The sequence below is a fragment of the Mixophyes fleayi genome, chromosome 4 (assembly GCF_038048845.1).
Source record: "Mixophyes fleayi isolate aMixFle1 chromosome 4, aMixFle1.hap1, whole genome shotgun sequence".
Classification (NCBI taxonomy): Eukaryota; Metazoa; Chordata; class Amphibia; order Anura; family Limnodynastidae; genus Mixophyes; species Mixophyes fleayi.
Window position 1 is genome coordinate 80,679,182 of NC_134405.1, and position 72,089 is coordinate 80,751,270.

The 72,089-nt window shown below is 42.6% G+C and overlaps 2 protein-coding genes and 2 non-coding genes across 6 annotated transcripts; 3 read left to right on the top strand and 1 right to left on the bottom strand.

Moving 5' to 3' along the window:
• Positions 1-595: 595 nt before the first annotated feature.
• On the top strand, positions 596-22,135 carry TIPIN (TIMELESS interacting protein). 2 transcript variants are annotated; one of them, XM_075207589.1, is made up of 10 exons: positions 596-690; positions 2,190-2,264; positions 4,992-5,136; positions 6,268-6,367; positions 9,028-9,103; positions 14,954-15,076; positions 17,678-17,741; positions 20,414-20,611; positions 21,665-21,950; positions 22,022-22,135. In XM_075207589.1, the coding sequence occupies exons 3-9, from the start codon at positions 5,007-5,009 to the stop codon at positions 21,856-21,858; spliced, it is 885 nt and encodes a 294-aa protein (XP_075063690.1). In that variant the 5' UTR covers positions 596-690; positions 2,190-2,264; positions 4,992-5,006; the 3' UTR covers positions 21,859-21,950; positions 22,022-22,135. The 2 variants fall into 2 exon arrangements, with proteins under 2 accessions (XP_075063690.1, XP_075063691.1); XM_075207590.1 differs by having other exon boundaries at positions 609-702.
• Positions 12,463-12,581, top strand: LOC142156351 (5S ribosomal RNA). Its single transcript, XR_012692418.1, has one exon. It is a non-coding gene; the product is annotated as a 5S ribosomal RNA (ribosomal RNA).
• LOC142156280 (small Cajal body-specific RNA 14) lies at positions 19,075-19,203 on the top strand. The gene has a single exon (XR_012692345.1).
• A 1,700-nt stretch (positions 22,136-23,835) lies between the features above and the next one.
• Positions 23,836-54,891, bottom strand: DIS3L (DIS3 like exosome 3'-5' exoribonuclease). 2 transcript variants are annotated; one of them, XM_075207593.1, is made up of 17 exons: positions 54,769-54,891; positions 49,217-49,370; positions 44,727-44,855; positions 44,459-44,594; positions 43,388-43,564; positions 43,227-43,305; positions 42,439-42,615; positions 42,174-42,343; positions 41,868-42,029; positions 41,315-41,559; positions 40,438-40,530; positions 39,422-39,949; positions 37,324-37,478; positions 35,334-35,500; positions 34,919-35,064; positions 34,222-34,393; positions 23,836-24,526 (listed from the first exon to the last, which is right to left on the bottom strand). In XM_075207593.1, the coding sequence occupies exons 2-17, from the start codon at positions 49,258-49,260 to the stop codon at positions 24,227-24,229; spliced, it is 2,880 nt and encodes a 959-aa protein (XP_075063694.1). In that variant the 5' UTR covers positions 49,261-49,370; positions 54,769-54,891; the 3' UTR covers positions 23,836-24,226. The 2 variants fall into 2 exon arrangements, with proteins under 2 accessions (XP_075063694.1, XP_075063693.1); XM_075207592.1 differs by lacking the exon at positions 54,769-54,891 and adding an exon at positions 52,077-52,297.
• Positions 54,892-72,089: the final 17,198 nt, after the last annotated feature.

Below are 72,089 nucleotides of genomic sequence, written 5' to 3' on the forward strand. Positions count from 1 at the left end.
ATGTAAGTAGGCTCTTCTTTTTATTGTTAACATCTTATATGCCATCTGAAACTATTTTATTAGTTTTGTGTGGAGTTATACTTTAAATTCCCAAATTACTATAAAATTTCAAAGTTAATTTGGTTGTTTCTATGACAATCCTTTTGTAAGAGGCTGTGAATTACAGCAATCTGGTTTTACACAAAGAGAGTAGAGAAATCCTTTATCTTTATTTTTGTGGGAGGTTAAATTAAAAGTTTACAGTTTTAGATTTACTTGGCATGTTTATCAAGTACTGTGATAATTAACTTTAACTTGGAGGAGGGATTTACATAGAAAAGATTAATATTAAAATGGACTTTATTATTCCTTCAGTGGTGGTTTGTATTTGTTATTTTGCAATGCTTTACAGTAATCTTGACTGATGAATATCAGTGTAGAGGGGTAATTACTATCACGGTGGTGTGCGTCTGCTGCTTGGTATGTGATTTATGTATTGTTGGTAGTGTTCTGAAGGAGAATGTAATAAGTGGTTGGTGAACAACGAAGCTTATATGGTGATACACTTTAGGTAAGAGGTTCTTGCAGCCTAGCGAGGACCAGAGCAGTCAGACATGGCCACTCCCCGAGCCGCGCGTCACCGATCCGGAAGGCGCGTTTTATATACAGACCGGGCAGGAGAGAGTGCGGCTAGAAGCACGTGTAGGACAGGTATATAAACATGTATGTACATATGCGGTGTGTGGGCGAGGGCTTGTTTCAGGCTGTGATAGTGGAGTGCTCTACTCTACTCCTAGCGGCGGCTGTTGTGGAGTTGCAGGTTATGCTGGGACTTACAGTTCCACAAAAACTAGACAGCCACAAGTTGCTTAATTCTGGACTGCAGAGGAATTTTACATGTAGTTGTAGTTATATTACAGTTTTAAACTTTGCACACTCAGTAAGTGTAAATAACATCCTATGTGGGCATATATCTTATCTAGCGATATGTTTGTGGAGTATCACTGCATCTCCCCCCGATATGTTTTACATTTTCCTGTATAAAGTGTGTGGTGCATATCCCTCTTGTATTGCACCAATATCTGAAATGTCTTAATAGTGCATACTGAAGTGTCATGTATTGACCCAGACTTGTAATGGCATCTTATATTGAAACATACACACAGGCACAATTGTATGTGTCACAAACCACAATATGAATCCATTGAAATTAACATATTGCCTTTGACCAACTAAACATTCTCTCTCTCTCCCCCTCTCCCCCTTATACATTGTGACATGACATACTTGTGAATTTGCCCGATGGTGATCATGTCTGTACAATTAAATGTCATGTTACATTTAGAAGACATTTTTTTTTTTTAAACTTTGAGATCCCTTGTGTCATATTTTGTATTGTTTCTAACAGGCTTCTAGCACTCTAAGGGGCATATTCAATTGGCCGCGTTACTGGCAAAAGTAATGCGGCTTGTGCACTATTACTGTTATTATGGTAATAGTGCGCGTAATTACCGTTATTACGGTACCATTAACGCCGGCTTTCTGCTCGCAGCTCAGGGAGCTGTGAGCTGAAATCCGGGTTAGAATTACTGTAATAGCGGTAATACTTTTAACGCCATGTTACTTTTGCGAGTAACGTGGTTAATTGAATATGCCCGTAAGCACTTATATTGTTGTAGAGGGTGAAGCAGCTGTCTTTGGAACACTCAACTGCTGTCCTATGGAGTATTTCACATCAGACCCTGCCTATTGGAGCTTAGTCTAAATTCCCTACCCCACACATACACACACACAGTCCATTTTTTGTCAGAAGCTAATTAACTTATCGGTATGTTTTTACACTGTGTTTGAGGAAACCCACACCGATAGGGCTATGAGTAGGAATTTAACCTATAACCCCATGCTAACCACTGCCTGTACTAAATTTGATGTGAGCATTTCACAACTAGTGACATTTGCTGTTTATTTAGTAAATGCCTTTCCTGAATGAAGTCTGTGAATTAAAGCACAATTCCACCTTAAAAACTATTTTGTGCATAGCATTCACTCCCCTATCTAGCCAAACCATGGTTGTCCCATATTAGACAGTGTTATCCCACACACGCATGTCTGAACAAACACAACCACAAATGCCAGAAAAGCATGTTAGAAATTGTATACATTGTTTATCTGCGGCAGAGCTTACACCTGTATATTGTGACCTTTTACAGATGCTGCTGTTCCCAACTGTTTACACGTTGGTTTTATACAACTAGAGTGGACTCCTTTTCTCTGGGTGATTTTTGGTAAGTGCAACTGAAAACCCAAAATACGTTGGTGTGAGCGAGCCCTGAGTTAGACTAAGAAACGATAAATTCACTGGAAATTAGTGAAGTCTCTTAAACTTATTACTGCATGCTCTCTAGGTTTCAGATGCCTTCTTATGTACAACACAGAACAATTTATACCATAGAAGATTGCTGTACACTTTCATGGATGGCAACTGTACATTAATATCAATTGTTGTAGCCAGTGGGCCGCTTGTTTTTCACTCGCACCCCTTTAAACTAAAAATTTGGTTTTGGATGGATTATCAGAAATTATATTCTAATTAAAATTTACTTACCTAAAGTTCAGGAGAATTGGCAAGTCCCCTAACATCTTGTACAACCCTGGCACATCACTGCTGCTTCATGTGGGTGTATTTTGATATATGTAGTCTAATGGATCAATTATAATTAAGTAGTCTTGTATGGAGTCCTAGATTTAGCGGTGACAAGTCAAAACATTTTTCCATGGATTTGGCCAGATCTGTGATCAACACTGAGATCAATACAAGCCTTATTCAGGAGTGCAGACGAGTATGTAGGTAGTGTGTATACCTGGAGCGGGGGTATAAGTCACCAAATCTGACGTTAATTGGGACTTACAGCAACAGGAGGATGTCAAACGGTTGTTAGTAGAAGTTCGGCGTCTTATAGACTCGTCCAGAGAGACAGGTTTAAGTTTAAATTGTGCATCATTGTGGTCAGTCCCATTGGTCATGGTTTTGACATATCCACAACATTCTTTAAAAAAAATATTTAATGATATTTTATTGTTTAGAACAATTAAAATAATTGGGCATTAATGGAAGTAAGAAGGCCCCATAATAAAAGATCTATATGTGCTTGCTGTGATAGTTTCCAAAAATATTGCAATCACTTCCATAAACCGGAAGCTGCCTTACCAGCACTAGTAATGTCCGTTTACAGAAATCAGAGTTATTATAACTTGCAATATGTGTGGGCTTTTTAGATAATTGTGCAAAATGTATATTTATTTTGCAGCATAACTCGAGGATTTTTACTGTATGTATCAGACAATAATAAAGACAGTCCTTGAAGGAATGATAATTGTGTGCCATAAAGAGGAGATGTTCTCCAGCTTGGGGCAAATGGTAATGCCGTGTGACATAAGAGGCTCTTCAATAGCCGTTCCTGTCATGGTCATCTTAGCCAGGCTGGTACTCTGAGACATCTTAGCAAACATCAGAGAAGTTTATTCTTCCATTGAGGGAGAGTTGTCCAGAAGTTGTCGTTTCCCTTCTTACAGAATTGATTTTGTAGGTTTTAGACCTGCATGACGCTCTTTGTTTTGTATATCCAGCATGAATTGCCCACACACACAATTCGTTGTGTCCGAGGATTAACACACAGGCTGGATGTATTGATTATACATTCGGTAAAAGAACAGTCTCATTGATAGACACTTGTATATATTTATCTATTTATTAGTGACTGTCAAAACACGTTACTGAAAATGAAAATGACTTTACTGCAGCTGGCGATACATTCCTAGTAGGAAATAGCTTTACACCCAGTTCATTTTCTCTTCCACGTGAATCTTCCTGCTGTGTCCACAATCTTTCCTAAGTATATACTGGAAGGTCACATGGTCTGGGTCCATGTAAAGTCTTTGTTCAGACAGAACCGTCCGTTTGACTGCGCAGTGTTACAGTACTGTACTTTGAACAAGTGAAAGTATACTTTAGCCTAACGTGTTACATTTACGCTATACAAAGCAAGGGAAATGCCCCACTCTTGTCATGACTTCCACTGTATGTTTGTTCACAGGTGAAGTGTAATGGGATATACTCCCACCAAGACACCTCCTTTTCCCTCATGCCACTGCTTGAAATCAAAGACTAAAGTGCTTGCTGACATGGGTCAAAAAGCTCAAGCAGCAAAGCTTAACATCCTCCTTTAAACTTCTTTTGCTGTCAGCAGTCATGGTCTTGTGCAGACAGTAGCCAAATTAAGGTGGTCAACTCTTCTGTATAGCAGCACCCACTGGGGCCAACAGAAAAATTGATGCTAAAGTAGTATGCGGAAATCTGCTGAGGCACACTTTTTCGGATTGTTTATTTAAATTCGTTATTGTGCCTTAATTAGTGAGTGCATTGCATATTCTATTACCAGCACTGTGTCCTATCTAATCCGCTGCTATCCTCTGACATACTGAATGTTTCCCCCCATGATGCATGGAATACACTAACCAAAGTTTCCCAAACCCAGTCCTCAGGGCTCCCCAATAGTGCAGGTTTTCTGGATCACATGTGACATAATTAGGACCACCTGTGGATCTGTTACAATGTGTCAGTCACTAATGAATACACCTGTGCTCCAGCAAGGAGATATGGAAAACCTGCACTGTTAGGGAGCCCTGAGGGCTGGGTTTGGGAAACCCTGCCCTAACTCCTGGCTCAGTAGACCAGATGGAATGATCTGAGCCATGCTGTAATTCACACATCACATGACAAGGTGTCATTTCTACTGGGCCAGGAGTGAGGGAAATTTAAATTAAAACCCAAAAATACATTGTGGAGCTGGATATCCATTATGTAAAGCATGACCTAAATGTCTGAATATTTTTGTATTGTTAAACTAGAACAACTCCACATTATTAAGTAATAAGGAAGTAATGTTTTGGTATTATGTATAAATTGTTAATTCCTGTGAAATGTTATTTTATTTTTTGTTTCTTCACTTCAGTTAATATTGTAAAACATGACGGATCCTTTGGAAAACAGCCTTTTTGACCTCCCTGATTATGAAAACACAGAGGATGAAAATTTCCCACCTCTACCGGCACCACGTTCTCCTGGGGCATTGGACGATGATGCTGGGGATATGGAAGGTAGCCCGACAGATATTGTATCATTCTTTTCAGTATGTCAAAATAAAGAGGTATGGGATCTGGAATCCTTGGGACTAGGGAGTTTTTTTTTTTTCTGGAATTCAAGCCTAACATATTAAGTAAGTAAAAATGTCATCACACTGTCCCTGGTTTTCTGCTCCTCGTTAGGAAGAGCTCCTCACAGTAACTGTAGGAGAAAACAATTGGTGATCATGTCTGTGTGCAGAATATCAATGAATAGCAGCAATTTACTGTTTGTTTGTTTGTTTTTTCCCCCTTTTTGATATTCAGAACTTTCTGGATAATAAGTTTCTCAAGAATTCTGAGAATACTTGTGCCCATCCATAAGTGCCAACTTTTTTTAAATAATTGGGGGTGCACAGGTTACCCCTCCATCCCTATATGACTGGAATGCCATGCAATGACAAAATTAGACTCAGCACATGTAATGGGGCTGCCCCAGCCCCTACCTGGGCAGCACATTCTCACATACTGTGTGATGGAATGGGTCCTCTTACATGCAGGTCACTGTTCCACTCTAAGACGTGGAGTGGTATCATTCACCTATCACTATGACATCGGAGTACAAATAGGTACACATGGGAAGGGTGCATGGTCAAAGTCAAGTCATTATTATATAATAAAAAGCTGTGGTTCCCCGTAGCAATCCAGGTTATTAGGATATCCATGCTTGATCACAGGTAGTTGATACAAAATGATTGAGGCACTAATTTTGTCACCTGTACTGAAGCACAGATTTGTTTAAACCCTGAACTGTAAGGGGCTGGAGGACCAGAGTGGGGCCTTGTCCCGTGCACACAGTCGTTTTATTCCTCAGTTATGTTGCTAGCTTCTAGTGTATAGATGGGCTGCATTCTCATGAATATTGCTCCCACAGTGTATAGACGTTGGGTAGACTTGGAAGGTGTGAGTAAAATCAAAACTAGTCCTACAATACATTATGTAATGTGATGGTGTCTGACAAAAGAAACTATCACTCTTTGGGCACAATCTCCTAGTTAACGACCAGGAAACAGTTGGTCCCTTTTCTCAGTCTTTGATCTTCAGATTCTGATTTGATGTAGATATTATCCAGCAAATAATTATACCTTGTTTTCCTTTTCATCTAAGATGACTGGACCAAGAACATGGGGCGGACACAGACAGAAGAAGAGCCTATACCAGCTAGAAGGGCAGTAAAGAGGCCACAGCCTAAACTGGATGCTCAGCGGTATGTATCCTGTGCTCCCAACCCAGAGACAGCTCAGTCTCTCCTCTTAACTGCTGGAGATTACAGTGTAATATAGATATAGATTTATAAAATCTCCCACGAGAGCCAAGGCGGAACAGGAAAAGTAGAGGATGAGCCCAGCAAAGTAAGTCATGCTCTTACGTGCTATGCTGAGGTAGAAGTAGCCGTAGTTAGGCCTCTTGGAGACGTATCTGTTGCAGGTAATTCTCCCAGGTGCAGAATCCATGCTGATAATGATGACCATCACCACGGACGTAGCGGTAATAAAAAATACTAAAAAAACAAATCTGCGTAAAATGTGATATGTGAATAAAACACACACAAGTTTGAAAATAATTTTATTTGAAATAAAAACTCTCCAACACATCCCTCATTCACCCTAATGTTGCTCACCTAGAATGTATTATCTATCTATCACGGCTTGCGTTCAGGAGTTGAATCCAGCTTCGTGCTGACACTTCGTAGGGCTGGTTTGGCATTATGACGGGGACCCCTCTCGGTTTCCCTGCTATAATGCCATTAACCCAGGCCGGCAAAGCCTAGTACTGGTAATAGTATATTCGGGTGGACTCCATGCTTTTTGTTCTCTTGACTTTGCTAACACCAGCCTAGGCTGGCAGCACTAGGATTGGTTAAGCTGTCTGCAGAAAAGTGACCTTTCTGCAGACAGAGAGGTGTGTCTTATGAAGTGTGTGAAATTTGTATAGCATTTCAAGTCGCACATATCTAAAGATGCATGCGATTCTGAATCCTGTGGAACTACGGAATGCAATTTACACTTGCGCTGTAAGTTTAAATTGTCTCCAACTCTCTATCATCATCGTCACCATTTATTTATATAGCGCCACTTGATTCCGCAGCGCTGTACAGAGAAGTCACTCACATCAGTATCTGCCCCATTGGAGCTTAAATTCCCTAACACACACACACACACATACAGACAGACAGACAGAGAGAGAGAGAGACTAGGGTCAATTTTTGATAGCAGCCAATTAACCTACTAGTATGTCTTTGGAGTGTAGGAGGAAACCAGAGCACCCGGAGGAGACCCATGCAAACATGGGGAGACCATACAAACTCCACACAGATAAGGTCATGGTTGAGAATTGAACTCATTAACCCAGTGCTGTGAGGCAGAAGTGCTGACCACTAAGCCACCGTGCTGCCCTATATGTGCAACTAAAATCCATTTAAAGCTGCTGTACCAGTTAGTAATATATTTTACCAAAATGTTTTCCCCCCTAGAAAAAGCTCCGTAGTCAGATTGTGATTGGTTCCCCTTCTTGCAACCCTCTCCACCACACCATTTAAGGTTGGTTATCCAAATTGATTTCCTAATGTGGTAGTTCAGAATCGGCAGAACCCGGGGAAAAACTTCTACACGTATTAACCCTCCCGGTGCTGTGGGGGGGGGGGGGGTGTAATTGGGTACTTTAGTAAAATCTGTTACCTGGGGGGTCATGTAGCTTCAATGGTGGTAAGGTGCCAGAGGGTGGGGACAGGTTTACCCTGGTGTATTTAGACATGTCATTGAATGTGCAAAATCCATATGCTAGATATGTTGTAGTAGAATACAAAGCACTGACTTGCATATTAAAATTAGACGGCAAGTTATATTGATCTGATAACATGACTTTATATAGTTAGCTTTAAAAAGTGATAGCGCTGTGTCATGTGAGCTACAGTCACAGGAAAATCAGGACTTCTGATTTATTTACCAAATCTTGGTTTAACGCCCCCATCCCTCTAGCACCTAATACCTAACCTTGTGCATTAATGGGCTGATGTAGAAAAGGCTGCCATCACTGAGTGTAAGTATCAAGCCCAATCTGCACCAGGTAAGACCCTTTCCTTCATTATATGCTTGTCCCTAAAAGTGATTTGCCATGAAAGAAAACATTATCTTCAATTGGAAGTGTTTTGCATAGTGATGTGTACATGAATTGGAAGAAAGCCCTCCTGTTTGTAATGTTGTACTGTCCATCAATTATATGGTTATTGCAGGACCTCATGTGAAGATGCCTACATGTACTTTATATATGAATGTCTATAAGTTCTACTCCTCACAAAAAGGCCACTTATCGGAGAGCCTGTAGCTTGTTGTAGTTTCTTTCTGAAAGTTAAGGATGTGAAAGGAAGAGTCCGTGAATTTTCTGGGGTTTTGCAGGGTTGTCTTAATTCACTGCTAGTGCTGTCATTCATGTGTACACATGGTAACTGTACTGTGCCCTCTGTAGATATTATTTTAATCTTTTATCTATGAATAATGTGAAGGAACTAAAGGAACATTAGAGTAAGACAGTAACACTTTGAAAAAGGAATGCTTTGTAAATCTGTGTTCTGAATAAAACAAGAACACTCAAATCTAAAATATATTTTATTTGAAATGTATTTTATTTTATACAAAAATATTTAGGTTTATATAAAAATCTGTCCATGAGGGGACACTGCTTTACTGACCTGCAGTGCAGTCTAATTAGGTTGTCTGATCAGAATAAACCTTCAGTTCCCTGAATATTGTAAAATAAAGTTTGAAATAAAAGCTTTATAAGTAAAGTTGGACTTGATTACAAATGACATGATGTGTTATTCTTGATCTGAATCCAGTAATTTCAGTATCCTCCTCTTGTCCTGTGTAGACTCACTTCACAGCGTGGCCTACCTGCTTTACGGCATCTGTTTGATGACACAAAATTCAAAGGCAAAGGACATGAGGTGAGCTATGATTAATGTCACTTGGCTGCTCCCCATACATAACATTTTACTTTATGGCATCAATATATGCTTACATTTTTCTATGTATTTATTTAAAAAAAATAATAAAAAAAAATGCTTCTCTCAAGATGACTAAAGGTTAAAATTAACTATGTCCTGCTAGCAAAACCCCAGTTGCTTACTGCACAGTTCCTCAAAAGTAACAGACCCAGTGTTCAGAATTCACCTGTACCCTCTCTACAGTAAGCTGTCAACTGAACTACAATTTCTTTCATGCTCCTACGCTTGTTGCTCACTAAAGGGTATTTACAGTGAAACATGTTTACCTAATTATAATCACTACTGTGGGCAGTAAAACTCTCTAGAATGACTCCTTAAATCAGTTGTTGAAAACGGAGAAACACACTGTTGCTGTTATATAAAAGAAGAGTCAACCTTCCTTAGCAATATCTGTAATCATCCATGCAGTCCCCAGTTTGCTTCCATGTTTAGATATTGATAAAGAACATGAATTATTCACAACCTACCTGTAAAATGACAGCAAAAGTGTGTTTCTCTTACAGCCATCTGGGGGACACTCCTTAACCATGGGGTTGAGTCGGGGGGAGGAGTCTGGCACCCAAAGAGTTAACTTTTTTCAGCTGACAGCATATCACCCCCGCCAATTCCCCACATACCTCAGTTTGAATTGGGTGCCCTTGGAAGAAGGTCGCACCTGAAGAGCTCCAAGAGAGACAGTGAACAGGGTTCATTGGTAATAGGTTTTATCCTTTTCTTTTGCAGTTTTTTTCTTTTGATAGCAGCGAGAGGCTCCATGCACAACGGAGCTGACTCGTAGGAGAAGCGCCTAGCGGGGGGGCGGCCCTGCTGACAGAGAGGGTGAAACGCTTCTCACAGCGGGAAGCAGTCAGCAAGAGACTCTCCCCGCTGATGCAGGACGGGCGCTGCCATTAGGCAGAAAGCGCCTTTACTGCTGAGGTTCCCCGGAAGCCAGCTGGAGTATACCAAGTTCCTCCTCCCATGGGGATGGCAGTGAATTCTTGAGGATGGCGCGCTATTGATAGCGCTAGCGGGGAACACATTCTAACAGGTATTCCCCTAATATAAGAGAAAGGGCAAAAACGCTGTTAAAGTAAATAACACAGAAGGAGAGCCAGTGGAAGGGGAATGTGTTTGAGGAACACCGCTCCCCCCCCCCCCCCTTGCTGAGCGAGCACGTGGAAGATCCCTTTTTGGCGCTAAGCTTCAAAAGGAGGAAAGTTGCAGCAGTCATTTGAAGAGAAGTGCACTGTTGACACATATCATCCCTGCTGAGTATCACTTTTATTTCTTCTGTGTGTATGTGTGTGCATGTGTAGACATGTATATTATAAGACAGTGATGTGTTGAGAGAACTGTTGTTTATGAGAAAACTATAAAGTTCTCCAAGCCTGTCTTATTTAAATCAGAAATACTATGATATGTTAATATAACCTAATCTGTATTTTCTGATAATTTGGAGAAGTGTTTGTGAATTTTGAAACGTGATTCAGTTTTTCTTATCTTGTGATGGCAGATAAAAGCAAAACAACACGTACCAAACATATTGTCTGTTCAAAATGTAATGTTAAATTAACAAGTGAACGGCTGGATCGGGGGGGCTCTGTGCGGCCTGCACTGTGGCACCTGTGAAACAGCCTATAGACACCTCCACCATAACGGTAGATCCTCCTGAGTGGGCGGCTGCCTTAACACAGGGAGTTAATACCCTTGTAAATATGTTATCTAAACCAGTTGAGATCCCATCTACATCTGTGGCTTCTCAGGGTATAACAGTAAGAATAGACACCTCCACCATAACGGTAGATCCTCCTGAGTGGGCGGCTGCCTTAACACAGGGAGTTAATACCCTTGTAAATCTGTTATCTAAACCAGTTGAGATCCCATCTACATCTGTGGCTTCTCAGGGTATAACAGTAAGAATGACAGATGAGTCATTTTCCCCAGGGGTCGGTTTAAATCCCTTCCCAACCCTCCCAGGGGTTTCCCAGATAGGAGAGGTGGGTTGGTCAGCGGTGGCTAAAGGCCTGGACCGGCTTACCCATCTACTGGAGAACCCCGGACACAAGCGTAGTGTTAAAAGATGTAGACCACCCCAGACACAAGCGTAGTGTTAAAAGACGTAGACCAGCTAAAGCGCTGTGGTCAGTGTCAGACTCTGAGAGTTCCTCAGAGGAGGAGGGGGAGTTGTTGGACGATTCTGATGTGTCCATTATAGAGTCAGAAGGAAACTCTAGGCACCAGGGTATGGACGATCTGGTAAGAACAGTTCGTCAGACCCTGGGGTTTGCTGAAGTAGAGGAGACGAAGTCTTTGGACCGCTCCCTCTTTAAGAAAGCTTCTAAGCAGGTGGTCAGGTTCCCTCCCTCAGCTGAGTTGAGGGATATGGTAGAGGCCTCTTGGAAATATCCAGGTAAAAGGTTCTCTATGCCAAGGAAGTTTGGCGTATTGTATCCCCTTCAGGAGGAGGATATGACCCGTTGGGAACAGGTGGCAAAGGTGGATGCACCTGTGGCGAATTTGGTTCGTCAGACTACACTACCTGTACCCGGGTCAGCGACCTTACAGAACGCGACTGACAAGAAATTAGAATCCCTGCTGAAGTCGATCTTCTCGGCCGCCGGTATTAGCCTCAGGCCAGCATTGTCCTCTACCTGGGTAGCTAGGGCCATGGAAGTCTGGGCAGGGCAGTTAGAGTCTGCCTTGCAGGATTCAGATTTACTGCCTCTGGCCGTGCAGCTAAGGGAGGCAGCAGGCTATGTATATGAAGCGGCCCATAATTCGGCCTCCATAGCTTCGTCTATTTCAGTTACAGCTGTAGTAGCTAGAAGGGCGTTATGGTTGAGGGCTTGGAATGCAGATTCAGAGTCTAAAAGATCATTAGAATCCATCCCGTACACGGGTGGGATGCTATTTGGTCCAGAATTAGACTCTTGGATTTTACAGGCTTCAGGGGGCAAGAAGACGTCCTTGCCTGTAAATACTCCAAGACCTAGGGCTAGGCATAGGTTTAGTTCTTTCAGACAGCCTCCTTACAGGGGACGGGTCTGGCAGAGGCCAGACTACCAATCCAGGGGCAGTGGAATCCAGGAGACAGTCCCGTAGGGGAAGGTCATCCTTTGCCCCTGCGGCGCGGAGAGCTTCTTCCGCCAAGCTGCCGGATAGACCAGCAGCATGACTACCACCCACCTCTGGTTCCAGAGGGTGGGGTGGGAGGACGGCTGGTTGGGTTTGCCCAGCAGCAGACGGGGTCCTCGGTAGACGAGTAGGTCCAGAATATCGTGATAGAATTCATGGGACCAGCTCACCTCAGGTTTTGGACCTAGAGCCACACCACCCTGAACAAGCCCAATCTCGTCTGATCTTGGAAGCTAAGCAGGGCCGGGCCTGGTTAGTACATGGATGGGAGACCACCTGGGAATACCAGGTGCTGTAGGTTAAAAAGAAGATAAAAAAAAAAAATTACCTCGCTGGCTTCTGTCAAATCAGAAAGAGCTCAGAGCTGTCGATTTGCTTCATTCAAACGAAGCTATACAGGCTTAGAATTTCCAGTAAGGGAAAAGGTTTTAGTCACACCCATTCGGGGTGCTAAGGCTAGACGGGTTGTTCAGTCTATGACCGAACTTCTAGAGTCTGAAGGGGTCACAGAGAATCCCTTGTCTAAGAATGAGTTCTTGAGACTAGTGAGGGACTTAGTACGCAGCAGAAGGTTGTCTCCACAGAACAAGTTGAGGTCCTAGATAGAGTGGACAGGCAGGATCCTGTCAGACAAGAGGCTGTCAGTAGCCAGGTCTTTGAAGCTGCTGGGAAAGATGGTGACATCTTTCGCGACCTTACCCTGTGCAGGGTTCCACCCCAGAGGAGCATTCCCGTGTTCGAGGTACCAGTGGAGGAGGTAGGTCCTCAGCTGGTGGTTGCTGGACAAAAACCGAACAAAAGACAGGAAAGTCCCATAGTGCTGCGCAAGAACAAGGGATCCACTGGTAGGGGACGTCCTAGCAAGGCCTTGGGGCTGCAGGTAGTAAAACCTGCCCTACAGGGTCCCGTGGAGGGTCAGTCCGGAGGATCGTCCAGTCTTTCTGGTACTGCCAGTAAGGCTGTGAAGAGATCGGCTGACCCTGGGACAGTTCTTGCGTCAGAGGCTGAACCAGATGTATTTAATGGCAGGGCCTTAGAATCCAGTCTGTGGAGAGCGAGAGGGTTCTCGGGAGGGTGTGATAGGCACTCTCCTGAATGCCAGGAAGCCAGTTTCAGCCAGAATTTACCACCGTATTTGGCGTATATATATAAGGTGGTGTAAGAAGAAGTCTTACAATTCTAAAACCTTTAGTCTGGCTAGATTTCTCGCCTTCTTACAGTGTGGTTTAGAGGCGGGGCTTAAACGAGGAACCTTAAAAGTTCAGGTATCTGCTTTGTCAGTGTATTTCCACAGGCGGCTGGCGGAGCTTCCGGATGTTAAGACCTTTTTACAGGGAGTGCTTCACATCCAGCCGCCCTACGTGCATCCTGTGGAGCCTTGGGATCTTAATCTGGTCCTTAGCATGTTGCAGGAGCCTCCCTTTGAACCTCTACTCTCAGCAGAGTGGCGGTTCTTGACATGGAAGACAATCTTCCTGCTTGCTATCCCCTCGGCCAGAAGGGTCTCGGAGCTGGGAGCTTTATCCTGCAAGGAACCTTATCTGGTTTTTCATGAGGATAGAGCAGTTTTAAGGACTGTTCCGTCCTTTCTCCCTAAGGTGGTCTCAGGTTTTCATATTAATCAGGATATAGTTGTTCCAGTATTCAGAGAGGAGCCTCAGAACCCTGGAACAAAGACAAATAAATATTTGGACGTAGTGAGGGCATTACGTATATATGTTAAGAGATCTGCAAAGATACGTAAGACAGATTCTCTATTTGTGTTGTTTGACTTTTCCAAGCGGGGATGGCCAGCATCTAAGCAAACTATTGCCAGATGGCTTACCCTGACTATCAGGGAGGCTTATGTCCGTACTAATCTCCCTGTGCCGAAGCGTATTGTTGCCCATTCTACCCGGTCGGTTGGGGCATCTTGGGCGGCTCGTAATGGAGCCACGGCGGACCAGCTGTGCAGGGCAGCCGCCTGGTCCTCGGTCCATACCTTTACGAAATTCTACCAATTTAATATATTTGCGTCTGGGGACGCCTCCTTTGGCCGTAGTGTTCTGCGTGCAAGGAGATCAGAGCGGTCCCACCCTTCAGAGGGATTGCTTTTGTAAGTCCCCATGGTTAAGGAGTGTCCCCCAGATGGATGTAAGAGAAAACGGGATTTATACTTACGATAAATCTTTTTCTCTGAGTCCATCTGGGGGACACTCCGATCCCCCCCGTCTTTTCGTTGTTTTCTTTTATCTCCACTCCCCCCTCTGTTGAGTGGTGTGTCTTGGTTGATTGGCCTATCATCCTAAGGGCTTTGGTAATCAAACTGAGGTATGTGGGGAATTGGCGGGGGTGATATGCTGTCAGCTGAAAAAAGTTAACTCTTTGGGTGCCAGACTCCTCCCCCCGACTCAACCCCATGGTTAAGGAGTGTCCCCCAGATGGACTCGGAGAAAAAGATTTATCGTAAGTATAAATCCCGTTTTCTCAGTTTTCAACAGGCAGTTTCACGCAAAGGTCCTGTTACGAGGTATAGTGAAAATTCTAGTGATTTTGTAGTACCTAAAATAATATGAATTAAGCAAAACCAAATTTGTGTGAAAGCACCCTAGAAAGTATCACACTGTATTACATGCTCTTCATCACTGTTTAACTATCTATTTTTCCTACGCACATTTTACGCATGTTCGGTAGGCTGAGGACTTGAAGGTTCTCATCAGGAAAATGGAGAATTGGGGAAACAGGCTTTTTCCTAAGCTGCAGTTTGAGGACTTTCTCAGTCGACTAGAATTATTGGGGAATAAGAAGGAAGTGCAGGTAAGTGGTAACATATAAAGGAGTATCAGAATAGTGTGCTGAAAGTACTGTTATGTATGATTTTATAAGCTCAAACTTTATTCAGACTTCTTTCATACTATTAGGCAAACCAATTGTGTTTAGCTATACAGTGTAGAAATCACTTTAAGAACAGGAAATAGGAAAAGATAACCTCCAGCTTTAAAGCATTCCATCCAAAACTAAAAATGTACTTTACCATCTTTGCGGACTTTATTCTATAAAGGGCAGGTCCTGAAGTCTTTATTGGTTCAGTGATTCGAACAGACAGCTGTGTTGTCACCAAGTAGCACGACTCAAAAAAACAAAAACTGACTAAATAACATAAGTACTGTTAGAAACGAAAGATCATTTGTATATTTACAAATGAACATTTCTCGTTTTGTGAATAGAAGATCAGTAAGGCGATTTGTCATGCTGCATTGGGGTACACAGGAACAGCGGATTATAGGCCCTGCTTCCTCCAGAAGGTTGGACGATGACTCAAGCATGACATTGGCTAAGCAGGAGGTAGACCAAGGCCCAAGGCTTTGGGTCTGTAACACATTTTATCTTACTTTCAGACAACTAGTGTAGCCCTTTTTCCTTGGGGCACCTTTATGTAAGTGCAGTTTTCTCTAGGATTATTCAAGACAGCGCTGTAGCAGACAATGGTCCAAGTGACAATGTCTGCCAGGCCCCCTCAAGGAACACTTCAACTTTTAATGGAAAGGAGTTTTCCTGAATTTCTGTAACAGTGGGCACAAGAACAGGCAAGGTCACAACACTCCCTTTTCCCCTTGTTTTCATCCCCTTTTGGATCCCAATAAATATTGTTAGTCCTCCATTTCTAAATTCTTTGGGTCTGAAAGGAATAAATCGGTAGCCTCCTTCTGTAGCCACAACTGTAAGAAGTTTACATAGGAGTTTCCGGGGTACTTCTAGACCCACAATTCTGAGGGATCTGCTCAGTTCACCTATTTAAGACTGTGGGGAAGGTGTCTCTGTTTGCCTCTGTTAAATCAACAACCTCTGGTTGCTCAGCATTGTACTCGCTGCTACCAGACTCCATTTGTGTTCCTCCCTTTCCCCAGATAATTGTATTTTCCTCTTCCGTTTCCTCTGAAAGCTGCGTCTTTCTATTATTCTATCCAGGAGCTACTTATAAAGCAAACCATTGTTCAATTTCCTTAAGTTTAGCAGTTCATTAGAAATATCTCATATTTACTGTAAATCTTCAATGTTTCCAATGTCGAGCTCTCCAGTGAAAGATTTTGCAAAAGACTTATCCACAGTTGCAGCCTGCCTACAAGAGAATATCTGTCACTATATCTGGATAACATCCTACTCTGGTCACTAACTTATCAACAGTCTCTTTAGGACACAGATGTGCATCCATCTTCTCCAGAGATTAGGCTGGCTAGTGAACTTCAAGTAGAGCTCTTTTTTTAACCTTCCCAGAGGACTAAATTTATTGGGGTCACCTTTACTCCCCAGATAGAAAGAGCATCACTTCCATCAGCAAAAATATACTAACAAACATCATCTACTATTCAGCTCCTAGCACAGCACGGCGTGTCATCAAACAAGACTTGGCCCCTTTTCACATTTCCATACAAGACCTCCTTCAGTCACCGTTACTAAGGTACAGGAGCAAAGACCCTTCAACACTCTTGGAACATTCTTCTTCACATGACACTCCCTTTTTACACCTGCCATTTGGACCCTCCTGACTGACATCCGTGATAATGACAATCCAGGTATGTGGCAGTCCCCAATGCTGGGATGGAGTGATAAATCCTTAGACTTTCAGGACCCTCTTTTTCACATAAACATACCTGTGCTACGAGCAGTACTCCTGGTTGTCCCTCACTGTTCAGATCACCTTCAGGGCTGTCCCAGTCAAATTCAATCTGACAGTGCAACGGTAGGTCGCCTAAATAAACCACCAGGAATCACTCAGCACTGCAGTCTCAAAGATCACGAAGTGGGCAGACCTTCATGTACCCGAGATTTCTGCAGTCTTCATTCCAGACTTGGATCAGTCTCGCATTTAGAAAATACCAGTGCCATATGTCATATGCAGTCGCGTTTGAAATGTGGTGGTAACCAGCACTTGTGGTTCGCTTGCAACTCGAGTAAATAGAGCGTGCAGTGTCCGAAAGATGCTGCTGCAAGCATAGGTCAGTATGGGGGTCCATGGAGCCAAGAGGTCCTTCCCCATACCAGAGGTTAGAAAAAGCCTTTTGTTTTTTATTTTTTTAAAGCCAGTGGTTAAGGGGCCTAGTCCAGTAAACCATAAATTTAAAATCGGGGCACAGAAAAACATGCTTCCTAGTACTTTCCCCCTGAGGCAATATAGTGTGGACTCTTGGTGCAGGCAGGCTTAAAATGGCTAGTAAAATTAAACCAGTCCTGAATTCTTTTGTGTGCATTATATAAATTTATGTAAATTCAGATTTGATGTATTTTAGATCATGTGTGAACATTTAGATCAATATTACTGATTGGGTTGCTAACCTATGATTTGGTGTTGACAACCTAGATATGAGCCAGTAGTAAGCATTGTACCTCTGTATAACACCTGTGAATTTCTTTTCTCAGACTTGCTTAAAAAGAATACGCATGGATCTGCCCATAATACATGAAGATTTTAACAGTGAAGAAGGTAATTTCTGCAGTTAAGAGAATGGAACGCACTAGGCAGAGCTGAATCATAACTAAACTTGCACAACGACGGGAAAAAGAGAATAATGAATGACTTTTAAATGGGCAACACCATACAGCTCAGAGGAAAAAAAGAAATCTATATCACACGCCAGATTGAAACGCAAGTTATATTTATTGGATGTTGAAGTCAAACCGTGCATAAAACCCAACCCGTTAAAATCAATAGTGAAGGTCAAGCCCGCGGTAGCCAAATGGAAACAGTGGTGTACTATAAATCACAATGCAATATAAATAGATATAACAAGGCCTGAATTTATACACTTAAAAGTTAAAAAAAAGGGGGTTTATAATAACCCCTAAATCCTCAAGAGCTCGGGTTTCAAAGGTATCGCTCAATGTCTCTACAGCATGTCTCCAAACATACAGGTATATGTAATATATAATACATTCTGGAATGCAGACTATGACAATAGGAGAGAAATGCAGGTCATGAGAGGCTCAAAGACCAATGATTATTCAGACAAAGAAAGTATATTAAATGCCATATAGTATTTTGGGTAGGCTGGCCTTTGGTCTGACACATTGCGCTACATCTGGCAGACTCGTCAGAGGAATAATGTGTATATAAAGTCCTGTGATATGTAATACACTAAGTGATTAGTTTCTGGAAATGACTCATGCACACTGCTATCAGAAGTGAAGGAGTCCCGAGCCTCTTTAGACTCTGAGAAACAAGGGTGCGTGGTTTGCAGAAAATGCCCATTTTATCCATATAATAGAGCTAGGCATGCAGTTTCACTAAGGGTTAAATAACACTAAAACAATTTAAATGTAGAACGCATAATTAACGCAACGTATGCACTGGTGTTTTTAGCGCATCTTAAAAATGCAAGTATAAAAGAAGATTTTTACTCACCGTAAAATCGATTTCTCTTACTCCATTGGGGGACACTGCGAGACATTGTTTATAGTAGGTGGGACTAGGAGTTTAGGCACTTATTAACTTGTTTGTTCCTCACACTCCTCCCCTACTATGCTCATCCTCTCCAGCTCAGACCTCAGTTTTGTTTAACCAAGCCAGGAAGAAAGGAGAAGGAATACAGAAAATAGCACCAAAAGCTTAATTTTAATGGGTAGGGTTTTTATTTAGTGTGCAATATACAGTATGTGCATATGTATAGGGTATGCCTGTTTAAAAGTCCTTCATTCTGGCATGTTCAGCATGTAACTTTAAAACAATACTGTGATACTCACTATTGCTGTGGCTCAGTTGGTTTGTCCTATGATCAGCAATGCAGAAGGTTCTGAGTTCTATCCCCGTTGACACCACTGTGGCAGATATTTCTTAGTTGCATTGATAAGTAGTTTAATGTGACTTCAAACTGCCACACAAATAAAATGGTTCCTGCCGACAGGACCTGTAGAGAGATCAGGCTTCCTGTGCGATGGCTCCTTACATTGTATTTTGGCTGCATTTACTGTTTGATGGGACACGAACATCAAAAATGTTATGTGCTTAAATGTGCCTAGCACAGGGGAATGTATGTGCTAGACCTGGTTTTGTTATCCCTTTGTGCAGGCTATGTGCAAACTTGGACAACTGTTATATCTGCTTCATGCTCCACTCACTGTTGGGTATCCCTGTGTGAATAGACTATACCCCAAATTTGCTCTGGGGAGAGAGAATTCTGACACTTCCAGTAGATTGACAGGAGAGCTCTGAGAAGATATAACGGGATTATCGGGAAGAAAAAATAAATAATAATTAACTGTAGTAAACTGAGGGCTCTGTCATGATAGAAGCTAATTCCTATAACTGGAATATTTTTGTACAGCTATTCCTTAAATTGTATATTAGACCCACTTTTATCCTATAACTGCCTGGGGTCTGTGCTACACTTTAGTATATACTTCTATAAGAGACCCTGCCACTTTTTACCCCTACCATCAGAGTTGACTGAGAGGTAATAGGAATTCTAGACTGCATCTACAGCCAAGTAGTCTTTATTCAGTCTGTTGTTGTTTGACAACTGATCCTAGAGAGTTCCAAGACCTACTGATACCTCCGATGGATCGTTAGAACTCTTCCCTCATGTGTCTGCATCTTGTGGCAATCTCACCCTGACATGATGCGCTTTGATATTTGGTGGTGTTTTCTTATTTCCTTTGCCTATACTGGATGTGCAGCACTTTTCCACTATGAGGTTGTGTTTGGCCTTGCAGTATGTTCTTTTCATGAGTTTTACTTTAGCTGTATTGGAGGTAGGTGCAATGGGATTCCTTACCAGTGCTGATTAGCCACAGGTAGCTGCTATACTGAGCATAGGGGACAGATTCCATTAAGTATAAACCCTTTTTTTCCCCAGGTAAATGATTTACCTCAGTAATACAGACGTAGATGTATATTAATGGTGGCTTTTCTTGCTGTTTGACATGTAGAACCTTACACATGAATGTCAATACATCTAGCGATTATCTGGGTTTTGCTAACTTTCTTACCATCCTTTATGAAATGTGATTGAGCGCCCAGCAGGACTCCTGATGGTGATCCCCCGGTTAGCCACACAGCATTGGCTGCAGCTTAGAATGCTGTGGGTACAGGCGCCAAGCAACATAGATTCTACGTCTACAGGGTTTGTGAATGCATTCCTCACTTATGTTTTTCTTTAGTTGTAGTACAGATGGAGGATAACAATCTGGATTTGCCCTCTGAGGACTTTTCTGCACTCCCAGAATCCCCTCCTCCATCTCTCTCGCAACCCAGTACAGCTGAACTGAGCGAGGAGATGCTTCAGAGGATAGAAAGAAACAGACGACTGGCTTTGGAGAAGAGAATGCAGAAGATGCAGGCTCAAGTAGACAGTCAAGGTATAGATCAACCGTATATAGCAGTTATAGATTCTGTCCAAGTTTGTGTAATGCATCAAATGCCAGTCCTGGGAGAGGCCTGATCTGTGGACGAGGGGAATAGTAAGGGGCTACTTTAAACATACAGATTGTAAAACCTTTTCCAAGCCGTTTGACTGATATTTGTCCTATGGGGGAATATTTTTGATTGTCAAACTCTATTTTAAGGTTTCAGCCTTTCAGCGCTGCAAAAGTAAGATTAGACATGTTACAAGAGTCCTCCTTTGATGACTGAATAACTGTCAAAATCCAACAGCTGCTTTCTATTTTGCCTTGTGTAAAGTAGCAGGAAGCCCAGTTTTGTAGCAAGTTTTCTAATGTATGTAGATTTGTAAAACTGTATGATAGGAACACTTTAAGCTGTTTATGTAATGGTCTACTTTAGAAACAATACACATTTATTTATAAATTATCTACTATTGTATGGTGCTTGATTAGAGTTAGAAAGCTGTGTTCCAGCTGCATAAACTTATATTGGTTTATACAGATGTAAAAATAGGAGTAATCAACTTTAATGTTTTCCAGTACATAGGAGATATGAGAGGTAAATATATAATCCAAATGAGGTGGCACTTCATCGTAACGATTCTATTGGAATACACACTTAGTGTGGAGATTGTACAATTCCTTGAGTGCCACCTCATCTGGATTTTATATGCAACTCTCCTTTTTGCAAAACTGGGGTGCAGAGGGCAGCAACAGGGTAAAACTAACCATTGTAGTGCCTAGGTACAGGATATCTATCTATGAGAGGGGGGTAAAGCGGTCAGCCATAGACGTAGCTTGAATCACCTTGCAGGTTTCATGAGGGGTTTCCACCTCTTATTCTCCATGTAGAAAACAGGTTTGGCAAGAGATCATTAAACTGCAAGGTGGTAAAGTAAAATAACTAATTCCATGTAGATTCATTATAACCATGTAAAGGAATATACAGATTGTAAAATGATCTTGTTTTATGTGAATGTGAGATATGAAGTAAACATTTGATTTTTCCTGCCCTCCCTTGTATTTCAGCCCTGGCTCTGTCTCAGACCCCAGCTCCTGATGTGGATGAGATTCCTGAGGATTTTGATGTGGATTTGCTTGAGGAGGTAGATAAAGCAGAGGAAAGTAACACACAACCGCTGGAGCAGGCAGAGAGTCCTGCAGCTCCGGAACAGCCCCCCACTGACATGCAGCCTGAAACTTCACAGGACGCTGATGATTAATTGCTATACATGTGTAGATATTTAATAAACTATTTTATATTAAATAGTGGTATTTTCCTGTACCATTAAGTAGAACTATTTTCTGCACTGATGTTTATTTTATGACATTCTGCTACATCACACTAGTGGCCTGGCAAGTTTAAAATCTTTGCTTATGAAACAGCGTCATATATATATGTAAACATTGCTCAAAGCTGCAAATCAGCACTAAAATCATAACAACTAGACATGCGTTATGGTTTAACTTGTATCAAATCAATAAAAGCAAATAGCTGATCGATTGTGCAGAAATCACTTTTGTGCAATGTTGGTAAATCACTGACAACCAGTGCCGTAACTAGACATTTTGGTGCCCTGGGCGAGACAGGGCACCGGTGCCCCCCATCTAAGTGGGAATGGCATTTGACAAGTGGGTGTGGCCAACCTAATGTGGGTGTGTCCAGCACTTTACTGAAAGAATTTGTGTATATATATATACACAGTGGTGGGATTCCAATAAATTAACAACCGGTTCTCTGCCCTAATGACTATTTAAAGCATGCTAAAAATATATAGTGATAGGTATTATGCAGTGGTATTGTGTGTGTAAAATTTTTTACAAAATTGTCTTGTATATAAGAGCTTATGAATTTATATGTAAATTGTCACCATTTCTTCAAGTAATTTTGAAAACCTAATCAATTGGAATTGAACACCAAGAAAAGTATTTTACTGCAACAACATTATACATGGAAATAAATATTAAATACTAAGGCTAATAATTAACCAAGTACTATGGTAGCTAAAGAACATTTTAATGGTGTTATCACACACAATGGCAAGTCTGCAGAACAGAGGCAGCCCACTGTGGCTCTCATGCTATTATGGAACTACAAATCCCAGCATGTATTATTATTCTATATTTGCAAATCAGTTCAACAGCAAGAGAGACACTATGTCTACTTCTGTCATGAATAATTAGCATCACATTAAATCTTTTTTGAAAGCAGAGTACAGGTAAACCTCTTCCCCTTGGTGTGTGGTAGAGAAAGGCATTTTTACACCAGGGAAGCTGGATTCACACACTGTAAATACTCCTACATGTGAGGACCTGCAGACACGGGAGGGGACAAATGGCAGACCTGGAGGAGAGTGCAGACACGATGCAGCGGTGCATTTGCGTTCCAAATACCTAACTTCCTGTATGTGGAACGCACATGCGTTCCACTGCGGAAGTCAAAGGCACATCTTGAATGAAAGGCTCCGCTGCCGTGCACCGCTGCGTCGTGTCTGCACTCTCCTCCAGGTCTGCCGTTCTTATCACTGGCAACAGAGCTAGGTAGCGGGCGGCTGCTGCGCCCTCTTTGGGCTTGCGCCCTGGGCGACGGCACCGCCCGCACCACCCTAGTTACGGCTCTGCTGACAACACATGGGTTATACACGAATATATATCGGCCGTGCTGCTTTTTGTTTGGGGTGTTGTGGGAGGAGTGAAGTATCGCTTTGGCCACATACACAGGACTGGCTTCTACTATGGCCTGGTTAGTGTTGTTTGAAGGTGACCACACTCCCACTGTACTTATGATCACATTCACAATGACTCATCACTTGTTTGGGGGACAATATTCACAGCTATAGAAACCAGACTTTTGCTTTCATATGTCCAATATGTCTAACATACTGCATGAATTTAATAGCTGCAATTTACAAGCTGTACGGTGCTTTATCATTACTGTTCACTACTGACGGTGCGGTCATGGCAACAACGCAGAAGATTGATCTATTAACATAGACAACTCTATCACTCCATTCTGTTGTGCATCCTCTAACGCATACATACTTTCATAAAAGTGCATGTTGTGTCCAATTTATAACCAATCTTTTCTAGGGTTTAAGTTTGACACAAATGCTAGGTTAGAACTATTTGATAATATACATCTCCATATGTGATTTAAGTGTCAGTATAGTAATTTCATGACAAATTGACTGTACACACAATAGGAGAAAAATAAAAGCATTTATTCTATATTTTTATAGAAAAAATATTTAGCTTTAAGAGAATCTATAAAATCAGTGCGCAGTAAGTGTGAAATGGATTCTAGCACATTACTGTGTCAGAGCCGTGGGATGCTGGGCTATGACCTGTAGTAAAACTAGATAGTCCTGAGGATTGTGAATTGTTGTAAATGTTCAAATATATATACATTACTATTTAAAATAAAAAATGCAAGATGCCCGAGCAGTACTTATGCCTTGGTAAGAATAAGTAGATACCCACATTTCCATACTTCCTCCTGAGCACATTCTTCTCACCCACTTTACCATGAAAGGCTAGAGTTCCGTTGCAGTTGAGATTTTCCAGTGTATACATGGGGCGAGGACTGTTACGCTATTCTCCAGACACATCAAGAAGTGCCAGATCGTGCAGCTCCTCCAGTAGTGTGTACAGACTGCAGCCCTGTGTTTGTCTATACTCATGGTGTAGTTTCCTAGCCCTGTTCTCCGCAGCCTCCTCTTCCTTTGCTAGTTGAGCCTCTATTGCTGTACGAGTAACCTCCTTGACAAGTTCAGTCCTGGCCAGGTTAGATATGGAGGGTAGCTCTTCCTGGGAAATATGGGGCTTGTTGCTGATCACCTCCAAGCGGATACTGTCTGCATGAAAACGGGATGCTTGTATCCGAATTTGTACCTAGGACAAAAAAAAAAATAATTTTAAACTGAATATATACATGTACAATGCTACAGCATAAGTAACTATCAATTTGCATCTTCCGTTTCATTACATTAGCTGCCCTGACAATGTCTGTTATTTCCTTTGACATATAAAACATGAACTTCTACCAGCAAAAACAATATCTAGGTGGTGTCAGCATAAACACGGACAGCCAATTACACTGATGTACAACAAGTGCCATTCACAACTCAAGACTGTCAACACTTCAGTAGATAGAAAACAGCCTTCAAGTGCTTTTACAGTAAAGAAGTATAGTCATGGAATTAGAGTAAAGATAGCACATTAAAAGGAACAAAAAAGTTTTTTTTCTTTCTCCAAGTTCAAGCTTTCATAAATTCTAAGGGGAATTCAATTAGCCGTGATTTTACTCTATGGGGTGTGAGGAAAAATCAGTAGCGATTTCTGTAAAGGTCCCACAGCTAATAACATCACGGCTAATTAAATTCCCCCCCCCTAATTGTGTTGGTTCAGAGTAAGACTAAACAAACCCCAAGTGTGACAGCTGTCAATTCAGCCTCAAAATGCATTCCTGATGCAACAAATTTCAACCTGTTATTTTTTGGATCAATCACCTCCATAAGGTTCACTACTAATTATAGATACCATTTTTGGCAAGGAAGGCATTCAATCCACTTTTACTTTGTGCGTATATTTGCTATCACGACAATCGCCTTGTATTAAAGAATTCCACAGTTTAATCACCCCAACAGTAAAGAATCCTTACAGTCATGATATGTGTCTTCCATTTGCTGACCCCTTTTCCTCTATGGCCCTTGGTATGTAAAGTTAGACACATCCTTGTATTGAACTCATTTTAATTCACCGAGTACCTAATGCAGCTTTTCTTCTAATATAAACAAACCTAGTTTTTCTAAATTCTCTTTAAAACCTTCCTTTTTTTTAAAAACCTTCAACATCCACTGATGTGCTTAACTGCTCCCCATATTCTAGATGTGATCTAACTATTGACTTGTAATGCTATGTTTGCATCATATGCATTTAACACCAATTTTATGTGTCCCTGAATTTTATTTGCCTTCGCATCTGCTGCCTGGCACTGTGTGCTGCTACACTGCTTTCTGTCAACTATTATTCCAATGTCTTTCCAAAACTATTCTATTTCACGTGTAAGTAGCATAGTTACTGCTATGACCAAGATTCATAGATCTTATTCTACATTAAATATACCATGTTACAGTCCAGTTTGCCCTTTTCTCTAAATCTTTCTGTAGCAAAAAAAAACAATCCTGCTCTGCTAATTACCCTACATAGCTAAATGTCATCAGCAAATACACATTTGAAGCCATATGCAAACAATGAATTTGTTAATCTAGTGTAAGTGGCCTCAATTAACTCAGAAGCAGCAGAGGAACCTAAAGTGCGGTTCTCCATGGAGACTTGTGCCATGCTCTCCAGATCATGTGTCAGTGGGAGGACTAACCAGCATCGTCAGCTACAGTCGTCCTACTCAAAGGAGTCATTGTAACCTGTTACAGCCTCCTACCTGCAGTGCAGTATCTTCAGGGGACTTGTCTACTTCTCTTCAAGCAGCTGCCTTCTTGGATTAAAATATTACATTTTTTCCTGCTAGCAGTAATGTCTTTAATTTCCCCACTACTAGTGTCAAGCTCACTGGTCTGTAGTTACCAGTCTTCTCTACTTCCAATTTTGTGAAGGAGGCCCACGTTTGCTCTTTCCCAGTACTTTAGAACAACGACAATATAGACTAGCTAAATTATTTTGTTAGAGTGTTATCAGCATCCCTTTATGCTCTCATATCCTTGGACATATACCATCTGGCCTCATTAGCTTGTAGACTTTTAGGGGGGGGGAATTCAATTCTCCCCAAAGTAATGTCAACCCTGCTTTTTACCCAGGACAGGGTTTTGCGGAGAGATCCTACAGACAAGAAATGTGACCTTGTTCTCTGCTCTGTTTTCGTGGCGGCAGGCAGTTTATTTAGACCCAACATGGCCATAGCCTAGGTTAACAGGGCCATTAAGCTATGGTCAGAGCAGTTATCAAAGGGTCTCCATGAGGGTGTTTCGAGAGCTGAACTCATTTTAGCAAGCACATCCAGGAGGCCTCTGAGTAGGTGGGTCAGGCAACTAGGGATGCGGTTTAGATAAACTAAACATTAGGGTCTCATCACTGTGGCCCGCTGCACCCTATGGTTATGCACCTTTGAGGCCCCCCCACCTCGCTGTTTGGTTCAAAACTGAAGCATGTTATTCAGGTGACCACAGGGAGCAAGAGTACCTCTCTTCCAGTCACCTCCTCCAACCCGAAGCAGACTCGTTTTAGCACCTTTGGTCGCAGTGTGGTGCCCCCTCGATAGGTCAGTACTTGGCTCCCAGAAGAGCATACAATAGGGGCAGGAGCCCATCTAGACGCAGGGCCCCTAAACTTTGTGACAAGCCCACAGCATGGCAGGATTCATCTAGAGGAATCAATGGTGGGAGCTTGTCAACTTCATTTCCAGGAGCGGTGGCGGGCATCCACCACAGATTCTTGGGGGGGGTTGTTACCCAGGGTTATGTCATAGACTTACTCCAGTTTCCCAAGCGACGGTTCTTCACCATGGCCGTTCCCTCAGACTCCTTGCACTCCAGGAGGCCATCAGGAAACTCCTATGCATCAAGGTAATTGTCCCAGTCCCGCACCAGGGCAGAGGGCAGAGGTTTTACTCAAATGTCTTTCTGGTGACCCCTCCATCCATCCTTCCTTGTCTTCTGTAGGAGTCTTTATAACGGTTTTATGTTGTCCACACCCTTCGGTGCTATGTTGATTGCATGTCCTACGTTAATAGGACGAATGATCTCATCACCCTTTATAACGCACACAAGAAAGGTTGGCCTGCCTCTAAGCAATCCACTGCTTGATTGATAACTTCCACCAAGCGGTTGGCATAGGTCCAGGCCTCTCGTTCTGTACCAGAGGCTATGAAGGCTCACTCCACCAGGGCTGCTGCGGTTTCTTGGGCCTCAGCAGAGCAATTGTGCAGAGTGGCATTGTGGTTGTCCATTCATATATTTGCAAGATTCCATAGGTTGCAGGGCTTTACATCCGCAGATACGAGCTTTGGCTGCACAGTGTTGCAGGCAGCCGTTCCAGAGCAAACCATCCCTTAGAAGCAGCTTTGATATGTCCCCAATGTACCGCAGTTTAGCCCAATCGTAGAAAAGAGGATTTTTACTCACCATAAAATATGTTTCTCTGACTCCATTGGGGGACATTGCGCACCCTCCCTTTGCTCTGAAAGTTTGTTCTGTTCGGTTATACTATTGTTTTTAAAATATGGGAGAAAGGCAGGATTGTGCTTTAAGAAGAAGGAAATGAGCTATACAGGGAGCGTTTCTTCTAATTTTCACCATAATGTATGCTCTGATTTAATAAAAGAGGATTTATGTACTTACGTTAAATCCGTTTCTCTGATTCCGTCTGGGGGACACTGCTTACCATGGGTTGTGGAGGGGAGCTGGGGAGTTGGCACCTAACTAGTTAACTTTAGTACTGCCTACAGACCCCTCCCCTCTACAATCCCCTCGCCTCTTCCTCCTCAGTTTTTTAAAAAGCCCCAAGGAGATAGGTCAATCAACCAAGAGCATATAGAGGAAAGGCAAAAGGGAGGGATCGCAGTGTTCCCCAGACGGAATCAGAGAAACGGATTTAACCTAAGTACATAAATCCTCTTTTCTCTTTCATCCAGTCTGGGGGACACTGCTTACCATGGGGACGTTCTAAAGCAGCTCCCTAAGGGTGGGACTACTCTGAAAGCCCCGCTCGTAAAGCATTACGAGCGAAATTTGCATCCGCGGAAGCAAATATATTAAACTGGAAAACCTTTGTAAAGGTGTGGACAGAGGACCAGGTGGCTGCCCTGCAAAGCTAGTCTGCAGAAGCCCCATATCTCGCTGCCCAAGACACCCCCCTACCGATCTGGTAGAATGGGCCGTAAGTCTCTCTGGCACCGGACGGTTAGGCTTATGTAAGCTTGCCTAATGCTAGCCGTAATACATTTTGCAATGGACTGTTTTGAGGCTGGCTAGCCTCTCTTATTAGCATCATAAAGAACAAACAAGAAAACAGTACGCCTGATTACAGAAGTTCCTTTGACATAAACGCGGAGAGCCCTAACCAGATCTAACTTTTCCATAGAATCCGAATGGGAAGTTGGAGAAAAGACCGGAATTACAATTTCCTGTTTCAGATGGAAAGCCGAAACTCTCTAGGAACGAAGGAAGGGAGGGTTCTCAACCGCTCTGTCCTTTGTGAAAAACCAGATATGGTTCCCGGCAAGACAGAGCTCCTAATTCTGAAACCCTACGCGCAGATGCAATAGCCAAAAGAAAGAGGACCTTCCAGGTCAACCACTTCAAATCTGCCACAAATAATGGCTCAAAGGGAGGCCCTTTAAGCATGTCCAGCACCAGGTTGAGATCCCACGGTGCTGTAGGCGGAACATAGGGAGACTGAATATGCAAGACTCCCTGAAGGAAAGTCCTAATATCTGGCAAATCCGCTAATTTCAGGTGAAAAAAAAAGACTGAAAGTGCCGATACCTGAACTCCTAGGGAACCTGAACGAAGGCCTGCTTCCAGGCCATCTTGAAGAAAAGCCAATAAACGAGGAAGACGAAAGGAGGACGTGTGACATGTCCTATTTTCGCACCATCTGATATAGGCCTTCCAAATCCGGAGATAGGTGCGAGCTGAGACCGGCTTTCTGGCTCGCATCATAGTGTGCGCCACGCTGGGGGAAAAAAAAACTTCTAGCCCTCCAGAGGCAGGCTTAAACAGCCATGCCGTTAAACTGAGCTGAGGTAAATTCTGGTAACGGAAGGGACCCTGCAGAAGAAGGTCGTCTCGAGACGGAAGACGGAAACCCTGTCCTTCCGCCATAGAGATTATGTCCGCGTACCAGACTCAGCGCGGCCATGAGAGAGCTATTAGAATTACTGGCAGACCTCCCTGCCTTACTCGTCTGAGTACGCGAGGAAGCATGGGGATCGGAGGAAACGGGTATCCCAACCTGAACTCCCATGACATCGTCATGACGTCCACTGCCACCGCTAAGGGGTCTCTTGCCCTTGCGCAGAACCTGTGAACCTTTTTGTTGTGTCTGGAAGCCCTGAGATCTATGTCCGGAAGACCCCATCTCTGAACCAGGGACTGGAAAACCTCCGGATGGAGTGACCACTCCCCCTGTTCTGCCCAAACCAAAATTTGAGCTGCAATTTTCATTGCAGCTGCACTCCTGGTTCCTCCCTGCCTGTTGACATATGCCACGGCTGTGGCATTGTCTGACTGAACTCCGACAGGGTGGCCCTGGAGGAGGGACTGGGCCCCCCATAGGGCCAGTAGAATTGCCTTCAACTCCAGCACGTTTATGGATAGGGCTGATTCCAGAACCGACCAAAGTCCCTGGAGCCTGAGGTGCAGGATTACCGCCCCCCCAACCTTTTAGGCTGGCGTCCGTCGTGGCTATGATCCAAGACCATGGAGCGAAACACCTGCCCACTGTCTTGTGATCCTGAATCAGCCACCACTGAAGTGAATCTCTCACCCTGGAGATAGAGATTCTCTGGAGATCCAAACGTAGGTGGGATCCTGACCATTCGTCCACAGATCCCACTGAAGACATCGAGAATGGGCTTGACCTAAGGGGATGGTCTCGAAGGAGGCCACCATCTTTCCCAGCAGCCGCATGCACAAGTGCATTGAGGGGCTGGGAGAGAAGACCCGAGTAGTAATACTCTGAATAGAACTGATCTTCTCGACAGGCAGGAACATCCTTTGCTGGCTGGTGTCCATAATGAGCCCTCGGAAAACCATGCGTTGACACAAAACCATCTGGGATTTCCTTAAGTTTATTAGCCATCCATGGCCCTCGAGAACCGCCAAGGTGAGGGATAAGTGATGACCTAAGCAATTCTCCGTGGAGGATTTGATGAGCAGGTCGTCTGAATAGGGCACGACCTGAACTCCTTGAAGGTGAAGACATGCTGCCATAACTGACATGATCTTCGTGAAAACCCTCGGTGCCGTTGAGAGGCCAAAGGGAAGGGCCGAAACGGATAGTGGAAGGATCCCACCGAGAATCTTAGAAGAGACTGATGTTGGATCCAAATGGGAATATGGAGGTATGCATCTTTTATGTCTATGGATGCCATAAACTGATTCTTCTCTAATCCGTTTATCACTGACTTTAGGGATTCCATCCGAAATTTGTCCACCCGTAAGTGCACATTGAGACCCTTTAAGTTTAGGATGGGACGAAAGGAGCCGTCCGGCTTCTTGACCAGAAACAGGTTTGAATAAAACCCGTCCCTTCTGGTAATCTAGGACCCTGCAGATAACTCTTTGAGAAAGAAGAGAGGCGACACAATCCTGTATCGCCTGCCTTCTTGATGGATCTCGGGGGAGCGGGGTCATGAAGAAGTGATGTGGAACCGGGCCCAGCAGGTCTTTCCTGTAACCCTCTGATATAATGACCCGAATCCAAGAATCTTGGGAGGACGCTGCCCACTGTTCCTGAAACAAAGACAGACGTCCCCCCACTGGCGCCCCTTCCAGGAGAACAGAGTGGTCGTCAGGACGCAGGCTTTTCCTGGGTCTTGGAGGCCTGGCGTCTAGCTGCAAATGAGGATCTCCCCCTGGCAGAGGAGCCTCGAGAATTGGGCTGTCTGCCTCTAAAGGACTATCCTCTAGTCAAGGAGGTCCCCTGAAAAGGCTGACGAAAGGAGCTGACCCGAGGGTTTCTGCTCCTGCTAGTGAATACCGGCAAGGAAGTACTTTTGCCCCCCGTTGCCTGGGAGATCAGGGTATCCAATTCCGGACCGAACAAACCTGCTGCAGAAAAAGGAATGGTTTGCACGGACTTTTCTGATTCCACATATCCTTCCCAGTATTTCAGCCATAACGTTCTTCCTGCTGAAATAGATGCAGCCTGAACAGAAGAGGATACAGCCGCTGTGTTCTGGGGCGCCTCATAAAGGTACCCCGATGCCTCCTTCAAATGCAAAGCCAGGGGAGGTAAATCAGAGTCCTGCAAGGCCTCTGCCAGCTGGTCTGCCCATGCTTCCATGGCTCTAGCCACCCAAGCCGAAGCAAATGTGGGCCTAAAGGAAGAACCCGCAGCCGTAAATATAGATTTCAACTGGGATTCCACTCTCTGCGGTCATTGACATCCTGCAGAGATGCAGAACCTGGAGCTGGGAGTAAAGTGTGCTTGGCCAATCGGGTTATTGGAATATCCACTTTCGGAATACTCTCCCAGCGAACCACATCTTCCTCCTGCAATGGGTACAGGGAAGAAAACCTTTTGGGAACAGAGAACCTCTTATCAGGCTGTTTCCAGGCTCCTTCTGCAATATCCTTAAGTTCCACGGAAGGGGGAAAACGGATAGCCTTTCTTTTGGCCTTCTTAAAGAGACTTCTGTCTCTAGGAGTAGTATCCTCCGGTTCTGGGAGGTCCAACGCCTGTCTCACTGCTAAAACCAAATCATTAATAAATTGGCTTTTAGAGCTTTCTTCCTGTCCCAAAGGTTAAACCTGGTCAGGATCAGAAATAATTTCCCCCTCTTCCTCTGAAAACTCCTCAGAGTCTGAAAGGACCATAAGGGTATTATCAGATCTAGGCCTCCTTCTTTCAGCAGGCGGAATGTTTGGGGATTCAAGTAACTGGTTTAGTTTATCCAAACCCTTTATAAATGCTGTAGACCATGCCGGTTCTGTGGGAACAGGGGCTAGGTCTGTATGAGAAGAGGAAGGTCCTGGTATAGACGTTCCAATAGAACCTGTGGTAACAGGGAGGCCCAACTGAGTACTAGAATTATTAGCCACCGAAGTAGCCACAGTAGATAGCAACTGATTAGATTGAAAAACCATCTGTGCTAGGGAGGAAACCGACTGTGTCAGGGAGGCCACCCAGGCCGGTTCCTCCGTCAGTGGGACTGAAATCTGCTGGGTTTGCGCAGAGGGGACCCCTGCTTCGCATACAGAGCAGAGCGCCAAAGGGTCCTTCTGCCCACAGGGTAATTTTACATGACATTTTGAACATGTGAAATATTTTGCTATAGGGCCCTTTCCCTTCTCTGTCATCTTTATAAAGGAAGGCACACCAAACACACAGACTTAATTGTTAAATTTAGCTGAGTAGAGAGATAGAAAAAGAGAGAGTAATGCACGGAGAGAACAGAGTGAATAACAAGTAACCAACTAATCTTGTCATAAAAGTTGTACTTGTAAATTTTTTTAAAACACAATATAATATAATAATTACTTAGCCCATAGGCAACAAAGGGGAGAAGTCCAACAGCAGTGTCCTGTGCCTGCTCCCTCAGCTCTGTTCCCTCTTTACGGGCTTCTCTTGGCGCCAGAAGGCTGGGATAGACCATCTCTCTCTGGAAGGAGGGTGGAACTCTATGCTTTAGCTCCCCCCCCCTTCAGTAATACTGTCTCTGCAGCGGAAGATGACTTGTAAAAAAAAAATAATTCTTCCTTGTGATGATGGCAGAGTATTGGAGACCTCTAAGACTGAGGTGTCCGCAGCGAAAGATACCTTGATGCCCCCTCCTATGTATGAGGGGGGATTTTGGTATAGTCCCCTTCCTCCTCTCTCCGTAGTGCCGACTGATGAAATCCAAGATGGCCGCCGGACATCTTAAGTATCCGATAACCAGCGCTCTATGCCTGTAATGGCAGCGCCGGTTATCGGGGAGGCTGGAGGAGTGACAGCGGTCCGTGAGACCGCTTGTCACTCCTAAATCAGGCACCCATTCTTCCATCTCCTGTCCCTGTCAGTGAGAGCCGCTGGCTCTCATCTGACAGGGGAATGCCTGCGCTGCACAGCTGTGAGTGTGTTCTCTATAGTAGAACACACTCCAGCGCTGCCACCTGAAATAAAAATGAAAATCAAATAAAAGAAATAAAAGTTTTAAAATTTACACTAAGTACTAAAAAACGCTGCCCAACTCCTGGGCACCTAAAAAAAACTGAGGAGGAAGAGGCGGGGGGATTGTAGAGGGGAGGGGTCTGTAGGCAGTACTAAAGTTAACTAGTTAGGTGCCAACTCCCCAAGCTCCCCTCCACAACCCATGGTAAGCAGTGTCCCCCAGACTGGATGAAAGAGAAACTGGTGATCACAGGTTGACGACTATGGTTTAATGCATGTATAGTTTGTTTTTTTTTGCTTTGTTTTGCAGAAAGTTTATTAAATAAAAGTGACCACGAACTGGAAAATAGGAATCTTCAGATATGAATCATGAAGTTAAGATACATTGTGTTAACCTGACATTCACGTATTACCTCCCCACCACAACTGAAGCATCTCTCACTTCCTTAGGACAGTGTCCTAATGGGTTTGGATATAGGACAAGAAACTGAGAATGCAGAGACTGCGGCTGCTGTGACTCGTGCTGCAGAACCATGGTGGACTATTTCATGTATATCATTCAGCTCAGTAATGCACAGTCGTTATTAAAACCCCCCCAAAAAACAGTAATGTTAAATAATGGCTTTACATATACTTTAACTAAACCTGAAAGTGACCATTGTTTACTTTACATCGTATCCCAATGTATGTTTTACTATAATAATGCAAGATTTTTACATATGTTTAGTGACCAAGTAAAAGTTTTTTGTACTTACAGTCACGTGATCAAACAAGCAGAACGATGTTTGCTGCCCACCCTCAGACACTATTGTGATTCGGTCAGGTTGGCGTTGCAAGGATCCAGGCGTCCAATGACATCCATCATCAGCAAAGGATATTACCAAGCCCTCGGTATTCCGAAGATATGCTGCTCCTTTTATGCCGTACCTGCATGAAAAAAACACACTTACTTCATAAGCCTCTACTTCAGTAAACAGAGATTCTAATAAATAAAATGCACGGCCCTTGTGCCAGGAAAGTCTTCATTTGTTTTTGTCAAATAATTATTAAAACTCAGACTAGTGTATTACTTTTTCAGAGCTTGAATTAAATATTCAGTGATGTTTTGACCCAGAAAAATAGGTTAGGCTACATGGGTGATTAAGCCTCATAACAGTGACCAATTGTTTTGTTGTGCTGCCTAAAATTGCTGTGTTGTTCTCTAATCTTCTTAAAATTGAACACTGCCGCAGTCAATCTTGTATGAGCTTCAAGTAATCAATCATGTCCCTAGGTGTTAATTGGACAGACGCTTAATCTATGATGCCAAACGATGTTAGAAGATTCTGGGCAGGAAATACTTATTTGAAACTATTTCCAACCTTACCTGTTACAGGGGAGAGCTTTTCATTGGCTGCCAAAGCTTTTTATACACAACATTAGCATTACATATTACAGTAGACACACACCTACCTGTGTATAAAGAGTAACACTCCATTGGTGCGGATGGAGTATATTATGGCATCACAAATGCAGCGATCGTTGCTCTCAGGGTCTTTATCTCTGAAGAACATGCACTGGAAAAGCTCAGTGGACTGTTTTTGGCAGTGCTGGGCTGCCTGCAGTGTAGAAAGGGACAATTGATCCTTAAAGTTCTACTGATTTTCCTTTGTCCTCACATACAGACTGGATCAAAGAACATCATATTAGGACTGAGACATCAGAAACCCATGTTTCAAGACCCATCGCTCAATGCTCTTCCCAGGGCAATATCACATGGATGTAATCATTGAATTAGGCAAAGAAGTGAACAATCTTAATGTTACAAGAAAATTTGTATAGTAAAGGCACGTTTAATTAAGGTATAAGACATATCAGGTCTGCTCACCCGGTTCCGAACATTAATGTGCCGACACAGCTCCTCCAGGTCCTTGTTTCCAAGCAGATTATCTTTTGGACCTGTGTAGATGGCAGCCAGGAGAAGCCGGTGCACTACAATATCAGCGTAACGACGGATCGGAGAAGTGAAGTGGGTGTATTTGTCAAGAGCCAAGCCTAAGGCAAAAGTCACACAAAAGGCATGTCTAACACAGCAATGCACACAAAAGGTAAAAAAACAAAAACAAACACAAAAAAAACACAGCTAGGGACATTTCCAATACAATTTGGGCCTCATAACCTATATTTTGATGGAACAGAGAGAACACTACAAACTCACATATACCTCGGTAAAACTGCCAAAATCCATCCTCTTCTATCTAAAACAGCTACTAACATCTATATATGTCCTCATCCTTTCACAACCTGACTACTTTAGTCTCCTCCCTTCTGGTGTGACCATTTCCTGTCTTTCACCCCTACAGTTACAGTCCATGTTAATCCCAGCTGCTAGAAACGGCTCACTCTCCAGAATTTCCACCAGATAGCGTTTCAGTTAAGGTACTGTCAGGGCTCCCCATTAGATCAGCTGCAAAGTAATTCTGCTTACATGTAAAGCAATCCAGTCACCTGCACCTTCATACATCTCATCCCACATATTTTTACATACTCCAAGGCTACTTCATCACTTCAAGCAGAATGGTCTCCTTTCTCTATTATCCACTAATACTACTGCATCACTCCTATAGAGTTATCTCTGAGTGCAGCTTACTTCTGGATCTCCACTCTATTCACCTCAAATTGACACACTGTCCGTTTGTCTTCAACACTAAATTGTCTAGATATGTTGTAAAACCAGTGGTGGAAGTGGACAATTAGAAGTGGCGGTATGAAGAAATGTAATTGAATAGAATGGGATAGCTTTACAATGAAGGCAGCAGGAACAGTAGCGGTATGGCATACCACCGTATACACCCCCACTTCCACCACTCTGTAAAACACAGTCATGTTTAGCATTTACATATCCACTGTGTGTTTTCACAAACCTAAATAGACTGTAAGCTCTCTAGAACATAGACCTCTTTCATATTATATGCAATGGCAGTTTATATACACAGTAAGGCAAAACGTTTAAACTCCAGCTAGGTATTAAGAGATGTGTAGAAGGCTAGTACCACAAGAATGTACAATTGTGAGCTCTAGAATGTAAGCTCTCGCGAGCAGGGCCCTCTACATACGGTCTCATCTCAGTCTACTGTCCGACTCCCTGGTATGTTCTGGCATGTCTTTTGCTACATTCTGTGCGAGTCCCCACAGTGTTACTTACGCTCATCTGTGCTACTTATACGTAATGGGTTCATGTCTATCTGTATTTATACGATTGACCGGCTCTACGAAATCTGTGGTACCAAATAGATAAATGATAGTAATAATTGATTTGCAACTGCAAACAGGGTGCTTGTTGTATAGAGTTCAACGCTATGTAAGTTAGTGATTCAGTTGTCTTTTATATACAGTGTGTTTTTGTTACAGAACAAGAGGAAATAGTTCTGCATACCGTGACATAAGAGAAGGAAGAGAAGGATAGAGAATACACAGTTATGTCAAAAGCAGAGTTGGTGTCCAGGAAGAGGAGAGATTAGAAGTCATATTTTTATTATTATATTATCTAGAAGGTTCTTGTATGGTATAATTGTAACACTTAAATATCAACGTTATTTAATAACCCACTCCCCCATTAAAACTAGCAAAATATACATCCACCTCTATCATATAAGGACCACAGCATGTCAGTCTCTTCTGTTATAATCTACACTTCCATTACAGATTGGGGAACCCACCAATCTGTACACAGTATTGGTTTGCTACTCAGAAGCCTGGAAGTCTGTCACATCCAAAATAATTATAGTTTCTTACATGCTGCAATTAATTGAAGCCAAATTAAAAACAAAATTAAGAAGCTCTGCTACCCCCCATATTAAACACAACTCCACACTCACCATAGTGATAGAACTCATCCTCTGTGTAGGAGCCGGTGGAGAAATACTGAGCGTTGGACATTGCTTGTGTGGCCATCGCTCGCAGCAACCGATTTACCAAAGGGTCAGATGGGTCATCTGCTTTATCCAGAGAATCTGCCAAAGACTTATTCGATCTGGAACGGAAAATGCAGACAAAAAAAATAGGTTGGTATATTGGGTGCCTTAAGATCTGAAGGAAGATCTTAATACAAATGTGTGAGGGAACGGGGAGAGGGAATCTTAATATAATGTGGGAGGTGGGCTATTCATTTAATAGTGGAGTGCTGGTGGGAGCTAATTATTTAATGGGCGCTATGTTATTTGTGGAGTGATGGAGCAATTTAATTTATTTGTGGGGCTATTTAATAGCCTATCCATTTAAGATGGGGTGATTGAACGTTTGAATGCTGGAGTGGTTTGGGAGTTATTAATTGAATGTAGGGCTGTTTGGGGAATATTAGGTGTATTTATTAAATATAAATTAAATGGCAGTGATGGCTGTGGGAAATAGATTTATTAAACGTAAATGCTATTAATTTATTGCTGAGGTGGAGGAGGTTTCTATTATAATTTCGGAGGGAGATAAGCTATTCATTTAATGGTGAACTGTGGGTCAGAGCTAATTATTTAATGGTGGGTGGTATTAATTTATTTGTGGGGTGATGGTGGGGCCATTTAATTTAATAACGGGGCCTATCAATTTAAGGTGAGTTGATGGAACCTTTAATTTAATGCTGGGGTGGTTTAGGGGTATAAATTGAATATGGAGCAGAGTTTGGGTAGGATGGCTATTTATTAATTGTGAATATGAATTATTTCATTGTTGTGGGAAATGGTTACGTTTACTAATTGTAAATGCTATTTACAATAGGCTGTTTGGAGGGAGAGAAGTGGGTTTATTTATTAAATGGTAATACTAATAATGTTGGGGCTGGTTGGAGGAAAATAGATCTATTTATCAAATGTGAGTACTATTTTAATGTTGGAGCTGTAGGGAGGCCTAATTATAGAAGGTGGGTGCTATTGAATAAATGCTGGGGCTGGCTGGAGTTTTCTAAATTTCATGTACCCATTTTTTTCAGCCAAATAGGGCCCCCAACATTCCAGGATCCAGACAAGCAGCAACTGACCTAAAGACACCAGCAGCCACAGGTGGTGAAAGTGACAAGAACAGGTAGGAGACAGCAGGACAATCTGCCAACTGTCCTGAATCTGGTGGGACAGTCCCGAATTTCGGTGACTGTCTCACTTAGTCAGGATTTGTTCTGACTGCAAGGACAGTTGGGAGGTATGTCCCGCTTCACACAGTAGTGCTTGTGAAGGCAGAGCTGTGTGCAACTAACAGTAGTATTGGCTGTGTATTTGTCTAAAATGATAACCATGTAACATCATAGAGGCCCCCTAGAGCCTTAAACCAGCTCTGGGTCAGGGTGTCAGATTGACATTCAAAGCTCTGCTCAAGCCCTTTTGCTAGCAAAAACCTTCTGTTTTTTTAAAGTAAAAGATTCTTACACTTTTATAAATTAGCCCCTGTGCTCAGTACTGTAATATAACATATAATATATTGCTATAATATGATACAAATATATACCCCATTATAATCAGCCAATATATATTGTAAACCACCATTTAAGGATGGGCCACTACTTATGGTCCAGTGCTATGTGCATGCCCCCTGGGCTGAAGTCTGTCTGCCAGCCCGATTCCAATACTGTGAGCAAACATATAATAAATATGGATACACTCTCTTTTATAGAAACTATAGCTTTGGTCATATGAATACATTGCAATGTAGGTATATACCAGGAGCAGCAACTTACTGCAATACCTTTTGCTTTGCAGTTTTACAATGTAGTAATAGAAGAACTATGGGACACACTGTTGACACAGCAGCTATACCACTACATAAACTATTTAATTAAAATAGTTCAACAGTCTGACTGTCAATCCCTGCGTCTGCATTATTTACATTCATTTACACTCATTTATTGTTCACAAGTAATGTAAACCGCCCAACACCTGCTAGAGAACATATATAATAATTTACCGCTAGTTAAACGTAGTGAAAACAACTCACCGTGTGTCGATGTAAAATCCCCTTGCCTGTGCACTCTCTTTCAACTCTTTGAAGAACTCCTGTCGTGGTGGCGGGTGCAGTCTGAGCAATGCTTGTTGAGGGTAACACTCCCAGATTTTCTTGGCTACCCAGTGATTGGCTAGGATCATGCATTCTGCTATAGTCTCATGCACCTGCAAAGGCTGCTTCGGGACCAAGTCATCAATACTCTTATCCTCCCCCAACTGGACCCGAACCTCAACTCCTTCCAGCTCCAGGGCTCCACTCTGATCTCTCCGTGACCTGACAGCTTGAGCAACCTCAGTCAGCTTACGTACTGCCCATAAGAGACGATCCAGCTGGACAGGGTCCTGTAAAAGTGGCTGCAGCTCAGCCTCCGTGTTAAGTGGCTCAAGATGACCATCTAGCAGCTGCTGAGCCACCTCATAACTGAGCTTGTAGCAAGAGCGGATGATAGTCCTGCCATACCACACTCTCCGGATGTCATACGTGGTTCTGTCTAGCTCCCACATTACACTTACTGCATATCTGGGCACAAGTAACAAGACAATGTCAGCCTCACATGCATAAACGTCAATGAACGATAGTAGTACAAAAGCATTAGTTAGTAATCTGAATCACACAAGACACATTTACAATGCAGGGGCTTCTGTCAGAAGTAGAATTATGGTACTAATATTACTAAGAAATGGGTAATTAAATTGTTTAATGTGCAAGGAACTGGAGGATTTATTGTTCATGTTTATGACAGTAGGTGGTGCTGTTGACATTGCAGAGTATGTTCATGCATTTCTGGCAGTTTGTGCATTTATATAAATAAATGTAAATAGGCAGAAGATTAATGTTCTAAAAACATAAATAAAAAAAGCAATAATATTTTGAACAGGAGTGTGGGGGGTAAAGAGGAGAGACTGTGAGAGCCCAATGTGCCTCAGAATTTTGCACACATCAATGTTTGAACTTTATTTTGAGTTTGTATTCTTATAGAATAACCAAAAGCTTGATCACAAGATTACCTGTCAACACCCCCCAGTAAGGAGCAGAGATCTGCACTCAGGATGGGAGGCAGCATGTCGTAGCGGCGATCAGCAAGGTAGTATGTGGTAGCCCTGTACAGGGGGAAGAGAAAAGACATAATACTGGGGGCAAAATGACAGATGCAAGGAGCAGAGACTGCAGTTTGTGTGAAAGGGAACTTGTTAGTATTAAGAGGGATGGAGAATTTGATTTGTCAGACAAGAGTATGGGCAGGAAGCAGTATACACACTTTTGCAGCAGTATAAGAACACAAGACATTCCATTACAGTGAGAAGAGAATGGATGAACTGAAACAGCACCACAGCTTGTAGAGAAAATATAGACATGGACAAGTATGACAGATATGGACAAAGCAGTAGCTAGGTGTACTACAATCATGGTAAACATGGAAAGTGACACAGATACACAACATCTAACATACTACTATGGTGGTTTTCTATAGCACCCTGTTTTAAAGAATGACTAAAGCTAAACAACCCTTATCAGAACTATACTTGAAATACAGCTATGATTTGTGTGGCTCAAGTTGATGCCATCAGACTTCCAGTGTTTAGGAAGCAAATAACAGAGGGCCACTTCTATTTCTAAAGAGGAAAACAACAATACAATAGCTTGCATGCAGTACATGCATCGTCATATAACCTCTGTTCTGTTACATTATGGAATCTGTTACATACATTTGTAAAAGTTCCGTGATGCCTTTTTATGTTTTAGGTTGCAATTTAACCGCACAGGTTTAGAATGTGACAGTCACTAGTTTAGCAGATGACCCTTTCTCTGCCAGTTTAGCTGCTGCCTGATTGAGCATTGACACCCTCCGCAGGTTAGGACTGGTGGCAATCTAGTTATGCTAACCTTGCCTTTGCTTCCATGTCGGTGTAAGAATTAGGCTTCACAAAGTGTGTGACATCGGCAATGTGAACTCCCATTTCCAGGTGCCCACTATTTAGTGCCCGGATGGACAGGGCATCATCCACATCCTCACAGCCCTTGGGGTCAATGCTGAACACCAAATGAGTCTCGCGCAGATCCCGTCGATCACCCTCCTCCGGTTCCACCCGCCATGGGTTTTCTGCAGTGTTAGTTGGCATTTCTTCAAGCTGTGGAGAGACGTCACATCATTGTGTTAGCAGACAAGAAATAACATTTTGTCCGACGGATCCTAATCTACTTTGGATATTTCCAATCTGCTCCATTACAAATTAAATCTCTAGAGAATAGAGGGCCCTAGAGAATAGAGGGCCCTATAGAAGTGGCACCTATGGACATATGCTCAATTAATAAATGCATTCACATTGCATAGTTAGATTATAGCATCTAAAATAACAGGCTGAATAAGAATAGTGGTCACTTAAAATTATACATTTTCCTTTTTACAGCTTGCTATAATTAGCTGTAAAGAACTGACCTGCGCTTCAGAGAAGGGCTTCATACTAATACTGTTTTCCACCAAAATAGCTGCAATTTCTGCCTCCAGATCACCAATGCGTCCTAGGACTCGCACAAAGTGTCCATTTGGATAAAGAGAGGACGACTCCCAGAAGTCAATTCTCACAACCACGCGATAATCCTGAGAAGACAAAAGAAAATAATAATAGAATTGGGAGGTGTGGAAGTAATGGTCCTGTTGTCCTTGACGAAAAACCAAAGAGATCATTTCAATGGCTCATATTCTAACCAGTCATACATAGATATGTGTATATGTTTAACTCACCTGCAGAGCTTCTGCTTGCTGGGTGCTGATCCGGATTTTGGGGATTCTATAGTCCCAAGGGGTTACAAGTACCCTTTGGGCATTTTTACCCTGGCTTTGAATCTCCTCCTTGGATGGAAAAGTAGCCACATAATCCCTCCAATTCCGCTGCAGCACTCCCACCACACGACCTGAAGACAGACATGATAAAGTCTCCGATAATAACTGTGCCCCGGATCCATGTACTTAGCACATGACACGACTCTCCCCAAGCCCTTTAACTCACCAGTCATTAGAAGCTCACTCTCCGTATCCCCAGATCTCTCATCGGCCTCATTCTCACATAGTGCTCTGGTCCTCCCCTTCCAGTCAGATTTAGGAAGAATCTCCACAGCCACCACATCTCCATGGATTGCTCTGTTTCGGGTCTTGGTACCATGGATGAGAACATCACTCTGCAGGTCTGGGACAGATATAGTCCACAGTCTTATTTTGTAAGAAAGGTCTCCCTATACATGAGGCATCTATTCTGCTGGCTGCTCACACCAAGAATTGCTAGAGTCAGACTTGTGGGAAAAAACATGTGTGTGTCATGATCCATAGAATGGCCTATCAGTGGTGGTGTAAGAGGATTTAATAATGTTTATGACTGCATTTCAATTCTTGCAATCCCCCCCCCATTCATTATTTCAGTAATGTATGGATTATCATTCATATTTGTGGCCAGATTAAATCAGTCAGCTGATGTGGACCCCTTCCATACAGTCCAAATTTCTCTCAACCTTAATCAATTACGTATATACTATAACACCCATTTGAACATTCCAGCCCCAACAACAAATAGCATATACAGAAGTCATTTGCTCTTTGATCTTTAAAGATGGAGGATACAGAGGGGAGGTATTAAAGGAGAAAGCGATTATGCCAAGCTTGAGGGGCAAGTAGTATTAAAGCTTTAGTTTTAAGTGTAGAAAAACCAAAAATGCCAATCCTCAATGTGCCCATTTGAGGTCTGCAAATTTAAATTCTGGGTAAAAGGACAATAGTGTAGGTTCAACAGCTGCTCTCTCTAACCTGTGTCTTTGTCTCCGAGGCCCTGAAGTCGTACAAACGCTTCCAGCTGAGAGCGGTGCTTGTTTACGCTGAGTACACCCTGCACAGAGACAGGACGGGATCAGTGCATCCTACTGCAACTGCTCTCTACTTACATGTATGTGACCGGCCACCAGACTCACCTGCTTATATCTACCAGACTTAATGCCAGCTTCCAGAACCTCCACGGGAAGGTGCTCCTGGTACTCCCTACCATTACTCTCCCGGCTCTCAATCTCGCGCTCGTGCTGAGCCTGTCTCAGAGACTCGTATAGTTCTAGTGCTCCCTTCAGATCTGGCCAGAAGGTCTCCAAGTAACTCTGTTTGGAAGGCCATTAACTACATGTAAATCTGCATGGTATTTACAGAGAGCTTTCAGTGATTTAACAGACTTTCCTACAATTTCACACCTTGTACTAAGAGAGTAAGAACATTAATTGTATTACGGGGTGCACTCATCCTCCTTAATTACTACACTGTACTCTATGCACGTGTCACTTCATCATTCTGAATGTATCATAATATCAATATAGAATATCTTTTCTTCCCCCTCGATTGTGTTATATAGAACACACAACCAGTGTCACAAATTGTGTGGAAAGGACTATACTACAAAGAGTCTGTTTACATCTGGTCTTTTCTGAGCAAAACAAAATGACTGTTTCATGTTCAGTAGTTTTATTGTTCTTAGTCTTTTTGTCCTAGAGACCAGCGACTCCTATAACAAGAACAGATAAGTAGAACACCTGTTTTCCTCTATGGTGGATGACTAGCACAACATCTGGAAAACAGAAGTTTAGTGGGAGAGGCATGAAAGAGTATGATAACAAGTCTGCTACTGACATTTCTGGTTCTACACCTGACATGCAGTTTTATCAGTAAACCCTCTGCTGCCAGAAGGCCATGCTATACATTGTATAGAACATTAGAACTGCTAATCTGAAATGCTAAACGGTAAGCACAATCCTTCACCTGTATTAACAAAATCTGTTGGGTTATTCTTCAAGGTAAGGAGAACATAAACTAACCAAAGTGCACTAATAATTAAGAAATATCTAGGCTCACCAAAGTGGGAGATTTAGAACTATAGACCACAGCATGTCTACACACAATACAATACACACTGCTCTACGCATATTGCAATTTTTGAAGAATGTACAGGACTTGTTCCGTAATGCTTCTTTCTAAATGTAATTCTTGACCCACACACTGACCTTAAACGATAAGACGTAAACACCTTCTGTCTCACTGCCGTATCTCCTTATCACCTCTTTGTTCTCTGTCACCATAATGACAGGGACAACAGCCCGGCAGTGCTGGTAGTACCACACACAGGAGTTGTAAATACACCTGCGGACGCCAGAGGGAGAGAAACCATCACTCTGCAACTCAACAAAACAAGTTTGATGTGGTTCTGATTAATAATTGCTCAGCCAGGGTAGTCAGTAAGAGGTACATGCCACAACCAAAGAAGAACAATACCTTCTCTGCCAGTCTTCCACAGACTCGCCCATATCACGGGGGAGGTAGGCATAATGCTGAAATTCATTTGGAAAAAATATGCAATCATGGCGAGCATCACGCAGCTGAGAGCGCAGCTTCTTATACTGCCTGGAAATAATAAAAAAAAAAAAGTACTTGCATTTGTTATTGCTCATTACTAATGTAGCTAACCAGATAAGCTCGGATAAAGAAACAATGCTCTTAGAAAGCACCCGTCACCTATAGACAGTGGGGGCAGCCATTCTCTGAGCTGAACCAATATTCATGAGAATGCAGTCCAATCATTCAGCAGGAACCAGTGAAATTACCGGAGTACTTGTTGACTTTGTCAACATTCCATTCAATGAAATCACAACAATCATACAAGACTTTTAGAAATCAGGGAAGCAGATGGATTAAAACTATATTTCAGCTTCTTCTTTCTTAATATTATCTCAGGTGTAAAAAGCATTTTATTTAGCTTTCAAATCAATTAAATATGTGTTAAAATCTAAATAAATAGGTAGAGAAACCGCAGCTCTGTAATTGCTAAGCAGTTAAGGTTTCCCAGAGCACTGGATGCTGTCCATTACACTTCATAAAAAGGGAGCGCTGTGATGTTCACTGATAGCCATATCTGAATGGAAATCGTTACACAAATCAAATTTGTTGCAGAGATAAAGTGCATATTTATCATTCCTATGGCCACTTTGGATAAAACCCTGTCGGAGGAGTATATAATGAATGTTAATTGTGTTTGTATGTCTCTGGCCCTCTATGGGAAGCTGAAATAGGTTCAGTGTTGGAGGGACTCACTTTGCATTTATTTGGTATGTTAACCCCTTCAGCAATGATAGGACAAGCAAAACATTGCACCACTAAACAAATCATGATTCTTCTTAAACTTGCAAAGTCATAATTTTTATATATGCAGCATGACAGTTCTTTGTTCACTACATTAGGCATCTGAAGCCACTGTGTGACTGCATCAATCAACAGTTTTGCAGAGCAGGTCTACAAGCTGGCCACTCACACTCTACCTGCTGCTCAGAATGATCACCTGGTGCAAATGGGTGAGAGAGAGCATCATGGACACTAGTTAGCTGTAAACATGTGCAATATTCAACTCATTAATACGCAGCCATTGATATGAAGTAGAGTTAAATTGTTGCTTAACTGGCTTTATAAATAAGACTAATGCTTGAAATGTAGTTATTCCAGCTATAAAAACATCTTTATTTTTTTGGAGAAAAAGGCAAATTTGTAAGAGCAATGTTCTACAACACAATAAATGCAGTTCTGAGTATTACCATGCAAGTCTGAATCCACAATCATGTGTAACCGCACAGCTAGGAATTACTGGTCTCCAAAAGTCGCACCTATCCTGCTTCATCCCACAACAATAACACATTTACTAAATTCCTAATTAATAAACGAATATGCAGTCAGACTAAAGGATACTTTCAAGAAGCAAGGCTTATGCTTCGGATCGCCACGTATAGGGGTATAATTTCACTCTTATTCTCAGTGGACCATGGACAGTGTTTCACAGCTAAAGTTTTTAAGCACCCCTGACAACTCACGTTTTGAGAATCTCTTCAAATCAAACAGTATATTAGAAGCATATTTATTTTACATATTATATTATATATTCTAAAGAGGATACTGTATCTGTTCAAATGGGGATATGGCCACATCATGATGAGGGGCGTGGTCACACACCAGGGGTGTACCTAGCCGTCTAAAGCGCTAAGTTACCCCTTAATCCTCTTCCCTCAAAACACACATTCATTACCGCACAACACCCATTCGCCAGAGCTGCAGTTATCTCCCAGCTTTCAGAACCGTGGGACAGAGACCCCAAATCAGGACTGTCCAACCAAAATCAGGATACTTGGAAGTTATGATACTTACAGAATAACTTAATGTACTCTAAAAAGGAAATCAGAAAAGGACATGGACTTATTTAGGTTCTTGTAATTCCTGTGTGGAGTACCTTCTAACAACATTTAGGTGATGCTAAGTGCCAGAGTCTATTTGGAGTCTTAGGGCCTGATGCTGAGTTAGGAGCAAAGCAAAAAAAATAAAAAAAATGAGTAAATGTGCCCCGGGACAAACCATGTTACAATGCAAGGGGTGGAAATTAATGTATTTTTTTATGCACGGCTGCCTGTTCATGTAGCACACAAATACTTGATAGCTTTATTTTTACACTGAAATTTAAGCTGATCTAGGACATGCCCTACCCCAACTATAAATCTGTCACCACATTTTAAATTTACCTCCCCCTCCAGTGCAACATGGTTTTGGCAAGGTGCAAATTTGCTCTTTTTTTGGCTCTGTGCATAACTCAGCAGCAGGCCCTTAGTCACTGACTAAATCCTCTCCACTTACACGTCATACATCAAACTGACAATTTGAGGGAAATAATAAATGTCAATGTTGAAATACCATCTGAAACAAGTAGGCTTTATGACCTTTCCTTCATAAGTGTATGAATCCATATTTTCCAGCATTAAAGACTCACATTGTGACTCGTTTCTGTTGGAAGAACATATTCCTTTTACTATCGCTCAGAATGCTTTCATTCTCATCAGGACACTGCCCCAGTCCTCAATAACAATCACACAAGTGGACAGGTCACTGCCTCCCACAACATCAGGAAACTTATCTCCCGAAATAATGTGTTTGGCTATCTACATTCTCATGATGCAAGAGGCTATAGGTTCTTTTACAATGAGCAGAAGATAAAGATTGATTAAAATAAAAGGTGTTCTGGTCATAGTCAAAGGCATCTTATAAAAAGAAGCTACTTTTACATATGTTTAATGATACAACTGGAATATCAACATTTTAATTCAATTAGCTCTTTGAATGCATTACTTTTGAATCTCTAGACAACAGTTCTCAGCTCATTCGATCTCAAGCCCCTTACGTTAATTAGCATGAAAAAGGAATTGATTTATAAAAGAAATGCTCTTCCTTACTAAGGTTTTACTGAGAACACACTAACACAATGACTATGTCCCATGGAAGACTAGTATCCATTTCACGCATTTAAATAACCACTCTCATTTCTGTAAGTTTAATATTTCCCAGCCGCTCATAATCTCCACTACAATCATTGCCAACTGCCTCCATTAATAATCTCCTTTCATTTTCCAAGGTGGCTGATTTCCTAGAGAGATGTTACAATTGACAGATCCATTTTATTTTAGGCTCGCATTTGATTTAAGTATTGATTTCTTCCATTCTAATTGATTGGAAGGATAACCAGCTGAGCAGACCTACTTCATCTGCATTTATATCACAAACACTATACCCCAGATCTCCAGCAACCTGACGGACAAGAGCACATTGTGCCAACTGAAACAGGTCACATTGGTCCCCTGCTCACTATTCACACATCTAACACTCTAATTGCCAGTGACTTTCGTTTCCATCTCCAGGCATTCGCTGGGGAAATATCTACAGAGGAAATACAAGTAGCTTCTGAACAAGCCATGTATATGGGCAGGGTGAGCAGTAAGTCAGAAAAACCTGGCTAAATCGGTACAAGAATGTGAATAATGTTCCACCAATTGTGAACTTCATTAATGTTCAACAAGTGTTCATTTACTTATTGATCAATGTTTAGTTTCAGTCAGTCCGACTTTCCTTCCACATCAGATATAAACTGCATTAGGCTTATTAAATAGAAATTAGGCTGGGAAACTAATCCTTGGATGCATTTAGCTTAATGATGCCAGAAAAATTCAAGTTGCAACCTTTAAAGTTATGGAGTTTTGTGTATATTGTGCTTTATTTTCGGATATCAGACTAAATACTTTATGAATGCATTAATTTGTTTATTTAAGGCAAATGCACAGTAGGGTTGAATTAATAAAAGCCCAAAGTTTTGCCCATTTTGGCAAATCTGTTTGTTTCCAATACCCATTCAGATTAGGAGGGAATGTAAATACATTGTCTATTTCTTAAAAGGTCTGTTACCTGGTTGGGTGTTAAATGTGAACACAGATCTGCCAAAATGGGTGTGCTAAGCTGCCATACACTATTCTCCGGTGATGACATGTTAAACACCTCAGTAAAATAAGTGAATCTGATGCCATATTCTAAAAGCATGTTACTGGTTCTGCGGTGCCACAAAAAACTCAAGAATGTAGACTTAATTAGAAGTGGTTAGCACTTCTGCCTTACAGTACTGGGTTCATGAGTTCAATTCCTGACCATGGCCTTATATGCCAGGAGTTTGTATGGGTTTCCTCCGGGTACTCTGGTTTCCTCCTACACGCCAAAAACATACTAGTAGGTTAATTGGCTGCTAACAAATTGACCCTAGTCTCTCTCTGTCTGTGTGTGTTAGGGAATTTAGACTGTAAGCCCCAATAGGGCAGGGACTGATGTGAGCGAGTTCTCTGTACAGCGCTGCGGAATCATTGGTGCTAGATACATAAATTGGTAATAATAATAATAAATCATTTACTACGTACCTGCGCCCTCGTTGATATTGTAAAGCGTGGCATGCAGTTTGCATAAAGATGATGCCTCGTAACTCTGTCAACTCCAGCACCTCCTGGTAATCTTGGAGCACTTGGCAGTCAGGTACAACATAGTGCGTGAGCTCTTCAGACAAGAGCTTACCATCTGAAAAGGGTCACAGAAAAATGTGAGACAGAAGTTAAGCAATAACAGATGACCCAGAGGAGAAAGTTCATTGGTCTTAATTGGAGGAAGAAAAAAAAAAAAAAAGAAATACAGATCGATATGATGAGGGTGATTCACAGGATATTGATAGACAGAGTGATGTGCATACGCCTGCTCTAGTAACCGGAGGTCTAATAATAGCAGTATGAACTGCTTACTCTGCTTCCAATTCAATATAGCTTCTGGTCATCTATTGTCTATACCACCTCTACAGTTCTACATTTGTAGAGTAGGTAAAAGATAATTCTAAATAATATCCAATAGGTGTTTTTATACAGATGGACAAAAATTAAAGGTTTATAGAACATCATTAAGTTTACCAAGAGCTGCCTATCATGCCCAGGGCCGCCATCATAAATAATGGGGCCCAGTATGGCCCCCCCGGTGAGCGCCCCCATCCCGATGAGCGCCCCCCCATGAGCAACAGCGCAAACTTACTGGGGTCCCGCTGTCTTGCAGTCCGCTGGTCTCCGCTACTCTGGGCTGATGTCTTCAGCCTGGCTGTCACGGTGCAGCCAGGCTGAAGACATCAACCCAGAGTAGCGGAGACCAGCAGACTGCAAGACAGCGGGCCCCCAGGTAAGTTTGTGTTGCGCTGTTGTACCGGGCCACCTGGTGAGCCCGGGCCCAGTACAACAGTACCCCCTGTACCCACCTGATGGCAGCCCTGATCATGCCCATGACTAGTAGAACAGGGAACACTACTGGTTCCTTACCAACTACCATCTAGGATAAGTAGAGTCAGCTAAGAGAAAGCCCTGTAGTTGCACTGAGGGAAGGCCTGTAAAGGACGATTTTATTTTCACCCTGCCTGGCAATACAGATTCAAATGGCAGCTTCTTAATGTCATTAGTTTTTTCTCAGAATGCTGGGATAATTGGCTAAACTGCTCGTCTAAGCAAGGCTAATAAATGCATTAGTTACTGGGAGCAAAAGACCTAGAGAAAGGGCAAGTTCCCTGGATACTTCAATTAAACAAACTGTTGATAGACAATCAAAGCTTCCCATGAATAACATTACTAAAATTACATGAACATATAACATTTCATCCGGTTTTCCTCATTGGGTGCAATTAATAAAGTTACTGCAAAGGAATAATAGTCTCTACAGATCAACTCTTGATTTACAAATAAACAATAATGGTAGTATTAAGGATCAGGTTTCCTTCTGACAAACTCAAAGTATGTTCATTTGCCAACTCAGGGGTCAGAAACCTTGGGGAAGTCAGCAAACTTGGATGGGATAAAGAAAAAATTACATCTTTATTTTCACTAACTTACTACGTAACTGAAATTTAGCATTTCCTTCAATTATGGATGTATGTAACAAACCATAGTAAAATTAGCAGTACCTGTCACTTCAGAAATCACTGATATTTTTAGATCATATTTGTAATAGATAGTCGTGAAGGCTACAAGAAGTGCTCCATAGCATACTTGCCTATGCTTCCAGAACATAGTTGCCAACATTGGCAACTTGTTTCCCGGGAGGCAGGTGGGTGTGTGGGGCGGGGCTCGAAGAATCCCGGCATCACTTTTTTGGGCAATAAAAATAGGGGGCGCGCCACGGATGCGTACACAGCACCACAAAGTCCCACCCCCTCCGTTTAATTTGCAAATCGGGAGAATTGCCTGCTCTCCCGGGAGTCTGACCCGGATTTCGGGAGTCTCCCGAACATTCCGGGAGAGTAGGCAAGTATATTCCAGAATGTCTGGGAGACTCCTGAAGTTTGAGTTGTTTTCCCAGACTCAGGAGAGAACAAAACAATGTCCCTGATCCTGCACCCTTCCCCAGTGAAACGGAGAGGGCATGACGACGCAAATCACAGTAATTTGCTTCATCATGGCTCCATCCCTGCTGCGCAGTGGTGCAAATTGTAGCCCTGCGCAGTGGTGCAAATTGTAGCCCTGCGCAGTGGTGCAAATTGTAGCCCTGCGCAGTGGTGCAAATTGTAGCCCTGCGCAGTGGTGCAAATTGTAGCCCTGCGCAGTGGTGCAAATTGTAGCCCTGCGCAGTGGTGCAAATTGTAGCCCTGCGCAGTGGTGCAAATTGTAGCCCTGCGCAACAGGAAGGAGTGGTCATGATGATGCTATTGCATCGTCATGTGCCCCTCTAGGTGGCTGAGATGGTCAAAGTTTGTGAATATGGTCAGGAGCTGGCTGGCACTTGTTAGCCCAGGGTACAAGACACAGCTCAGCAGCTTATTGGGAACACTTTGAAGGGGGAAAAAAAGCAGTTAGCCCAGTGGCTCAAGATAGCCCACTATGGGTTTGCATGGGTGGAAGATGCCCCTGAGTATGTTCCACTGGCTTCACCAGACTGGCAAAGGGATCCATTCCAAAAAGAGGTTAAGATCCCCTGATCTAGAGGGAGGTGAAGTTCATGCCATTGCCTAGTGCTAATCAACCAGTCACTGCAGAGAGAAAACCATAAATACCTTTATATTTGATTGTACCCTATTAATAATGTGCAAAGCATATATACAGGTAAACACAATTATACATTGTTCAGGTGTGGGGATGTAGCTTTGTTTAGCTCACTCCACTGAACCACTATTACACGTATATCCCGCTGCTGCTGCTCTGTGTCCTCACTGCTACAGCTCTGTATGCCGCTGTAGTGCAGATATTAACGTCCAGCCCTCACCTCTGACACAAGTGCTGCACAGCGGGCTGCCACAGCTAACGTCCTCCCGCAGGTAATGTTCCCGCACGGCCCGAAGTGTCCTCCCGCGCTGCGTCCTCAGGTGCAGAATCCGCTCTGTCTTCAGCATAACTGCGGCCTAGGTGGGGGCAGAGCCGGGGCCTTTCCTGAATCACTTTGCCGGGAAGAATGAGAGCTCTGCCAGTAACAGGGCAGAGCGGGAGGACACGCCCCAAGAGTGACACGCCCATTTACTAGATGTTTTGAAACCTTGGAGGGAGACGCCTCCTTTTTCTTTTCTCTATTGCTATATGAGAATGAGACGGTTTCACCCCTTCAAGACCTGAACATATAAACCCTTATGAGGGGCTGTATCTGTTTAATTGGGAATAACTGTTTTTATTTCTTAGTCTGCCCAAATGAGATTTATATATGTTTTACTGGTATAGTTAGAGCTTTCTTTTGGTAAATTATGGGAATAAATACTTTATTTTATAAGCATTAACAGGCAGCCCCAGGCCCAGGTGTAGCGTGAGCAAACAGCCCCAGGCCCAGGTGTAGCGTGAGCAAACAGCCCCAGGCCCAGGTGTAGCGTGAGCTGGCAGGTCCAGGTCCAGGTGTAGCATGAGCTGGCAGCTCCAGGCCCAGGTGTAGCGTGAGCAGGCAGCTTCAAGCCCAGGTGTAGCGTGAGCAGGCAGCCCCAGGCGTAGCGTGAACAGGCAGCCCCAGGTCCAGGTGTAGCGTGAGCTGGCAGGTCCAGGTGTAGCGTGAGCAGGCAGCTTCAGGCCCAGGTGTAGCGTGAGCAGGCAGCCCCAAGTGTAGCGTGAGCAGGCAGCCCCAGGTCCAGGTGTAGCGTGAGCTGGCAGCTCCAGGCCCAGGTGTACCGTGAGCAGGCAGGTCCAGGTGTAGTGTTTGCAAGCAGCCCCAGGTCCAGGTGTAGCGTGAGCAGGCAGCCCCAGGCCCAGGTGTAGCGTGAGCAGGCAGCCCCAGGCCCAGGTGTAGCGTGAGCAGGCAGCCCCAGGCCCAGGTGTAGTGGAAACAAACTAACAGACCCATATATAAAAATTTGTGATTTCCTTAAGTTTTTGGATTATCCCACACTTACCCCAAACGGGTTGCAGTATCTGATTAGTCCAGGTGTACCGTGAGCAGGCAGGTCCAGGTGTAGTGTTTGCAGGCAGCCCCAGGTCCAGGTGTAGCGTGAGCAGGCAGCCCCAGGTCCAGGTGTAGCGTGAGCAGTCAGCTCCAGATCCAGGTGTAGCGTGAGCAGGCAGCTCCAGGCGCAGGTGTAGTGTGAGCTGGCAGTTCCAGGCCCAGGTGTAGCATGAGCACCCAGGCCCAGGTGTAGCGTGAGCAGGCAGCCCCAGTCCCAGGTGTAGCGTCAGCAGGCAGCCCCAGTCCCAGGTGTAGCATCAGCAGACAGCCCCAGTCCCAGGTGTAGCGTCAGCAGGCAGCCCCAGGCCCAGGTGTAGCGTCAGCAGGCAGCCCCAGGCCCAGGTGTAGCGTCAGCAGGCAGCCCCAGTCCCAGGTGTAGCATCAGCAGACAGCCCCAGTCCCAGGTGTAGCGTCAGCAGGCAGCCCCAGGCCCAGGTGTAGCGTGAGCAGGCAGCCCCAGGCCCAGGTGTAGCGTGAGCAGGCAGCCCCAGGCCCAGGTGTAGCGTGAGCAGGCAGCCCCAGGCCCAGGTGTAGCGTAAGCAGGCAGCCCCAGGCCCAGGTGTAGTGGAAACAAACTAACAGACCCATATATAAAAATTTGTGATTTCCTTAAGTTTTTGGATTATCCCACACTTACCCCAAACGGGTTGCAGTATCTGATTAGTCCTGCACAGGAGTTCACACAAACTCAGAGAGCAGATAAGGGGGAATCTGGATTTTTGTATTCTGAGCAGACTAGCACAGTGGTAAATAAACCATAAATAATCAGAGATCATTGGGTTCTGTGTGTAACAAAGAGGGTATTGCCTCGTCCACTAACTCGTTTCCTATTCCTGGTAAAATCAATATTGTCCTAACAATTTAGCAAATAAAAAACTTGGATAAGCTATATTTTTACTGTTCAAAATAAAGATGGGTGACTACATACCTTTTTAAATGTAATGGTGGTAAATATATGAAACTAAAATATTCCAGAATGTAGGGTCTACCAAATTTCCAGACTAAATTACTTCCATCATCTCGGGTCATATGAATAGATTTAAAGGATGTATTTCAGCCAATACCCATTTACTTTTGACATCAGTGGCTTTGCTTTGTTATAATCATCAGTTTTACAAAAGGCAATGGATGGTGTTCTACCAATGCCACTTACATGTTCCAATGGATTTTGAGAGCTGTACAGGGACATTACCATTCCAAAGGCATGTTTAATTTACCTGGATAATATGTTAGTAATAAGGACAACATTTTTTGTCCATTTTTTTTTCAAGCAAAGGATTCAGTTATCAAAACTAGATTTAGGTTTCCAGTTAAATTGGAGAAATTATACAATTCTTGGTTTTTAAGACAGACACCAAAAACATTTCCTTGACCCAAGACAAAACTTTGACATTTCACTTTCAAAAAATGCTCAGTGAAGGGAATTTTCTCTGTGGACATTGGCAGTTATCATAGAGGAAATAAAGTACACTTTTATTTGATTTTGAAGGAGCCTCTTTACATTGCATGAATATATAGTTCCTACTGAACAACTATTTACCTCAAGGGAAACATTGCCAGTTCCAAGTGTCTCTCATGTATGCTCTACTTTATCTCCACCAAGAAACATCAGATGTAGCAATCACAACAGATGCTTCTTAGCCTGGTTGGGAAGGTATCACTGTTTCAAATGCAGACAAAGGAACTAGTGTTAAGAGTGACTTGACATCATACATACACTTTTTAGAACTAAGAGCAGTATACAAGGTAGCTGTGTTGTTTGAAAATAGACAATAGAAAGACGATACCTGTGATAAACAGAATGAGAGGCACAAGAAAAAGAGATTTGTTATAGGAAGTTTTTTAGTTATGATCCTGGTTTCTCAACAACAATGTCAGGCTCATGGAAGAATACTGTCCAAGAGAATAGAATGAATTTGCAGATGCTTTCTTAAGACAGAAGTTGCCACTTAGGGGTATATTTACTAAATTGCGGGTTTGAAAAAGTGGAGCTGTTGCCTGTAGCAACCAATCAGATTCTAATTATCATTTTGTAGAATGCAGTAAATAAATGGAAGTTAGAATTTATTTGATTGCTATAGGCAACATCTCCACTTTTTCAAATGTGCAGTTTAATTGATTTACCCCTTAGTCTATTACCTCTACAGGATCAGAAGTTCAATCAGATCCAGTCTACTTTAGGACACAGAAGGATAGACCTTATTGTCTCCCCATTCTTAGCAAATACTCCTCAAATCATGGCCAAAATTTGGACACGGGCAATTTGGATGCCTTTCAATTTTCCTGCCCTCCAGCCCAGCGTGCTCCTGATAGACATAGCAAATGGAAACAAGTGTGTACAGTATAAGAAGCAATAGACCTTTGAATCAAACAGAATAGGAGAAATACAAAGAAAAGCGATCCAATCTTGTTCTCTGGTCCACAAAACATATAGCAAGTATAGTAAAAACAAAAAAGTCAGACATTGAGGAATAAAGAAAATGAGATTTAGCTTATTAGGCAAAGGGAGGGCAATCTTTGGGGTTACACACCTTTCTTACAGCAGCAACAATTCACAAGGTCTTATTGTTGATAAATTACTTAAATATAAACTTCTGATCCTCTTCAATTGATTTTACATTTTCTGGACCAAAAATTCAATCTGGGGTTCCATGTATGCAAAACCTACAGTTCAACTTTTGCTTTTTTTCCCCCCAAATTACAAAGCATAGATTGTACTAATGCCTTATTAAGGCAACTTCTTCAACTAGCTCTTTAGAGTATTCTTATTTGTTTACTTGGGACCTAGATCCAACTCTAGAGCTTATTTCGGGGATAGAGTCTAATGACCAGGTTGTAAGACACCTTTATGTGAAATTGGCATGGCTTGTGGAAGTGGCTTTCACAGCCAAAGGAGCAGAGTTATCTTTGATCCATATATTGGATTGTTGGCTGTCAAAAACTTCAGCAGGTTTTCACATAATATTGAAGGGCAGGACAAAGATAACAACTAGTTTTTAAGTCAACTTGAATTTAGTGAAATACAGAAAATCGTTCGGTATGTTTTTCAACCTTTCATTGATTGCAAACTACACTCCTGTATGGAAGAAATTAGAAGCACTTAAAATAGTCTTAGAGTTATGTGTACAAATGATCGTAGCTTGGGAAATAAAATCCTTTAACTAACTGCGATAATAATAAGGGATCTGGATATTGTGGCCATTAAAGAGCTATGGTGCAGTGAAAATCATGATTAGGACATAGCTATAACTGGATATACTTTATATGTGAAGGACACAGTGGTAAGAATAGGATGTGGGGTAGCAGTTTAGTAAGAGGGTTCCATCATTTACTGGGTTGTTCACAATGTACTGGTGCCACCACAAACCCAGAACAGTAGTGAGTGGCAAGTGCAGAAAGCTCAGTGGTTGCAATACAAGAGCATTTTAGTCTTAAAAGAAGGGCTAGTAGCCCATGCTAAACATTATAGTCTTGTGGTATATATGTATTTACTTAAAGAAACAGCTCTTATAAGAGCTAACTGAGTGTAACGGTCTAGAGACTGAATTGGAGTCCATGGGCAAGAAGGAGAGCAGGCCACTAAAGGTTAGTTAGTATAAGAATGGTTAAAGGCAGCCGGGTTCAGTACATTGATAAGCAAAAAAAAGACAGAGGTGTAGTTGAGGACAATCCGAGGTTGGTACATGAATAATGGATAACTGGAGGCAGGATGCAGCAGCAGGAACTAGATTGCTGGCTGGAGCACAATAATTTGGCAAAGAAGACAGGAACAGGCAAAGTTTATATAGGAAGTCAGGGGGTGGAGCTAGAACATGCTGTTCACTTTAACATGCAGTTAAAGTGAACTAGAACACAGAGTAAAGGCAGGGAGCTGTCCAGCAGCCAGAATAACTCAGTCAGTCTCCTGAGGGAGAAGCTCCAGGTTCAAATCCTGACACTGAGCTAATAAATGCAGTACCTGCTTGTCCCTGCATGACTGCAATTCCTGTAACCAACAGTTTAATGCCAACATTTTAATCCACCCCATCTGTCCTGAGTTGAGCCCAGCATTCCTAAGAGCAGTGCAATATAATTTACCCAGCAGTCCTGATACATAGTAAGCACTCAGGGAATATTCAGCCAGAGCAATCAGTAAATTGTAATGCTGAAGGAGTGTTTGTGTTTCCAGGTGTCTATGAATGAGACTTATTATGGCTACTGTTACTCTCCTACAACTGGAGACACCACATAGGTGTGCAGTTGACACTTGTAGCTAGTGAGTGGCTGGCTTGACAAAAAAGTGCAAGTAGTTTAAGTCATTGACAACCTGATGTTAAAAAAAATGACGGAGCCCGAAAATCTTGATAGAGTGGGTGGCATAGTGAACCTGTTCCATCACAAACAGGCTTTCCAGTATTGACATTGAGAGATTGACATTGAGAGTCAACTTGGTACCTCATTCTGAAACAATTTCCTTTTGTATACAATGAAAATTAAAGCAGGGCTGTACGGAATGTTGGACCATTACAAAAACGGAAGGAATCTTAAGCAATGGAATAAAATTAGAATTATTGCTTAAGCTGTCCACTATAAACCAGACGGCAGATATTGTTTCAGACAAAGAGGCCATAGGACATTGAGATAGAAGGAGAGATAGATAGGAAATAGAGGCTTACAGATTTTAACAGTTTTGTTGCGGGCATAGACAAGACAAACTTTGGTAATGTCCTCAATATCTTTTGTCTAAAGCTGACCACACACACATTTTTTTGGTTTCTGGTACAAATAATTGCATTTATGTAAAATAATTTAATTATGCAATGTAACAGCATACATCACAGTCTATTTCAGATGAAACATGTCTACAAAAGACAATAAGGGTATTGCTGCATTTGGCCATACACAAAGGATCACATTGGATCTATTGTCACCCACCCATGTATTGATCATTTAACAATTCAATAAAAATGATCAGATTGTAATGTGTGTTCTGGAAAAGAACAAGACCCATTCCAACGCAAGACTTTCAATACCTTCAAGATTTTTATGATCAGTAAATTTAGTTCCTTGCAAAAGGTGCTACTATTTTTAATGCTCATCTTTAATAACAATCTCATGCTTAGCAATATCATAATTGCTTACTGCAGCAGAAAATGTAGAAAAATATTCACAAGGGTGAATCTTGCCAGAGGGAATGAGAAATTGGGGAAGGATAACTTGTGCAGCATCATTAGAGGCATTAACTTCCATCTGGAGGAGTAAATCCGTTTCAGGATGACAAACTATAGCTGAAAGAAAGGCAGAGTTAAGCTGAAAGAAAGCTTCCCTGGCATCAGCAGTCACTTCTTTGGTTTATATGTGTCTCCTTACAAAAGGAGCAGCTCTAGCAGACAATGATTTAATTAGCTGCCTGTAATAATCTGCAAAACCCAAGAAATTTTGTAAGCTTCGAATCTACAATTGAAGTGAAATAGTCGATAAAGTGCCTTTTCATATTTGAAGAGGCACTTCTCCATTTTACCATATAAATTATGCTTTCACAGCCATGGGAGAACCTTGCAGACCTGCTGTCATAATAGTTCTAATGATAGAGAAGGTTAGGATAGAATTCTGATACACCAACATGAACTTCCCAGAAATATGCCAGAAACGGTTATTGAAAAACTCCTGGAAGGCTGCAGATGTAATGCATAATGGAAAGGACATGACAAGATAATCAATGTGGTCCTCTTGACTATAAAAGTAGTATTAAATGAGTTGTCCATTTTGGACCCTCAGCCTAGATTATCTATTAGTCAGATTGCAATATTTGTATTGACTTGCTTTCCTGCACCAGTATAATGAGTCATCCATTTCTCTTCACCAAATCTCTGCTGAAGAGATATATGGTCCCCTAATCTCTCATCCTGATAAGGTGAGGCTCCCTATTTTCTAAAAAAAAATTCAGAAATGGACAAAGTCTTTAAAATCTCTAGTCAGACTGATTGCATCCTCTGAATTCATCCACACTTTTGTTGTGATTGTATCATTTGTAAGAAGACAGGATTAATCCTTTTGGTCAACTTTTCTAGAATATACTCCGGCATTTAAGTCTGTGGGACAAATAAAAAATACAAATAACCATATAGGGCAGTGGTTATTAAGCTTTTTGGCGCCCAGCACCCCTTTGAGTCTCAAAATATATTCTCATACTCCCTTTAAAAAAATGTTCATATTTTTGTAACAGGTAAACATACTTTTATTGCAAAAATATTTTTTAAGAATACAAGTTTATTAAAATTCAACTTTACATCTAAATATAGACTAAATTCTCACTTACTGTTTTGCTATTGCTTATTAATAATATAATTGAAGCAGACACACGTCATCAGTGGCATTTAGGCAGTTTCTGGCCTTCGTTTTATATCCAGAAGTGATGAAAATCCAATCTCACATAGTGGTGTTTGCATAAGAGGCATCACAGCCATCTTGCACCAATTAATTAGGACACCGGTTTACCTAATTACTTATATGACCTACAAATCTACATGATAAAAATTGTTTTCTGTTAAGAAATCTATTGTTCGCCCCCAGAAATGTTGTATAGAGAACAAGAGATAATAATGTCTTGCGCATTTGTCTTTCCCAGTTCATCATCATCATTAATTTATATGGTACCACAGATTCCATAGCACCTGGCAGTCTTACTGATAGGACATACATGGAAACGGCAAACATAACAACATGTACATGGGTACAGAGCAGAATAATAAATATATGGATGCAATTAACGGAACAAATCATATAACATACCGAAACCTTTCAGAATAAGACATGACAGGGACATGCAAGACACATATAAGAGATAGGGTAGAGGACCCTGCCCATGAGAGATTATATTCTAAAGGGAGGGGTAGTGAGAGACAATAGAAGCTAAAGGGACATTAAGGTTTGTGGTCCAGGTGTGTAGCAGAGAATGTGGAAGCTATCACCACTAGATGGCGTGGTGATAGGGTAGGTTGAAGTGGTGTAAGGATTTGGGGAAGGGAGGATGGGGAAGAAGAGGAACAAGGGGGGAGATGTAGGATAGGAGGGATGAAAGAAACAATGTTTAGTATTGAGAAACATGGGAAGCAGTCACTGTAGTGTGGGTAGAGGTACTGTTAGGATTCTGCTTCTGTTATCTGTGTCTGTTGATGTTTCCCTGTTTGCTTTCAATGAGTCCAAGCTGCTTTGCAGGCGTGTTACCTGCATGTGTTAGGATTCTTTTGTTAGATGTCAAGTTCTGTTTTATTTCCCTATGCATGAGAACTATGTGCTTTTAATCAGGTTGAGCTGCATTGTAGCTGTGTTACCTGCATTATCCTAATTGGTTGCATGCATCTAAAGCCTGACCTGACTTCATCTTTGCCAGTGATAGCGTTTTGCCTCTTCTTTCTGGTTCAGATCTGGCTACTACAATTCTGGTTCTGAATCCTGGCTACGTCTGACTACAATTCTGGTTCTGAATCCTGGCTACGTCTGACTACAATTCTGGTTTTAATCCATGGTTACATCTGACTATGATTCGGGTTCTGATCCCTGGCTACATCTGACTATGATTCTGGTTCTGGTTCTGATCCCTGGCTACGTCTGACTATGAATCTGGTTCTGATTCCTGGCTATGAATCTGGTTCTGATTCCTGGCTATGAATCTGGTTCTGATCCCTGGCTATATCTGACTATGATTCTGGTTCTAATCCCTGGCTACATCTGACTAAAATTCTGGTTCTGATCCCTGGCTACGTCTGGCTATAAATCTGGTTCTGATTCCTGGCTACATCTGACTACGATTCTGGTTCTGATTGCTGGCTATATCTGACTATGATTCTGGTTATAATCCCTGGCTATGAATCTGTTTCTGATTCATGGCTTCGTCTGGCTATGATTCTGGTTCTGATTCCTGGTTACATCTGACTATGATTCTGGATATGATCCCTGGCTTCGATTCTGGTTCTGATCCCTGGCTACATCTGACTACAATTCTGGTTCTGATCCCTGGCTACATCTGACTATGGTTCTGGTTCTGAACCCTGACTTTAATTCTGGTTCTGATTCCTGGCTACAACTGACTACGATTCTTGTTCTGATCCCTGGCCACATCTAACTATGATTCTGGTTTTGATCCCTGGTTATGATTCTGGTTCTGATTCCTGGCTACATCTGAATACGATTCTGGTTCTGATCCCTGGTTACATCTGACTACGATTCTGGTTCTGATCCCTGGCTACATCTGACTATGATTCTTGTGCTGATCCCTGGCCACATCTGACTATGATTCTGGTTTTGATCCCTGGTTATGATTCTGGTTCTGATTCTTGGCTACATCTGACTACGATTCTGGTTCTGCTCCCTGGTTACATCTGACTACGATTCTGGTTCTGATCCCTGGCCACATCTGACTATGATTCTGGTTTTGATCCCTGGTTATGATTCTGGTTCTGATCTCTGGCCACATCTGACTATGATTCTGGTTTTGATCCCTGGTTATGATTCTGGTTCTGATTCCTGGCTACATCTGACTACGATTCTGGTTCTGATTCCTGGCTACATCTGACTATGATTCTGGTTCTGAACCCTGACTTTAATTCTGGTTCTGATTCCTGGCTACAACTGACTATGATTCTTGTTCTGATCCCTGGTTACATCTGACTACGATTCTGGTTCTGATCCCTGGTTACATCTGACTACGATTCTGGTTCTGATCCCTGGCTACGTCTGGCTATGATTCTGGTTTTGATCCCTGGCTACATCTGACTAGAATTCGGGTTCTGATCCCTGGCCACGTCTGACTACGATTCTGGTTCTGATCCCTGGCCACATCTGACTAGGATTCGGGTTCTGATCTCTGGCTACATCTGATTAGGATTCGGGTTCTGATCCCTTGCTACATCTGACTACTATTCTGGTTCTGATTCCTGGCTACATGTGACGACGATTCTGGTTCTGATCCCTGGCTACATCTGACTACGATTCTGGTTCTGATCCCTGGCTACATCTGACTACTATTCTGGTTCTGATCCCTGGCTACATCTGACTACGATTCTGGTTCTGATCCCTGGTTACATCTGACTACAATTCTGGTTCTAATTTCTGGCTACAAATGACTACTATTCTGGTTCTGATTCCTGGCTACATCTGACTACAATTCTGGTTCTGATTCCTGGCTACATTTGACTACAATTCTGGTTCTGATTCCTGGCTACATCTGACTACAATTCTGGTTCTGATCCCTGGTTACATCTGACTACAATTCTGGTTCTAATTTCTGGTTACATCTGACTATGATTCTGGTTCTGATCCTTGGCTACATCTGACTACGATTCTGGTTCTGATCCCTGGTTACATCTGACTACAATTCTGGTTCTAATTTCTGGCTACATATGACTTCTATTCTGGTTCTGATTCCTGGCTACATCTGACTACAATTCTGGTTCTGATCCCTGGTTACATCTGACTACAATTCTGGTTCTAATTTCTGGTTACATCTGACTATGATTCTGGTTCTGATCCCTGGCTACATCTGACTATGATTCTGGTTCTGATCCTTGGCTACATCTGACTATGATTCTGGTTCTGATCCCTGGCTACATCTGACTATGATTCTGGTTCTGATGCATGGATATGTCTGGGCAGCACAGTGGCCTAGTGGTTAGCACTTCTGCCTCACAGCGCTGGGGTCATGAGTTCAATTCCCGACCATGGCCTTATCTGTGTGGAGTTTGTATGTTCTCCCTGTGTTTGCGTGGGTTTCCTCCGGGTGCTCCGGTTTCCTCCCACTCTCCAAAAACATACTGGTAGGTTAATTGGCTGCTATCAAAAATTGACCCTAGTGTCTGTCTGTCTGTGTGTGAGTGTGTGTCTTTATTAGGGAATTTAGACTGTAAGCACCAGTGGGTCAGGGACTGATGTGAATGGGTTCTCTGTACAGCGCTGTGGAATTAGTGGCGCTATATAAATGATGATGATGACTATGATTCTGGGTCTGATTCCTGGCTACATATGACTATGATTCTGGTTCTGATCCCTGGCTATGTCTGACTATGATTCGGGTTCTGATTCCTGGCTATGAATCTGGTTCTGAATCCTGGCTACATCTGACTATGATTCTGGTTCTGATTCATGGATATGTCTAACTACGATTCTGGTTCTGATCCCTGGCTACATATGACTACTATTTTGATTCTGGTTTCTGGCTACATCTGACTACAATTCTGGTTCTGATTCCTGGCTACGTCAGACTATGATTTTGGTTCTGATACCTGGCTACATCTGACTACAATTCTGGTTCTGTTTCCTGGCTCTGTCTGGCCATTCATGTTCCTGTTACCTGCCTGGCTGCCAAATATTCAGTGCTCCATTACTTTTGTAGTGATTCAGTTGTTGTTATGGCTGGCTGTTCTGAGGGACTCTGGGTCTGTCTCAGACTACTTTGGATACTCTGGAGTTTGTTACACTGCTGATAATTACACTGCGATATTCTGATGTACCACATCTGCTGATTTAGGTTAATCTCCTGCTCTGATGTAGGACTTTCTGTATCCAGCATTTCAGCCTGTTGATAGCAGAGCCACCTGTATATGATTCGGAACCTGATAATCTGCATCTGATACTCTGCATATACAGTACTGTTTGTTGCTAATCATTTGTGTTATAAAATAAAGACTTTCATTTTTAAATCACACGCCTCGTAATTCCTGCTGCTAACCTAACAAGTATTTGGTAGTACAAATAAACAACTGGGAAATACAGATGAAAAATAGTGCAACATAGTAATAAACAAAATGAGGGACAAGGTTTGCAAGTGGTTCATTAAATCATCAGTGATGTTATCCAGTAGGTGAGTAGGGAGGGTCCAGGTAGTATACAATGCAGGTGCTTGAACAGAACAGGATGGACTGAGCTTGAGGTGGAGGGTAACAGGGTTCATCAGTTTTGTGGCTACAGAAACCATAAAGGAGATCCAGAGAAGTAAATAAGTACATAATTGAGGACAGGGCTGCACTTTTCCTGACCCCAAAGGCTCACAACCATGGCTCCCTTTAAAGCAGAGATACCACTAATTACGATCCTTATTTATGTTACTTCATTTCAGTGGGATAACACTGGGGGTAAATTTATCAAGCTGAGAATTTCTGGCTGGTTTGAAAATTGGAGATGTTGTCTATGGCAACCAATCAGATTCTAGCTATCATTTTGTAGACTGTACTAAATAAATGATAACTAGAATTTGATTGGTTGCTATAGGCATCATCCCTATTTTCAAACCCGCTGGAAACTCACCATTTGATAAATTTACCCCTTGGATATCACTTTCTGAAAAGCTTCTTATCATGTTTTCAGTCATCTTTACAACTACCTGTAATGCCCCAGTGGAGCAGCAGCATCAGAGACTAGTCAGCTTTTGTCCTCAGAACAAAGTAGCAACAAGAACTTGTATCATCAAGAACCCCATAATTCCCTTTTACACGGGGAGCACTAAATATATTGAATATATTCTAGTGATAATTTACAGATTATTAGTTGGCCAGCCTCTTTAGAAGTCTGCAGAAAATGACCCTGCTCCAATTACTCATTGATATAAGCACATTAATATATATAAGTACTGCATTCACTGGAGCCTCACACAGGTTTGCTGAACCATTTCACTGTTTATTAGCAGTTGTCTGGATGGCTAAACAGTTTCAGCGATGGTACAGTAGTCATATCCAGCAAAAGTATCACAAAATCTCCCACCACCTACATCTAGCAAAACAATAGTTCCCTGACTACTAGCCGGCCACTTACTGGCATCGGTGGTCCCACCCACAAATACAAACAGTGTCTTTATCCTCCACCCAAGCGCTACAAGCAAATCACAGCAAAACAAACCAAGTACACCCATGTGGAACACCTGTTTGTGTATGTGCTAAAAGAGGATCCCAGGGAAATTTAACTCTGCAGACTAGCTGTGCTTTTTGTACTTTTACCTATTTCCTTATAGGGGAACTGTGAAAAAATATGCCTCTTTGCCACTATATATATATATATATATATATATATATATATATATACACACACACACACACACACACACACACACACACACATACAATTTTATCTTTAGAAATGTGGGTTATCCCAAAAAACTGGGTTGACATTGACCTTTAACTTGAACATCTGTTCTATGCAAAGAAAATATGTTTGAAAACTAATTTGCTAAGGGAACGGTTGCCCTGTCCATTCTCCGTTACCTGAACCATTGTACGATTGCAATTACAGTACAGAAAGCTAAAGTCTGTGAAATATGATACGACTTTTGGGAGTTGGGGATTTAAGGGTTAGTACAGACATACATAATTTCCAGTCAATTAAATATTAGTAGACATTTATATAACCTGTTTGTCAGTCTGATGAACTATGAAGAATAATGTGTCGGTCAACTTATTACACGCAGTCTCACTAGATGGCGTAGGAGCGTTATGGATTACAAACTTACAATGAGACTGAAAACACAGTATTGTAGAAACAGTCACGTAACAACGTGTTCGATAAAAATCTCTATACAGAGGTGATATTATACTCAAAGCTCCAAAATGATGAAATATATCCACTTCTGTCAAAATATAGCAGGATATGCAACATTCTTTGCTATTAAATATTCTACCTTCCTGAACTGGATGAAATTCTGTTGCCGGTGGCAACGCACCCTAATTAATGCTAGAGTTGAACTTGATAGTAGTTGGGGTACAGGTAGTGAATTTCCTGGCTTCCTAAAAATATCAGAGATCTTCACTTATGGGAGATGCAGCTTTTTTTTTAAGTGTTACTACATTTTTTTCTTTTACCACAATCCCTATCAGTGTCTCTTTTGCATTTACCACATATTCTATAAGCGGTGGGCACTGAAACAGAGACTCAAAGAAATATAGAATATGAAAATTTGAATTTCTAATTTTTTCTTTGTTCTAACTTGTCATATTAGACTTATGTTTGCTCCATACATCTTTGGATTCTCTAAATACAGTAGGTTGGTCAGTTGCGGACAACACCATACCTCCTTCAACCGTCTCACATTAGTGTGCCCCAAGTAGAAAATAGGGGGGTTTCTATTTAGCTCTTCTATTGAACAGAAGAGGACGGACTGAGTCCTCTTATGCTGCAAACTCACAGTGCGATAAGGCTTCAGGCAATGTGGGGACACAGTGGAGGTGTTGTTAAAAATTAAACTTCCTTTTATGTGTACTAGTTCCTATCACATCATCTGCTGCGAGACTATTCCATGGGTCTATCACCCTTTCTGTAAATCAGTGGATCCTTTTGTTACCTTTCATTCTTACTCCTTGCGGTTTCAAGCTATTACCTCTCATCGTAGAAATTCTCTTGTGCTGCCTTCCTCTGTTGATATCCTTAGTATATTTGAATGTTCCTATTATATCTCCTCTTCCCCTTCTCTCCTCTAACTACATGTTAAACACTGTAATTCAGTTTTGCGTTTTGTTTTTTGCAGCTCCTATATCAATTTAAGTAGCCCTTATCTACTATAAAACGTTGTCACGCTAAAAAACATACTTATTCATGCAGAGACAATTTACTGTATAAAACTTGTATATGTTACGTGTGAATACAACTGTTAAGAATGAATTAAATTCTGTCCTCTAAAATCAGCCTCCGAACAAAATAACATGTGCTGTAAATCTAAAAAATCAAAATGATCTAAAATAATAGTTAGACAACACCATTTTTGAGGACAGCAAGCAACAATACACAGAAACTGCACTTCTCATCTCACTGCCCTGGATGATGTAATTTGCTGATTTTTACTATTTCCATTGCTTATCAGCTTTGGTCCCTTGCCTGTGAAACTAACAATCTTTACCGCACTGTTTTCTTTTTACCATCCTTGCCATAATCTTTACAATTATAACATACTTTAACCATCCTCCACCACACCCCTTTATCCATATTATCCCTTTACTACTTCACTCCCCTCTAACAAACTCACTTTATTGTAACATCCTCCTGTCGCTACAAAATAAGAGCTTTTCAATCTTACATTCATCTTTTCTGCCTTTCTCTCATTCTGCTTCTAGTAGCTGGTGAAATGTTACAACTTCCACGTTCCTTCCACATCTCCCATACACCTCACTCTGATTCAGCAGACACCAGGAATCCACCTGTCTTTTATCACTTTCAAAATCTTTTAAATGTGCTCTTTTGAATGAACACTACACATATGTTCCTCTCCAACTAACCTACACACCTCTTCCTCTAGAACAGTCCCAACCTTCTGGCAGTAAGAGAAACCTCATCTGCTGCTCTTTCACAAAGTGATCTCCTGGAAGCATACAAGGAAGTGGAGTTGCACTTCTCCGAAACTCATGCTGCCCAATCACAGTTCTGCCACCTGTTCCATTACTCACTTTCCCATCTTTTCAAATACATACTACTCAGATTGTTATGCCCTTCTCTCTGTATGTTGCTGTGATCTATGGTTCACCTGGACCTTTCCACCAATTCCTTGAACATTTTTTTGCCAGGACACCTCATTTTTTATTCTCTTACACCCCCACCATCATCTTGGGTGATTTTGACTTCCCAATTGATTATCTACCTTCTCCTTGTGCCTCCAAATTGACCTCCTCCTCTCTTTGCCTCTCACAGTACACTGACTCTTCTACTCATCCAGATTTTGTTCAGTTGCTGATTTAGAGTTCCTTTCCACCTCTCAGGTCACCTTATAACCTGCAAGCTCTCCACCACCACTGTAACCTCTGCACTCCATCAAGCCTCCTCATACCTGCAGAAATCTCAGTTCTATTCATTTTCAACAACATTCCACCTTTCCACTTCAACTTCTCTTTCCAATTTCTACATCTCCAGCCCCCCCGATCTGGCAGTACCATATCTTAATGAAACCCTAGTAGCTTCTCTTTCCTTTTACACTAAAGAAACACACTGCCTTCAAAAACTCTCCAGCAAAGTACAATGACCTAGCAAATGTCTTTTACTTCTCACGACTTCCTCAAATGTATTGCTATCTACCACTCCTATTAAAATGCTAAACAAATATACTTCCAAGATCGACTTGGGTTTTCGACCACAAATGCCTCTTGATTACATTTAAATGTTTCCCCCCTTCCCCTGATCAATCCCTCCGACAACCAACACTTCCCATGATCTCGCTTCCTACTTCTAGGGCAAGATTGACAAGATCCAACCTGAAATGTTACCCTCTTCCCCAAGCAACAGCCTGCTCAATTTCTTTCTCACACCCTCTGGCACCTGCTCTATATTTGATGATTCAACTGAAGTGGAAGTATCTACTCTCTTCTTCTCCTCTCACTCCGCTACCTGTCCACTTGACCCAGTCTCACCCCAACTAACATCTCTAATCTCTCTCTTTCCACTGGTATCTTTCTATCATTATTCAAGCATGTGGTTATTACTCCTATTCTGAAAAAGACTAATTTCCCTTGTCTCCAAATATCTCCCAACTTGACCCCTCAGATCTGCCCAGGATCTACACCTCTTATCCATATTCATTACCTGCTCCCATTCCATGCTACAAACCTTTTCTCAGTCTGCACCCCCTCTGTGGGATTCCCTCTCTCGTAGAAAAAACCTCCGTCTAGCCACCCAAACCTTCAAGAGTCCATAAAAATACACCTCTTCAGACAAGCTTATCTAATTCCTGGTCCATCCTCTTAACCTCCTTAGGCTATTCTACCGGAATATCAATCTTCTATAAAGTGCACTAAAAACTTACATTTATTCTCTCTCTATTCTGAAATGACTCTCTGACACCCAATCCAACCTTGCTGTGTGACTGGATCATATAGCATCACTAAGCACTTTACCCATTGCAATCTGGTTGGATCAATATGCAATCTGTGGCACTTAACCTCATGTATGAAATTCCTACTTTTCCATAGATTGGAAGCTTGCAAACAAGGTCCTCTTACCTCTTTGTCTTGCTGTTAATACAAAGACTTGTTTTGTTACTGTATTTTTGTTACTGTATTTGTTCCCAGTTGTAAAGTGTTACTGATGCTATAATAATAAATGTTAATAATAATGCAAGAAAAGTGACTGGAACTCATCTCCGTGTGCATAATACATTTGCTTGCTCTCTGCCTTTGCATTGGCCTCCAGGCACTACAGTTATCCAAATAATGCATGTGTGTTTCCTGACTCTTGGCTCATCCTATTGTACAAACAAAACAGAAGTGGAAGTTGTTCAATCAATTAATAAGTTCATAGAAGGTGATTGAAAGGGCGAAGTTATGCTGAAAACTGCTATTTCTATTTCTACATAGAAATGCAGAAGTTTCAATTGCACACTTTTGCAAATGTATGGGAAGCCACCCACTTCCGTTAATAGGATGGTTCTAACTTTAAGCAGGCTGGTGGCTTACCATTCATTTGCATATGTGTGAAACTGAGATTTAATTTTTTATGTACAAATAGAAATAGCAGCTAATTTGCTGGTTATGGAAGTGTAACGCCCCCTGCGGGGAAGACAGGGACAGACGCAACACAAAAGAAGTTACCTTGAAAACGATGGTCACCTCCAGTCCGCTTCCGATATCCCAGCTGCGATCCAATCCCAGCAGATCCGCAGCCGCAACCCCAGTCACCTCCTACCACGTCCCTCTAAGAAAGAGACAGAGATTACGGCCGTGCCTACCAGGTAAGGGCTGTCCGAGAATACGGCAACGAACAAGGACACTCTCAGTCCAAGCCCACTTGCCGCCTCCTCGCTTTGCTCTTGCCAAGACGCGGGGGACTACAGGCACTTAAGAACAAGACTAGTCCGAGGACTAATCCCGCCGCAAGTACCTCACACACCTGCCAGTGAGGGCCTAACCGAAAGGGGGAATCGAGCGTGATACTCACCGGGACACTCCCACTTCCGATCCGGTTCTCCTGCACCTTCCCGACACCTGCGGATGACAAGAACACACAGCCTCCCTCTGCGCTCTCAGTGAGACTATAGGTATGCACCCACAAACACTAAACTGACTACAACAGCGACCCGACCCTAACAACACTCTAATGGTCGGCAACGCAACTAAGTCAAACCACTATGACTAACTAGGTGTGGTGCACTAACGGAACTGCTCACTTACACACTACGGGGAACACCAGCCAGTGTTCACGGACTAAACCGGAGGGCGGTTCCTAACCCCCTCACCCAGGTCTAACCAAGGAGACTGTCTCCTTACGATGGGGTCACCCACGGACCCTAAGGACCGGCTGCTTCAAGCCCGGCTGAGGCTCAGTGGAACAACACACTAACACTAACCCGCGGGCCGAACAGCCGATCAAACTGAACCGCCCGACTGCCTGTACTCGGGTATCTCACACGTGTCCCTACGTCCGGAACCACAGGTCCACCTGCACGGAACCGGCCTTGGAGACCCTCAATCAGAACCACGGCCACCCCTGGAACTGCCTCAAGGTGTGCTGCACTGCCACCAACTCACTCAGCCACCCCCTCTGGGAACCAGTGTGACCCCGGGGACCTAAGGGACAGGAAAACTACGTGTCTTCTCCCCTGACTATGTGTATGCTGGTAACTACACTTGTCCCCACAGCACGGGTTAGCACAGAACAACACAGGAACAAGAGCCTACCTTTAATGGGGGCCTGACGTCTTGCCCCTGGACACAAATATGTAGCACACCCAAAATACTGTAATTCAACAATACCCGCCGCACAGACAGAATACAATATACAGTACTTTGTAAGCTACTTACCAGAGTACACCGCTGTTAGCCAACCAGCCGGTTGCTACAGCACCACAGGAGCCTCCGCTCTACTGTACCTCCTAACCACGTGTGCTCACCTCACACAGGACCGCGCCTACACTCACGAGGCTCCCACACCTCTATAACACCGGTTTCCAGGGCCTTCTGCCCTTCACACCATGGGCTTCTTGCCCAGTTACACACAGAGCCTTGTGCTCTGATTAATGGGCCTCAGCCCCCTCTCTACCTCAGGGCTCTGAGCCCACTAACTAGGGCCTTGTGCCCTGCTACCTAGGGGTCCTAGCCCCTGCCTACTGAGGCCTATGGCCTCCCTAACTAACTGAGGGCCTTGTGCCCGTAAAAGCCTATGGGCAATCCGCCCCCTAACCAGGCCCTGTGGCCTCTCCTGCTGCCTCTAGGCCACTAACTAACTAAGGGCCTTGTGCCCTTTTATACTTGGGGCTCAGAGTCCCCCTCACTGACTAACGGGGCCTTGTGCCTGTCATGGGAACTAGGAGTCTTTGCCCAGGATATCACCAGATGATGGACTTACCAGAGTAATGTAGCTGGTACTATGGTTCTCTGGTAGCAGGGTGACAACGGAACAGGAGAAACAGCAGATGTTGAGAGAATGCTCAAGGAAAGTCTATGACTAGCAGCAACTGGTAATGAGTGGATAAATGTACACGAGGAACCAGATGGACAAGTAGACGTGAGGAGAGTCAGTGGTCTGCGTATAGCAAGTTGTACCACTGCTATAGTGAGGAGATATGTCCAGGAGTAGCGAGGAGGTAGTGAGAGTCAGCGGTCTGCGTATAGCAAGTTGTACCGCTGTCTATAGTGAAGGAATGGATACCAAGTGCAGGTAGGTAACGGGGAAGTCAGTGGTCTGCGTATAGCAAGTTGTACCACTGCTTATGTGAGAGGATACTTGAAACTGGTGTCACAGGGAACAGGAGTCAGTGGTCTGCGTCAGCAAGTTGTACCACTGCTATATATATGTGAGGAGGGGCACGAGGAGATGAATGTAAAGCAGAGTATACACGGGGCACACAGAACTTGATCCCACAATGATCTCCACAATACAACGATAACTGACAAGCACTGCTTGAAGTATACAAAGTCACAATAG

Bases quoted from the DNA above. Each gene is read 5' to 3' on its own strand.
- DIS3L (XM_075207592.1), bottom strand. From the start codon at position 52,203: ATGCTGAAGACAGAGCGGATTCTGCACCTGAGGACGCAGCGCGGGAGG. The intron at 44,595-44,726 runs GTATTGTTCTTC...TGGCGTCCGCAG, and splicing joins GTGGAAGACTGGCAGAGAAG to GTGTATTTACAACTCCTGTG. The intron at 42,616-43,226 runs GTTAGAGAGAGC...TATCTGTCCCAG, and splicing joins CCTCGGAGACAAAGACACAG to ACCTGCAGAGTGATGTTCTC.
- TIPIN (XM_075207589.1), top strand. From the start codon at position 5,007: ATGACGGATCCTTTGGAAAACAGCCTTTTTGACCTCCCTGATTATGAA. The intron at 9,104-14,953 runs GTGAGCTATGAT...CATGTTCGGTAG, and splicing joins TCAAAGGCAAAGGACATGAG to GCTGAGGACTTGAAGGTTCT. The intron at 15,077-17,677 runs GTAAGTGGTAAC...TTCTTTTCTCAG, and splicing joins GGAATAAGAAGGAAGTGCAG to ACTTGCTTAAAAAGAATACG.